The sequence below is a fragment of the Carica papaya genome, chromosome 1, assembly GCF_054855325.1.
Source record: "Carica papaya isolate Zhongbai chromosome 1, ASM5485532v1, whole genome shotgun sequence".
NCBI lineage: Eukaryota > Viridiplantae > Streptophyta > Magnoliopsida > Brassicales > Caricaceae > Carica > Carica papaya.
Window position 1 is genome coordinate 18691865 of NC_142309.1, and position 72089 is coordinate 18763953.

Genomic DNA, 72089 nt, shown 5'->3' on the forward strand with positions numbered 1-72089 from the left:
TACTGTGTTGGAAAAATTAAAAATTTGTTTTACATAAATAAAAAAAGTTCACTTAGAAGAATCCTTGGCCAAATCAATGATACTTTGGAGGCATCATGTTTGAATTGTTGAATGGAACAATGTTAGAACTGAATCCAGCAGGTTTTGTATCAAAAGGAAGACCTGTTCCACAGGAAGAACTTCCCAGAAAAAAGGATGGTTAGGATGATGATGATGAGGATGAGGATGAGGAAAATGAGGATGAGGATGATGATTATTTGGAATATGAATCACAATCTTCTCAGCATGCTTAGCCACATTCTTCTTCAGCTCATCAAGAGAGGCCTTCAATTGTTGAAGTGTGTTAAGCTCATATCTTCCTTGGGAGCCATCCACCAACATTGATTCTCATTTGTCTTTTTCAGATGGTTTAGCTCCTCGCCTCGCTTCTTCTTGATTTCGAGTTGGTTCAGAACCTGTACATGTAGTAGAATTAATATATATTATTTATATTGAAAACGTTTTATTATAAAGGAAAGAAATTAAAATAACCTGAGTGAGCTTCATGTTGAGCTTACGGACGCTAGCGTTCCGATGAGCCTCAATGAGTTTCATGGTTCAAGAAGTAGCTTGTGGTGGATTACCACTAACAAAACGTTCCAACACAGTCTCGACACAAGGATGACTAAAAGAAAAGACCTTTCGACTAGGTGAGAAGACGATAATAGCAATCTCAGCCCCACATAGAGTGCTCAATTCACTTGCCTTCTTGAAAAGTCCAGCTCGACATTTAGAGAAAGTAACTTGGAGATTGCTTTCATTATTCATCTTCACCATCTCAACCTTTTGTCGTCCCTTACTCTTTCTCGCCATAGTTACAAGTCTTGAATATGTGCAGAGAGAAATTAAAAGAGAGATTAATGGAGAGAAATAATTGTATTGAAAGAGGGGGAAATGAGTGATATTTATAGGAGATTTAAATCAAGGTTTTGATTAATAAATTTTAGGTAGACATCCTGTATATATTCCTGTATTAATAACTTACATCTTTAGGGTTGCTTGAGAATCTTCTCTTTATTGAAATATACAATAAGAAAAATCTGGACAATTAAAGTTAAATTTTTGCTGTACTTTTATACAATTTGCAAAATCATCATTGTTTTAACATTTATAGATACATAGCAAGATGGGTATATATGAAAATTGAACCTTCTTGAAAATTTTACATTTTTTATGTTATATATATTTATATATATTCTCGATATTAATTTGGGATTGAGAAGGTAAGAGAGCTACTTTTAATTTTATTTGTTTGTTTCTTGTTACGAGAAACAATGAATCAAATTGCAATGATAAAAATCCTTAGATTATTTATGTTAAAGTAATAAAAAATGTAAAAATGTATAATAGAGTATATTAAAATTTAAAAACTATGATGAATTCTTTAAAAAATTAATTGATCACTAGTACAATGGATAATTTTAATTTATTTATAAGCATTAAGGAAGGATCTAAGTTGCAAATTACAACTATCAATTGGATCACATTTAAAATTAAAAGTTTTAAATAATTAAATTTAATTGTGACAATCGATTAACCTTCATAACAATAAAATTTTAATTCGATTGCATGTGATATTCAATTAAACTTGAAATTCATATAATTCATGTTGAGTACTTTCAAAAGGTGACTTACAATTATTTTATTTGTATAACACTTCAACTTGAGCCTGCTTAAACAAAATCCAATTTCTTTGATCAATTTGATTGATAATTTCTATTTAATACTGTTTGGTCCTAATATAAAATCTTCCTTGTTTACATACTTAACATTTAATGATGATATTATCCCTACTTGGGATATATATTCCCAAATATATAGATATGTTTACATACTTAGATAAGCACTCTCAATAAAATATTTCCCCTGAATATTACCTAATTTCATTATTGATTTATTTTAAGATTAATTACCCACATCAAACTAGTAGCATTTTCTTAGCTGGAGCTTATGCATGTGACCCATATAGGCTTAGTTTTAAATTATTTATAGGACTTCAACCAATATAATTGATATATTATGACTAAACACTTTTCATTCATCATCATGATTTATTTATCGCATCAATAAATTGGATGAACATACATGTCACCAAGAGTGTCATCTAATAAATATATCACAACTCTTACAATGTAGAAAAATTTGATCATGAAATTTAGTAGTTTGTCCATGGATGCATAATTACCATATAGTTAATTCATTTCATTTATTGTATTTCAGATTAACTCAAGATATGACTTATACTAACCATTATTTAACTGAATAGTTGGTATATTTCTTCTTGTACAAGAGATTGTACTTCCTTGTATGTTTTTAATTAAATGTTATTGATATTATTTTAAAATTAATATGTGTATATTAGTTAATTAACCAACATAGGTATTTATTCAAAAATAGACTCATAATTGTCAATGTAAAAACTAACTCGCATAAATGTGACATAATTGAAGGTATTCCCAGAGATGATCATGTTCTTATCGAAGCACGATTATGTGACTTTATATTTTCTTACATTTAGACGTTACTTTTGTCTTGACTTAATGAGTTAAAAATAAATTACTTAAAATATTTTCTCCTATTACAACTCTTAGAATAGCGAATTGATTTCAACTTGAAAATAAAAATAAATGCATAGATAAAAAAATTATGTCATTATTGCACTCTTTGAAAGTACCACAACACTACATTGAAAAGGAACATGACGAAAACCCAAATGCTAAGGCACCAGATATCTAACATAAATAAAATAAAACAAACTGCAAGCATTGTGTTTACAACTCTTTTTAATTTCATCCTTCCGAAACTTAGTCAAGAAATGCACTTAGTAGAATCTTATTTTTCCCTTTCCTTGAATATACATATTGGGATTATCGTTGAACACATTAGGTATCGTGTTTGGGTCGTTTAATACATGAGGCATCATGTTTAATTTGTTCTAAATTATAATCATCTCAGCTTCTTTAGTAACTTTCTTCTTCAATTCCTCAAGAGATGTCTTTAAATGCTCAAGTTGTGAGAAACGCATTTCCAGTTTTGGACCCATCCACCAACACTTACTCTCACATATTTTTTGTATTTCCTTAAGCTCTGCATTGCGATTTTTCTCGATTTCTAGTTGATTCATGACCTATTTTAATATCTTTCAAATAATAAGTACAATTCAGTATAAGTTTTAATCGAACAAAAGGAAGATCAAATAAATATAATAAGTTTTAAAATCTAAATATGGTCTACTCAAACCCGTGTGAGAATCATATTGAGCTCATGTATCCTTGAGTTGCGGTGAACCTCAATGAGTGTCATGGCTCCTGAAGTATCTCGTGGAGGATTACCACAAATGAAATCTTCAATCACTTTTTCAACACAAGGATGACCAAAAGAAAAATCCTTTTTTCTGGGGAAAAAAATAATAATTGCAATGTCGACGCCACAAAGAGTGGACCTTTCACTAGCTTTCTTAAAAAGACCAGCTCTTCGTTTTGAAAAAGTTACTTGGAGGTTGATTTCGTTACTCATCTTTATCATCTCAATCTTTTGATGACCCTTGCTCTTCCTATCCATCTAAAAGTGAAAGAAAAAGACGACGTGAAGAAGAGATAAAAAAGTTGGCTTATAATTTACTAGGAAGTGATAGAAAATGGGTAGTATTTATAAGAGTCATCAGATTGACATTATTATTTTCTACTATGCAACATCAAACATTATTTAAATGTATTTTCTATATAAAATTTTTAATCTTTAATTACTTACTCATTGGGATTCATCAAATTAGAAAATTTCATTTTGTACTATCCAACAAATAACTTTATTTATAAATTTATTAACTTTAATTACTTATTCATTTAGAGTCGATAGATTAGACATTATCATTTTGCACTATCGAATATATAACTTGATTTAGATTAATTTTCTATATAAATTTCTTAGCTTTAATTACTTATTCATTTGGAGCAGATTGCGTATTATCATTTTGCACCATCTAATATATAAACTGATTTATAAATTTTTTAAATTTAATTACTTATTTATTAGGAATTATTAGGCTGTACATTATTATTTTGCACTATTCAATATATAACTTGATTGAGAGAGATTTTCTATATAAATTTTTTAGCTTTAATTACTTCCTCATTTGGAGTTACCAGGTTGGGGATCTTCATTTTTCACCATCAAACATATAATCTGATTTAGACGAATTTTCTATATAAATTTTTTACTTTAGTTACTTACTCATTTAAAGTTATTAGGCTAGACATTATTATTTTGCACTATCTAATATATAACTTGATTTAAATAGATTTTTTGCATAAATTTTTTAGCTTTAATTACTTGCTCATTTGGAGTCACCAGATTGAGCATTATCATTATACACCATCCAACATATAGCTTGAGTTAGGTGGATTTTTTGTATAAAATTTTTAACTTTAATTACGTACTCATTTGGAATCATCAGGCTGTGCATTATCATTTTACACTCTTCAACCTATAGTTTGAGTTAGGCAGATTTTCTATAAAAATTTCTTAGATTTAATTACTTACTTATTTGGTGTTACCAGATTGACTTTATCATTTTGCACTATCCAACATATTGCTTGAGTCAGGTGAATTTTTTTTATAAATTTTTTAATTTTAATTACTTACTCATTTGGAGTCACTAAGTTTGACTTTATCATTTTGCACTATCCAATACATAATTTAATTTAGATGAATTTTCTATACAAATTTATTAGCTTTAATAACTTACTTGTTTGGAATCATCAAGTTGGAAATTATCACTTTTCACTATCCAACACAACTTGATTTAGATGAATTTTTTATATAATTTTTTTTTTGATGACTTACTCGTTCTGAGTCACCAAGTTGGACATTTTTATTTTATATTGTTCAATATATAATTTGATTTAGATGACTTTTCTTTGTAAATATATCGGCTTTAAAGACTTATTTGTTTGGAATGCTTTACAATCACCTCATTGAAATATATAGTAAAAAAATCTTGAAAATTGATATAATATTACCTTTAAGTTATACGAATTTACCATTTCAAAATCATCATTGCTTGTAGAACGAAATGAGATGAATATTCTTAGAAATAGTTATTAGTAGCCACATTTTCTTGCTTATCAAATTTGACAAGATAATGAAAATAGTATCAACATCTATTCACGGATAAATAAAATTTGAATAACACATTCCAATACACAGTATTATATAACTACCAACCTATTTCCTAATATATATATATATATATATATCAAATTTGGGATGATAATGAAAATATTTTTCATGTTTCTCCATACATGAATAATAAGTTAGTCAACAAAAAATTACAAACTTGGTAATAAAATTATAGGGAATATTGCGAAACCACCATGAAGTTTAACATGTTATATATAAAAAGAAATTAAAATTATAAGAAAATCCCAAAGTACTGAATATCATACAATTACCAACCTACTAATTATTTTAATAACCATTTTCCTCTTTTCAACCTTAGCCATAAAAGGTTTTGATGAAGCTTCCATATAAAACTATTCCAATTTGGCTCAATTCTTCACTATGGTGAGTTGTCTTTCATAGTATGTTATCTTTCTTGACGCTTTTGATGATTGACATCCCTTACACAATAACCAAAAATGTATTCAACGTATGAAAGAATAAACTAATTAAAGGAAATACTCGAAATGAAAACTATAAATAGAACTATAAAATCTTTAGACATCTAACTCGTCGTCTTCCTGCGGAACGGGCTCGGGAACCACGTCTTCCTGATCAGAAATAGTTAAGTAAGGAATGAGTTACACTAGCCCAGTAAAGACATCACACTATCTCACTGCCACAGAAGTAAAGGTTGGTAGAAAACAAAAACGACCAATGGAGCATAATTTATAACAAATTTATTTATTAATAATAAAAACCTTTACTGTCCACTTACCTCGGTGAGATTCGTGAAAATAACATATGAAAACAATAACATTATAACCATCATAAAATCATATATACTTTGTAACATAACACATGTTATACTTTTGCACTTCAATAGTCAGACAACAAATTTCCTCTTTTACCAGCCTACTAGTATCCATGGGGATCCATAGGGGGTCCCCACTACTCGTGAACCATTAACATTAATAACCTGATTCCAGGGCCGTCCCCATACCCCGTCCGGTATGGGCGCCAAAATCATGAACTTCAATACCCCGTCCGGTATGAGGGTGAAATGGGCCGTCCCCATACCCCGTCCGATATGGGCGCCAAAACCATAAATCTCAATACCCCGCCCAGTATGAGGGTGAAACGGGCCATCCCCATAACCCGTCCGGTATGGGCGCCAAAACATATAAGGTCTCCATACCCCGTCCGATATGAGAGACCACGTTCCCGGTAGGGTTCCTTACAGACCCGGTCCGTCCACCATCTCCCAGGATATCTAGTTAGGCTGTCCACATTATCCATTTGTCAATTCACATAACCTTTTTTCCATTTTCCTTAGTCTCAATTATCCAGTCAAACATAAACACGTAAACAAGTAATGAACACCAAACAAACAACACAACATCGGGTTCACCATAATTCAAACCATAATAAATGAAATCGGGATTCATGTATACGAAACCATAAAATAACCACATCAAATACCATACTGCATTTAAAATTGTAAAATAGATCAAACAACAACTGACCGACAAATACACCAGATTCGGGCTCCATTAGAAACCTTAAGCAATTATTCACATCCATTAATTTCACGAATACCGTTTTATCATTTATTGAACTTTAATACCGTGATAGGAAATAGGGTGAGAAATTCTTACTTATTTCAGGGTCTGAAATTGGCTCTACACTGCGCCTACGGGCTGTCCCTAGATTCCCTGAATTTTTTTTTCAGGAACTGAAACACGCTTTCGGTACCTGCACGTATCCCCAAAAAACCCAAAATCAGACCCAGGGCCCTTTCGGCCAATATTGAAATTTTGGCACGATGGCTCTGCCGTGCTCTGGTGACGGCACCGTCACCCGCGGAGGCGATCTGCCTCAGGTTGGCCGTTTTCGGCCAGATTCGGCCAAACTTGCATTGGTTCCTATGATAAAACAACCCTAGGGCCCTCGGTGGGCCAAAAAATTACGAAAAACTGAGACTTATCGGCGGCGGAGCTCTCGGGTGCGGCAGCTTCTCCGGCGCGAGTCGTAATTTGATGTTTTGCTCTGGTCAACCTGTAGAGAGATGGACGGTGATCATAGTGGTGTAAAAATTGCATCGAACAGGAACCGAGAAGGGCCTCATCGGAGGCAAAAACTGAGGGAAGCCGCGGAGGCGCTGCTGGACTTCGACGGTGTTTTCCGGCTGATTGGCCGGTGGTTTGGCTCCGATTTGGCCATAGGCAGACTCAACATCGAAAATCGAGCCAAGGGGAGAAAATTTACCTCGTTTAGCGATCAAAAAATTCTCCGGTGCGGCGGCGAGTAGCGTCGGCCGGCTCCTCCGGTGACTGGTTCTTCTTCTCCGGCGAGGGTACTGGAGGCTAGGGTTTGGGGTTAGTGTGGGTGAGGTTATTTATAACCTTCCCCTTTTAATCTCAGCCGTCCATCACGATTTAATATGGGCCGTCCGATCGCGATTAAAATGGGAATATATCTGGGCCGTCTATCGCGATGCGATCTGGGCCGTCTGTGCGTGATTCAATCTGAGCCATCCGCACACGTGAGATCTGGACCGTTCTATCGCGTGCACGCGGATCGCCCACGTGGCTCCGTCCCGCTGGCCCCCGCCTGCGTCAGCTTCCTCGCCACATGGCGTGTTCTTGTTGGCCGGGGCTGCTGACTGGGCTGCTGATGTGGTACAACTTTTTTAAATTACGTTTTGACCCCCAGTTTTCGATTTTCTTTTCAAAAATACCCCCATAATCCAAATTTTAACCCCTTTTTCCTAAAATCAATTTCAATTAAATCCCAAAAATAATTTTACCCTATTTTATTACTATTATTATTTTTATTTCTATTAAATTAAATTAAATTAAAACCTTATAAATTAAATATTAAAATAGAATAAAATTAAACAAAAATTCTAATAAAAATTAAAATATATTAAATAATAAAAATACAATTTTTGGGTGTTACAACTCTCTCCCCCTGAAAGAAATTTGGTCCTCCAAATTTGCCTCTTACTCTTGGTCGAACAAATGGGGATACTGGGCTCTAAAATCTGATTCTAGCTCCCAGGTAGCCTCCTTTGGCAAGTGGTTCTGCCACACTACCTTTACAAATGATATTTTTCGGTTGTGAAGTATTCTGCTCTTTCGGTCCGTGATACCGACTGGAACTTCCTCATAAGATAAGTCCTCTTGGAGTGGAAGCGATTCATGAGCCAAGACATGAGAGGGGTCTGGGTTGTACTTACGTAGCATGGATACGTGGAACACATTGTGGACCTTGGAGAGCTCTGGAGGCAGTGCTAGTCTGTAGGCAGCAGTACCAATCCTGTCTAAGATTTCAAAAGGTCCAATAAATCGGGGGTTCAGTTTTCCCCTCCTGCCGAACCTACTAATTCCCTTGAAAGGATTGACCTTAAGGAACACCTGGTTGCCTTTCTCAAATGCTAGATCTCTCCTCCGGGTGTCCGCATAACTCTTCTGCCTACTCTGAGTCGTCTGAATGTTCTTTCTAATTTTAACTATTTTAGACGTGGTCTCCTCTACCAACTCCGGGCCGAACAATCTTCTATCGCCCACTTCTTCCCAACAAATCGGTGTTCTGCATGGGCGCCCATATAACACCTCATATGGAGCCATGCCGATACTCGCTTGGTAGCTGTTGTTGTATGATTGCGGCAAGCTCCAAGTCATGGGTGGAATAATTCTTCTCATGATTCTTTAACTGTCTGGACCCATATGCTATGACCTTCCCATGCTGCATCAGGACACAACCCAAGCCTAGATAGGAGGCATCACTATAAACTGTATATCCCCCCGATCTACTCGGTAAAGCTAGTACGGGTGCAGTAGTCAGCCGCTTCTTTAATTCTGAAAAACTCCTTTCGCAGTCCTCATTCCACTCAAACTTGGCATTCTTCTTTGTGAGTCGGGTTAGAGGAGCTACTATGATGGAGAATCCTTCAACGAACCTGTGGCAATAACCTGCCATCCCCAGGAAGCTCCGGATTTCCTTAACTGATGTCAACTTCTCCCAGCCAAGTATCACTTCAACCTTTTTGGGATTTACTGATACTCCTTCCTTTGATATGATGTGTCTTAGGAAGGCGGTCTGCTCAAGCCAGAATCCACACTATTCAACTTTGTATATAACTTCTTTTTCTGAGGACCTGCAAAACTTGGGCAAGATGGTGAGCATGTTCTTCTCTGCATTTTTAGTAGACTAAGATGTCATCGATGAGCACGATAACAAATTGATCCAAGAACTCTCTGAAGACCCTGTTCATCAGATCCATAAAGATTGTCAGGGCGTTGGTTAGCCCAAATGGCATGACCAGGAACTCATAGTGTCCGTACCTGGTTCGAAAGGCCGTCTTGGGGATGTCTTCTGTTCTTATCTTCACCTGATTGTAACTTGATTGCAGGTCTATTTTAGAGAAGACCTGTGCACCCTGCAGCTGATTGAAGATGTCATCAATCTTGGGAAGGGGATATTTGTTCTTAATTGTAACCTTGTTCAATCCTCTGTAATCAATACACAGTCTCAATGTTCCATCTCCCTTCTTGGCAAAAATGACTCCGGCACCCCAAGGGGACACACTGTATCAATCTGGGCCATCCGCACGCGTGAGATCTGGGCCATCCGTGCGCGTGAGATTTGGGCCGTTCGCATGCATGAGATCTGGACCGTTCGATCACGTGAGATCTGGCCGTACCTGCACGCGTGAGATCACCCACGTGGCTCCGTCCTGCGTGGCCTCCCGCGTTAGTTTCCTTGCCACGCGGCGTGTTCTGGTTGGCCGGGGCTGCTGACTGGGCTGCCGACGTGGCTGCTGACGTGACACAATTTTTTTAGATTGCGTTTTGACCTCTAGTTTTTGATTTTCTTTTCAAAAACACCCCCATAATCCAAATTTTCACCCCTTTTTCCCAAAATCAATTTCAATTAGATCCCAAAAATAATTTTACCCTATTTTATTACTATTATCATATTTATTTCTATTAAATTAAATTAAAATCTTATAAATTAAATATTAAAATAGAATAAAATTAAAATATATTAAATAATAAAAATACAATTTTTGGGTGTTACATATACATACACACACATATATAAAGAGACGGAACTATCATAAAAATGTACTTTATAGGGAGATTATAGAAGATTAAATATTTTTAAAGATTTGCGGAATTGTACTTAACAATATCGATATTAGGATTGCCATAGCAGAAGGCCCTATTTCCAGGGGAGAAAAAAATAAGGCCAACATCTGGTCTACAAAGAGTGCAAAGTTCACTCGCCTTCTTAAAAAGGCTACTTCGATGTTTTGAGAAGGTAACTTGGAGACTGGCTTCATTCTCCATCTTTTTTTACTTGATCTTTTGACGACCTTTGCTTTTACTTGATGTCCCCTCATCTGCCATTGTTAAAACTGAAAATAACAAAAGATAACCTCGGCAAATTGAGAAGAAGATAATGGAGATTATGATGAGAGGATGTAAGTATACTATTATTGCAATTGACGATTGTAAACTACGCAAGGTATTTATAAGGTTTGGAGGTACCACTTGAGGCTATCCAAGTTGAGTTAGGTGGATTTACTTAACTTTTATGCATTTACGATTCTGGCTACAATCCTTTTTTCATTGAAATATAAGGTAAGGAATATCTTAACATAATCCAAAACTTAAATTTCTGATACTATCAAGAATTCTTTACCTTTATTACTAGTACATAGTTAAACATTCATTTATGAATTTTGATTTGCTTACATCTCAAGGAAAAAACTTATTCTTCGTCCGTCAATGATCATATGAGCGCGGCGATATTGGAATATAAAAATAGAAAGTTTACACAAGCATGTTGAACCTAAATTCCCTTTAATGTATTTTCCTTATACATAGTTCATTTAATTATTTTCTACTAAATAAAAAAATTTGTTCTCATCACGGTCGTCTAGATGATCTTATTCAACTATTAGTATATCATTCATTTAGTATAATGCTAGAGGTAAGTTAAATTTTTTTAATTATTAGTGAATTTTAATATAATTTTATCCAGATAGTTTATATGTTTATATTTTTTTTATGTTCCAGTCTTCTTATCTAGCTTCTATCACTGGATGCATTTTTGAACAAATTATTACTACTTGATTTAAACTGAGGAAGAAATTCATCCTTGGCGCATTAATAATCATGAAAAATACAAAAATGAAAAGTATACGTAAGCGTATAAAATCAAATTCTCTAATATTGACTAAAACAAACTAATGTTCAATAGTTATTCTTTTTCATGCATTTCACTTACTAACAATTCATATAATTGTTTTATGTAAATCAACAAGTTAAGTTTTATCATAGTGAGTAAGGTGATCTTATCCAACAACTAATATGTCGTTCATTTGGTGAAACGCTAGGGGGAAGTTAAAAATGTTTTTACCCTGAATAAATTTGATAGTCTCGTCGATATGATCTATCTATTTGTTTTTTATTTATTTATTTTAGTATTTTTGTTTAATTTTTATTATTAGATGCATTCATAAATAAATTATTGCATCAAGTTTGGTTCAATCTCAAAGAAGAAATTTATTAATGGCATGGAAATGATCATAATAGCCACGATCTTCAAACACAAAATAGAAAGTTTATGAAGATTTATATAACCTAATGCTCTTACATCATGCACAAATTAACTAAAGTGAAATAGTTCAAGAGTTTTTGCCTTCTATGCATTTCCCGTATTAACATATCATTTAGTTGTTCTCAAGTAACTCAGAAGGCTCGATTTTATCATGGTCAGAAAGATGATTTTATCTGATAATGAATATGTCATGCACTGGGTATAACACAAGAGAGAAGTTAAATTCTATCGCTATTATTGAATTTGACATAATCTCATTAATATAAACAACATGTCTATATATTTTTTATATTCCAGCCATCTTGTTCTGTTTTTGTCCTTGAACGCAATATTTTCTTCATACATATCTGTTTGTGTTTCATAAGGCTTCAAAATGTAAACTATCATAATAGTATTGCCATTTTAATGCATCATTCAGCAGCCCCTTCCTATTTCTCTTTCTTTTTTTTTCTTCTATTTAATCTTAAATCTATTAGCATGTTTTTCTTTATCGGCCTCCTTTGTTGCTCTCAAAATTGAAAGCAATTTAGTTTCAGTGTACAAAATTAGTCTGAAAATATCTTAACAGTAAATCTTTTGAAATAAAATTTTAAGACTTAATATCACACTTATATGCATTGAGTAAGCATCTGGTAAAAAATATGTTTTCCTTAGCGAAAAAATTTCATTCTTTGTTACGAGTTTTTTAAAAAATAGTAAGATAAGTATACAAAAATAAGACCCTCGTTAATCAAAATTGAATGGATCACATGAACCGGGAAGCAGAGTCAAATTCTCCCGTATAAATATATGTTTGAAACTCTGGTTTAGAAATATGTTCAGACTTAAAACAGAAGAGATTATTGGTTTTAGATTGAAAGATCTTTTAGCCGCTGTGGATCGACTTCAGATGGTGCTCGGGTGAGAGCACACTGCACGATAGTTGTCTTCGAGAAAGCTATGACATCTCTATGGAACTACCTCCTGCTAACAATATAACCAATCTATCCAATCCATATACAGTGTCCCCTGCATTTCAAAGCATTGCCAGCAAATTTTTTATTCTAAATTCAGTAGCTGTCTTCACATAATAGCTACAATATGATCAACATTTGATACCTACACCGAACTTAGAGCAAAGAAGGATGTCTTCATGTGAAAAATATACAAATTGTAGACATACACGAGTTGTAGATCCAGTGTAAAAATATAGAAAATAGAAATAAGAAAAAAATTAAGAAAGAGAATAATATGCTGAGCAGATTTGTGATTCCAAAATAGCACCAAATTCAATATAGGAGTGTAATCGCCTGATTTGTGATTAAATACGTATATTATACATTTCAATACAACGGCACTTATATCTGTACATGCCTCATCTTTTTAATGAATAATTTATTTTTATTTTCCCTATCATGTCATTCTTACAAATTTTTTGTTAAATAAGAATAAATTAACTATATTATACTTTTAAAGTTGATCTATATATACATCTACTACTTACCTTCTCGACAACCTATATGTTCTATCTTTATTTGGATTCATACAATCATTTAGTATCATACATACGTTTAAATTGTACATAAGAAAATACTGGATTATAATTTTTACGTAATTTAATTCTTGTGCATGCTAATTATTCCATAAATTTACCCGAAGAACAAAAACTCATGCTTGTGTAATCTAATATCTATCTCTAACCTGAAAGCTTTTGATATTGAAAAATTCTAGTATGCTTACCTCAAGCTCTAAACTTTGCTCAACCTCTCGAGGTATGGTGTACAATAAGTATGAGATAATAGGTCACTGTATATATATATACACACACACACATATATATATAATAGAGGCTAAACTCTTGTATATATGTGTTCTATATTTTGTATGGTGAATATAAATGAGTAAATATTTTGATAATAATTGTTTATATATTAAAATAATAGATATTACAATATGTTATATAGGTAGCAGTTGATAGTGTCACAATGCATGACAAAAAAAAACGCGCAGTAGATTGTTTGAGATATATACATATATGTATATATATATAATCAAGTGCAAAGGGTTTTAAGGAAAAAAACTTATATTAAGAACTAGATGCAGTATCATTGAACGATTACAAAATACTTAAACAAATAACATAAAATAAGATGCCTCTTATTTTCTAGAACAAACCCTTACTCGTTAGAAGCTAAAATCCTAAAACCCAACATAATATAAAGACTAATACTGAGGCATTTACTGTGCCGGAAAAATTAAAAATTCATTTTAAATAAATAATAAAAGTTTGCTTAGAAGAATCCTTGGCCAAATCCATGATACTGTGGAGGTATCATGTTCGGATTGTTGAATGGAACAATGCTAGAACTGAATCCAGCAGGCTTTGTCTCAAAAGGAAGACCTGCTCCACCAGAAGAACTTCCCAGAAAAAAAGGATGGTTAGGATGATGATGATGAGGATGAGGATGAGGAAGATGAGGATGAGGATGATGATTATTTTGGGTATGAATCACAATCTTCTCAGCTTGCTTAGCCACATTCTTCTTTAGTTCATCGAGAGAGGCCTTCAGTTGTTGAAGTTGTGTCAAGCTCATATCGTTCTTGCGAGCCATCCACCAACATTGATTCTCATTTGCCTTTTTCATATGGTTAAGCTCCTCGCCTCGCTTCTTTTCGATTTCGAGTTGGTTCAGAACCTGTACATGTAGTAAAATTAATATATATTATTTATACCGAAAACGCTTTATAAGAGAGGAAAGAAATTAAAATAACCTGAGTGAGCTGCATGTTTAGCTCACGGACACTAGTGTTCCGATGAGCCTCAATGAGTTTCATGGTTCCAGAAGCAGCTTGTGGTGGATTACCACTAACAAAACGTTCCAACACAGTCTGGACACAAGGATGGCCAAAAGAGAAGACCTTCTGACCGGGTGAGAAGACGATAATAGCAATCTCAGCCCCACATAGAGTGCTCAATTCACTCGCCTTCTTGAAAAGTCCGTCTCGACGTTTGGAGAAAGTGACTTGGAGATTGCTTTCATTATTCATCTTCACCATCTCAACCTTTTGTCGTCCCTTACTCTTTCTCGCCATGGTCACAAGTATTGAATATGTGCAGAGAGAAATTAATAGAGAGATTAATGGAGAGAAATAATTTGTATTGAAAGAGGGGGAAATGAGTGATATTTATAGGAGATTTGAATCAAGGTTGTGAATTAATAAATTTTAGGTAGACATCCTGTATATATTTTCTTGTTTTAATAATTTACTTGTTTAGGGTTGCTTGAGAATCTCCTCCTTATTGAAATATATGGTAGGAAAAATCTGGACAATTAAAGTTAAATTTTAGCTGTACTTTTATACAATTTGCAAAATCATCATTATTTTAACTTATATAGATACATAGCTAGATGGATATACATGAAAATTGAACCTTCTTGAAAATTTTACATTTTTTATGTTATATATATGTATATATATTCTCGATATTTATTTGGGATAGAGAAGGTAAGAGAGCTACTTTTAATTTTATTTATTTGTCTCTTGTTAGGAGACACAATGAATCAAATTGCAATGATAAAAATCCTTAGATAATTTCTGTTAAAGTAATAAAAAATTTAAAAATGTATTATAAGATATATTAAAATTTAAAAATTATGATTAATTCTTTATAAAATTAATTGATCATAAGTACAATGGATAATTTTAATTTTATTTATAAGCATTAAGGAAGGATCGAAGTTGCAAATTAAACTATAACTATCAATTGGATCACATTTAAAATTCAAAATTTTAAATAATTAAATTTAATTGTAACAGTCGATTAACCTTCATAACAATAAAGTTTTAATTCGATTGGGTGTGATATTTAATTAAACTTAAAATTCATATAATTCATGTTTAGCTCTTTCAAAAGGTGAATTACAATTATTTTACTTGTACAACACTTCAAGTTGAGCCTGCTTAAATAAAATCCAATTTCTTTGATCCATTTGATTGAAAATTTCTATTTAATACTGTTTGGTCCTAATATAAAAACTTCCATGCATTTTTTAGGGAATTTTTATTTAAATTATATCTCATACAATTGAATAAGTTAAATAAACAATTAACATTTAATGAAGATATTATCCATACTTGGGATATATATTCCCAAATATATAGATATATTTCCATACTTAGATAAGTACTCTCGATAAAATATTTCCCGTGAATATTACCTAATTTCATTATTGATTTATTTTAAGATTAATTACTCACATTAAAGTAGTAGAATTTTCTTAGCTACCATTTATGTGTTACAACAATTTTCTTAGCTGGAGCTTGTACATGTGACCCACATAGGCTTAGTATTAAATTATTTATAGGACTTTAACCAATATAATTGATTTATTATGACTAAACACTTTTGACTCATCATCATGATTTATTTATCGCATCAAGTGTCATCTAATAAATGTATCACAACTCTTACAATGTATAAAAATTTGATCATGAAATTCAATAGTTTGTTTGTGGATGCATAATTACCATATAGTTAATTCATTTCATTTATTATATTTTAGATTAATTCAAGATGTGACTTGTACCAACCATTATTTAACTGAATAGTTGGTATATTTCTTCCTATATAAGAGATTGTACTTCCCTGTATGTTTTTAATTAAATGTTATTTATATTGTTTTAAATTTGATGTATATATATATATTAGTTAATTAACCAACACAGGTATTTATTCAAAAATAGAGACTCATAATTGTCAACATAAAAACTTAACTCGCATAAATATGACATAATTGAAGGTTTTCCCAAAGATGATTCATGTTCTTATCGAAGCACGATTATGTGACTTTAATATCTTATTTTTTATATTTAGACACTACCTTTTTCTTGAGTTAATGAGTTAAAAGTAAATTACTTAAAATATTTTCTCCTATTACAACTCTTAGAATAGTTGGTTGATTTCAACTTGAAAATAAAAATAAATGCATAGATAAAAAAATTATGTTATTATTACACTCTTTGAAAGTACCCCAACACTACAATGAAAAGGAACATGATGAAAACCCAAATTCTAAGGCACCAGATATCTAACATAAATAAAATAAAACAAACTGCAAGCATCGTGTTTACAACTCTTTTTAATTTCATCCTTCCAAGACTTAATCAAGAAATGCACTTAGTAGAATCTTTTTTTCCCATTTCCTTGAATATATATTTTGGGATTATCCTTGAACACGTTAGGTATCGCATTTGGGTCGTTCAATACATGAGGCATCATGTTTAATTTGTTCTGAATTATAATCGTCTCAGCTTCTTCAGTAACTTTCTTCTTCAATTCCTTAAGAGATGTCTTTAAATGCTCAAGTTGTGAGAAACTCATTTCCTTTTTCGGACCCATCCACCAACACTTACTCTCACATTTTTTTTTTTGTATTTCCTTAAGCTCCGCATTGCGATTTTTCTCGATTTTCAATTGATTGATAACCTATTTTTATATTTTTCAAATAATAAGTACAAGTCAGTATAAGTTTTAATCCAACAAAAATAAGATCAAATAAGTATATTAAGTTTTAAAATCTAAATATGGTCTACTCAAACCTATGTGAGGATCATATTGAGCTCATGTATCCTTGAGTTGCGGTGAGCCTCAATGAGCGTCATGGCTCCTGAAGTATCTCGTGGAGGATTACTACAAATGAAATATTCAATCACTTTTTCAACACAAGGATGACCAAAAATAAAAAGCCTTCTTACTTGGGGAAAAAACAATCATCGCAATATCAACGTCACAAAGAGTGGACAATTCACTAGCTTTCTTAAAAAGACCAGCTCTTCATTTTGAGAAAGTTACTTGGAGGCTGGTTTCATTACTCATCTTCACCATCTCAATCTTTTGACAACCCTTGCCCTTCCTATCCATTGCTAAAAGTGAAAGAAAAAGACGATGTGAAGAAAAGATAAAAAAGTTGGTTTATAATTTACTAGGAACTGATAGAAAATGTGTAGTGTTTATAAGAGTCGTCGGACTGACATTATTATTTTGCGCTATGCAACATCAAACTTTATTTAAATGGATTTTCTATATAAATTTTTTAATCTTTAATTACTTACTCATTTGGATTCATCAGATTGGGAAATATCATTTTGTACTATCCAACATATAACTTGATTTATAAATTTATTAGCTTTAATTACTTATTCATTTGGAGTCAACAGGTTAGACATTATCATTTTGCACTATCAAATACATAACTCGATTTAGATTAATTTTCTATGTAAATTTTTTAACTTTAATTATTTATTCATTTGGAGCATATTGCATATTATTATTTTGCACCATCCAATATATAAACTGATTTATAAATTTCTTAACTTTAATTACTTATTTATTGGGAATTATCAGGCTGGAGATTATTATTTTGCTCTATTCAATATTTAACTTGATTAAGAGAGATTTTTTATATAAATTTCTTACCTCTAATTACATCCTCATTTAGAGTTACCAGGCTAGGCATTATCATTTTTCACTATCAAACATATAATCTGATTTAGATGAATTTTCTATATAAATTTTTACCTTTAATTACTTACTCATTTGGAGTCATCAGGTTAGACATTATTATTTTGCACTATCTATAACTTGACCTATTTGGGTTTTTTGCATAAATTTATTAGCTTTAATTACTTGCTCATTTGGAGTCACCAGATTGAGCATTATCATTATACATCATCCAGCATATAGCTTGAGTTAGGTGGATTTTCTGTATAAAATTTTTAACTTTAATTACGTACTCATTTGGAATCATCAAGCTGTGCATTATTATTATGCACTATTCAACCTATAGTTTAAGTTAGGTAGATTTTCTATAAAAATTTCGTGAATTTAATTACTTACTCATTTGGTGTTACCAGATTGACTTTATCATTTTGCACTATCCAACATATTGCTTGAGTTAGGTGAATTTTTTATATAAATTTCTTAACTTTAATTACTTACTCATTTGAAGTCACTAAGTTTAATGTTATCATTTTCCACTATCCAATACACAATTTAATTTAGATTAATTCACTATACAAATTTATTGGCTTTAATAACTTGTTTGGAATCATCAAGTTGGACATTATCATTTTTCACTATCCAACACAACTTGATTTAGATGAATTTTCTATATAATTTTTTTTCGGTTTTGATGACTTACTCATTCCGAGTCACCAAGTTGGGCATTATTATTTTATATTATTCAATATATAATTTGATTTAGACGAATTTTCTATGTAAATTTATCGGCTTTAAAAACTTACTTGTTTGGAATGCTTTACAATCACCTCATTGAAATATGTAGTAAAAAAATCTTGAAGATTGATATAATATTTACCTATAAGTTATGCGAATTTACCACTTCCAAATCATCCTTGCTTGTAGAACGAAATGAGATGAATCTTCTTAGAAGTAGTTATTAGCAGCCACATTTTCTTGCTTATCAAATTTGACAAGATAATAAAAATAGTGTCAGCATCTGTGCAAGGATGAATAAAATTTGAATTACACATCCCAATACACAGTATTATATAATTACAAACCTATTTTCTAATATATATATATATATATAAAATTTAGGAAGATAATGAAAATATTTTTCATGTTTCTCCATACATGAATAATAAATTAGTCAACAAAAAATTACAAGCTTGGTAATAAAATTATAGCGAATATTGCAAAACCACCATGAAGTTTAATAAGTTATATATAAAAGAAATTAAAATTTAAAGAAGAAAATCCCAAAGTACAGAATATCATACAATTACCACCCTACAAATTATTTTAAATACCATTTTCATATTTACAACCTTAGATTTAATAGGTTTTGATGAAGCTTCTCTATAGAACTATTCCGATTTGGCTCAATTCTTCAACATGGTGAGTTGTCTTTCATAGTACATTATCTTTCTTGATGCTTTCGATGATTGCTCATCTTCTCTAATCTTCTCTACATTGATTCAAAATGATTTATACTCTATTTGAATCCATAGGGACTTAAAAGTGTTTCCACGAGAGATATTTTAGTTAGAATTTTAGGATTATCTAATTAAATTTTTATGTTTGCTTTTTCATTAATCTTGTAGCGCCCGGACCGAGGAGGGGAAAAAAAAAAAAAAAAAAAAAAAAAAACCACGTCGGCAGCCACGTCAGCAGGCCCGGTCAGCAGTCCTGGCCAACCGGGACCTGCCACGTGGTAAAACCACGTCGTTCCAAAAAGGGCAACGTTGGCGATCCGCGTGGGCGCGATCGGACGGCCCAGATCAAACATGCGATCGGACAGCCCAGATTTAAACGCACGGACGGCCCAGATTTAATCAAAAACGGACGGCCCAGATTAAAACAAAATGGACGGCTGAGATCAAAAGGCAAGGGGTTATAAATAGAACCCCCACACCAGACCACAAACCCTAGCCGCCTACCACTCGCCGGAGAAGACGAACCAGAAGCCGGTCGCCGCCACCCGCCGCCGCATCGGAGGAACTTCCGACCGCCGATCGAGGTAAATTTCATACTCCCGACTCGTTTTTCCACGCTGATTCCTCCTGTGGCCAAATCGGAGCCAAAATCCTGGCCAAACTGCCGGAATGCACGGTCAAAGCCCAGCGGCGCCGCCGCACCCTTCTCGGTATTTGCCTCCGATGAGGCCCTTCCTGGCCTCCGTTTGATGCAATTTTTATATCACCGTGATCACCACTCTTTTCTCTACAGGTTGACCAGAGCCGAATCACCAAAACACGAACCTCGCCGGAGAGCCGCCGCACCCGAGAGCGCCGCCGCACCCGAGAGCGCCGCCGCCGGTAAGCTCCATTTTTCCGTGATTTTTTTGCCCCCCCGAGGGCCCTAGGGTTGTTTTCTCGCAGGGACCGATGCGAGTGTGGCCGAATTCGGCCGAAAACGGCCGAAAACAGCCAACCCGAGGCGAATCGCCGCCGCCAGCGGCGGCGCCGTCGCCGGAACACGGCGGAGCCGCCATGCCGGAGTTGCGATTAGGGCCGAAAGGGGCCCTGGGCCTAATTTGGGATTTTTTTGGAACACGTGCAGGTACCAGTAGTGCGTTTCAGTTCCCCGAGGAAAATTCAGGAAAAATTAGGGACAGCCTGCAAGCTCACTGTGAAGCTGTGTTCGGACCCCGAAACGAGTAAGGACCCCTCACCTTATTTTCTATCACGGTTTTAAAGTTCAATAAATGATAAAACGATATTTCATGAATCAACGAATGTGTGAAATTGCTTAGGGTCGCTAATGGAGCCCGAGTCTAGTGTGTTTGTCGGTTAATTGTTATTTGGCCTGTTTTACAGTTTTAAACGTAGCATGAGGTTCGATGTTTTCATTTTATAGTTTCGTGTGCATATTTTACTATTTTATTGATTATGGATTGAATGACCGGGATATTGATGCTGTATGTTGTCTGTTTGGCATAAATTATCGTTTTGCTTGTTTGTATGTGATTGATAATGCTGACTGAGGGAAAAGGAGAATGAAAGATTATGTAAATAGAAATTGTATAATGTGTTCAGCCTGACTAGATATCTTGGGAGATGGTGGACGGACCGGGTCCGTAGGGAACCCTACCGGGATTGTGGTCTCCCATATCGGACGGGGTATGGAGATCTTATGTGTTTTGGCGCCCATACCGGACGGGGTATGGGGACGGCCCGTTTCACCCTCATACCGGATGGGGTATTGAGGTTTATGGTTTTGGCGCCCATACCGGACGGGGTATGGGGACGGCCCGTTTCACCCTCATACCGGACGGGGTATTGAGGTTTATGGTTTTGGCGCCCATACCGGACAGGGTATGGGGACGGCCTTAGAATCTGATGATGAATGTTAAAGGTTAACGGGTAGCGGGACCTCTATGGACCCCCACGGATACTAGTAGGCTGGTAAATGAGGAAAAGATATGTTGTATAATGATTGAATTACAAAAGACGTGATAAGTGTTATGTTTTACAGTTTATATGATTCCATGATTATGATAATGTTATTGCTTTCGTATATTGTTTTATAAATTCCACCGAGGTAAGTGGATGGTAAAGGTTTTATTATTAATAAAAGGATTTGTCGTAAATCATGCTCCATTGGTCTTTTGTATTTTTCTACCCACCTTTACCTCCGTGACGGTGAGATATCGTGATGTCTTTACTGGGCTAGTGTAGCTCATTCCTTATTTAATCATTTCAGATCAAGAGGACATCGTTCCCGAGCCGGTTCCGCAGGAGGACGACGAAGGGGACGCCTAAGGACTCCATAGTCACATTCATAGTTTTTACTTTCAAGTTTCCCCTTTAGGTAGTTTAATCTTTTATATTTTGTGAGCACGTTTTTGGTTTTCGTGTAAGGGATGTTATTCAAATTTTGACTTCGCTTCCGCATTTGTTATTTATAATATAAATTCAATTACGAATTTTCGGGGCTGCTACAAATCTCGTCATTCTTCCCAATAAATTTGCTACAAAATGGAAGGATTTAGATAGTCATGTTTTTAATCGAATATTCTCAATTGGAATTAATATTTTCTTGAAGAAATCTGTCTTCGAGAGCTTTTTTTTTTTGGAAAAAAACTCAGACCCCAAAGAGATTAGGGGTCCTCCCAATTTCCATCATAAGTAGTAGTTATGCTAATGGAAAAGCACAATATGTTTTATAAAAATTTTGTAAATATAGAACATGGTTGTAATTTTTCAATTAATTTTTTCAATCTGAGATATTATTTTAACAACACTCGATTATTTATAATATATTGAAATATCATATTTTTAATATAAACTATAACACGTTGCATAGTAAATTTATTAAGTACGCATAGATATTTTAATATAACGTGCACTTGAATCCGTATTTGCATAATGCATTTTTAATTTACTATTTATTTTTACTTTCATTGCCATGTCTTTCTTAAATTTTTTTGTTAAATAAGAATAAGTTAATTGTGTTTTACTTTCGAAGTTGATCTATATATATCCACTATATATCTTCTCCACAAGCTATATATTCTATTTTCCATTGGATTATTACAGCCATTACGCACCATACATCTGTTTTAACAGTAGATCGGTAAATAATTAATATTTCATGGATGATTTTTCAAGAACCTGCCACCCCATATGACATCCTGCCACCCCATATGACATCTAATAGAACATATTGGATATGTAAATACAAATTCATTTTGATTCTTGGTATCTATTGTCTCTCTCTCTCTCTCTCTCTCTCTCGCTCTCTCTCTTTTGGGGTGAAATCTAAGCCCTAATATGTATTAAACAGTGCACGTCTATATAAGATTTATAATGCATGTGTAGCATATAGTACTGTAAAATTAGAGTTAAGATGAAAGCAAATAGATCTTTTATTTATAAAATATATCACTTTACATTCCATTGATAATATAACTTAAATATGAAAGTCAAACTGTATGAGCACTCTGTGACCTTACTAATCAAAACACATTCCCACAAACTTCAAATTTAGAAAAACTCCTACCCGTTTCCACCATTATTCTGAGTCATATTATATCCTGTAGCTGGCATCATGTTCACATTGTTAAGACCATTGGTATACATCACGTTTTAATCCTTGATCGCATCTGATCCCCCCACCATCATGTTCTGGTCGTTGTTCATCATCATATGATCGGCTGGAACCATGTTTTGATCATTATTAATCATCAGATTTGCCGCCGGTAGCATCATGTTTGTAGGGTTACTGTTGATAAGCATGACATTAGAGACCATGATTGGATTATTGGGAATCATGGAATTGGACAAGGGAATGTTTGGAATATTGTTGTTGAGCATGTCACGAAGCATCTTCATATAAGCTGCAGGATTAACCATGTTAGGATTAATCATGCTGGGCCTAATCACGTTTGGATTAACCATGTTGGAATTAACCCTATTCATGTTCAGATTAACCATTTTTCTGGGACCAACGATAGCATTTAAGGGGATAGATTCAAATGGAAGTCCAGTCCCATTGGAAGAGCTTCCAAGAAAAAGCTGATCATCAGAATTAGGATTAATATTGTCCTCTTCAGCATCTTTTTCTTTGGCGACTTTTATAACATTCTCGTATAATTCCTCAAGAGCAGCTTGAAATTGCTGAAACTGTGAAAGGTTCATGTCATCTATAGAACCCATCCACCAGGCTTTACTTGCATTCTCCTTCATCACCTTCTTAAGCTCCACACTTCACTTCTTTTTAGCATCCAGTTGGGCATTAAGCTTTAATTATATATAATCATGTCCAAAAAAAATTCAAGAATTAGTTATAAAAATCAAATAGTATAGATATATGAAGACATGGTAGTGATTATACCTTGTTTAGCTGTGAGTTGAGCCCTTGGAGACAAGCATTTCGAGGAGCATCCATCATGCATCTGTTAGCTGAAAGAGGTTGTTCTATTAGGCCACTGAATCGATTGATCAACTTTTCCACAGAACGATTGACAAAAAAAAACACTTTCTTAGCAGGTGAAAAAATAATCACTGCAATTTTAGCGCCACAAAGCGTGCTAATTTCACTCGCCTTCTTGAAAATGCCAGCTCGGCGTTTGGCAAAGGTAACTTGGAGATTCGTCGCCTTCTTGATCTTCACCATCTCAACCATTTGGCGGCCCTTTAACTTCCTAGGAGGCTGCATGGATAAATTTAGCACGAATTAAAAGATTAATTTATGATTTGAATGGTTGAATAAGGATGAAGTAGAATGAAGTATATTTATAGACTACTCAATTTGACAGTTACAATTTTTAAGTATTCCTGCATTTAAATTAACTATGTCTTAATTACATACTCCTTTAGGATTTTGTAATAATGGAGAGAATATAATTTAACTAATTTAGAGTAGTCTAAATAAATGCACTCGAAGTTTTTAGAATCTTTCTTAAATAATCTGACATAGAGCTTCTACGATATTCTTTTTATTTGACTAAAAATAATTGATTGAATTATCTTTTTTTAATGAACATTGACTTAAATGAAATCTCTCGCGTCATTCAAATTTTATTATGTGCTTAGTATATAAATAGCAAAATGCTTATAAATTTTAACATATTATTACACATGTAATTTATTATTCCTAATTGCGATGCGTATACTATATTTTCCTTTCAGATAATAGAATTTAAAAGTATTTCGCCATAGTTAAGAGAATGATCAATCTTTAATTTACTAAGTTTTGTATGTTGAATATTATATACGTAAATAACGTTTTATAATTCTTTTTGAAAAAATAATAGATCCTGACGAGTTAAATAGTTTATAACCTCTTTCACATTATTTATTATTTTGAATATTAAAATTTGAAAATAATATATTTAAGAGAATGATCGATCTTTCAATCTATTGCATTTTGGATAGCTTATAATTCTTTTTTTAAAAATATATACATTATAAATTATATCTATCATATAATTTATTACATTTAACTGTGATGAGAATACTATATTGTCCTTTTGAATATCTACATTGAAACTAATATATATGAGAATGACATATATAATATTTCATAATAAATTATTTACATATTTTCTAATAATAACAAAAGCATTCTCATTTTAACATTCGGATATTGAGACTAAACGTCAATTGAATTATTTTACATTATATCAGTGAATCCAAAATTTTTAATACTATCACAAAATCCAAACTCATATTAAAGATTTTTAAAAACTATAATTTGAATTTGATTTAGAATCATAACTCTTTTCCAATTCAGATATGTGGTATTTGTATAGTAATTTAAATTAAATACAAGTTAAAATTGTACAAACTCTTAAGCATGCTACCAAATTAAATATATACCAACAGATTTATATATTTCTATATAATGGAATAGGGAAGCGAAATGAGTATGCGGAATAATCTTTTACCCTTTTTCTTCAAAGTCACAGATATACACATACATATATTTATATATAATGTAATAATTAACTTTCTAAAAATAATAAATTTATTACGTACTTAAAGAGCTTCAATATTTTCATATGCTCGAGTGTGTTGATACCAAATTCTAAACTCTTTTAAATCTCTCGAGATATAGTTTACAATAAATGCGAGATAAGTGACTACTGTATATACATATATATACATACACATACATACACACACATATATTAAGAGACGGAACTATCATATAAATGTACTTTATAGGGTGATTATAAAAGATTAAATATTTTTAAAGATTTGCGGAATTGTACTTAACAAGAATGTAAAATAAACAACACTCATGAAACACACATATACTTATTAACTCGATCCAAGACTAGCAACGACAACAATTATAAAGAAAAAAAAAACACGCACACACACGCACACACAAAAACACCACCTGAAAGTAAGAAAATACAAAACTCAAGCCAATTGAAATCCCAAATTCCCAAATCATTATTTGAAAGACAAGACAAACAAAAACAAAAGACACGATACTGAAACTCTTCAAACTAGCTCTTGATTCATTTGAAGATAATCAACAAACTTAGTCATTAAATTCCTTGGCCGCTTCCTAGAACATTCCCTGCAAGAGGAGGCGGCATTGTTTTCGGATTATCACCGTTAGCCACCTCATTTGGATTGTCCACAATGAAGTTCTCATCATCCAATGGATCCGCAAACAGCATCTCTAGAGTGAAGCCATCAAATACTGAGTTTAGATTTGAATCATCTGGCACAATACGTATCATATTTAGAGCATCGGATGTTGTGCTAATGGGATCATTTGGTGCATGAGGCATAGTACTCGGATTAAAAAACTCATTAGGCCCGACATTTGGATCATTTGACAGATTAATATCCAATGTTGCAATTTGGTTCCCGAAGGCATTAGACATTATGTCTGGATTATCTCCTGCATTAAGTGCTGCAATTGGATCATCTGACTCAATCATAACTAAATTATTGAAGAGATCCCTAGGCATGGCCATCAAGTCATCAACAGGATCTAACGCCATGCTTGAATCATTCAACGGGTTATCCATCATCATTATGTTGGGATTGCCAGAGTCTAGGTTACAGAAGCTACTCAGGGGAGGAGTTGAATTAGTACTGCTGGGGGCATATTCATGAGTTGGGTTGGGGAGAGTAGTCAAGGTCTTCATTGCTGGATCTGAGTAAAACATCCCGTTATCCCTTGGAGAACCCTCGGCTGAACTCGAGTTACCTTGTTCCTTCTTTAGCTTCTTTGCGAGTTCGGCAACATCATTCCACAAGGCCTTCATACCAACATCCAAAACTTCAAGCTCTTCTAGGTTAAATTTGTCCATTGAACGCGTATACCAAAGCTCTTTCATCAAGCCTTTTCTTCTTTGTTTGAGCTCTTTACCTCGCTTCCTTGCTGCCTCCTCCTTGTCTTGAGCCTGTTATCATATACACATATTCATGTATTTGCAGCATTAGATAAGCAATTAGGCTAAAGATTTGAAAGTCCAACAAAAAATTCAAAATATATCACGTAACGTCATAGATTTAAGTATTAGTGACTCATGATAATTTTTGGATTATCATAAATGGATATTATAAAAAAAAGATAACAAATAAGTTGCTAACATCTCAGTGATCCTACTGATTGTTTGTTGAGTATCATTGTCGTTGTCAGGATCTCGAGTTGGACGAACATCAATACTAAGAAAACGATCAATCACAATATCAATATTAGGATTGCCATAGCAGAAGGCCCTATTTCCAGGGGAGAAAACAATAAGGCCAACATCTGGTCTACAAAGAGTGCAAAGTTCACTCGCCTTCTTAAAAAGGCTACTTCGATGTTTTGAGAAGGTAACTTGGAGACTAGCTTCATTCTCCATCTTTTTTTACTCGATCTTTTGATGACTTTTTCTTTTACTTGATGTCCCCTCATCTGCCATTGCTAAAACTGAAAATAACAAAAGATAACCTCGGCAAATTGAGAAGAAGATAATGGAGATTATGATGAGAGGATGTAAGTATGCTATTATTGCAATTGACGATTGTAAACTACGCAAGGTATTTATAAGGTTTGGAGGTACCACTTGAGGCTATCCAAGTTGAGTTAGGTGGATTTACTTAACTTTTATGCATTTACGTTTCTGGCTACAATCCTTTTTTCATTGAAATATAAGGTAAGGAATATCGTGACATAATCCAAAACTTAAATTTCTGATACTATCAAGAATTCTTTACCTTTATTACTAGTACATAGTTAAACATTCATTTATGAATTTTGATTTGCTTACATCTCAAGGGAAAAACTTATTCTTCGTCCGTCAATGATCATATGAGTGCGGCGATATTGGAATATAAAAATAGAAAGTTTACACAAGCATGTTGAACCTAAATTCCCTTTAATGTATTTTCCTTATTCATAGTTCATTTAATTATTTTCTACTAAATAAAAAAATTTGTTCTTATCACGGTCGTCAAGATGATCTTATTCAACTATTAGGATATCATTCATTTAGTATAATGCTAGAGATAAGTTAAATTTCTTTAATTATTAGTGAATTTTAATATAATTTTGTCCAGATAGTTTATATGTTTATATTTTTTTTATGTTCCAGTCTTCTTATCTAGCTTCTATCACTTGATGCATTTTTGAACAATTTATTACTACTTGATTTAAACTGAGGAAGAAATTCATCCTTGGCGCATTAATGATCATGACAAATACAAAAATGAAAAGTATACGTAAGTGTATAAAATCTAATTCTCTAATATTGACTAAAACAAACTAACGTTCAATAGTTATTCTTTTTCATGCATTTCACTTACTAACAATTCATGTAATTGTTTTATGTAAATCAACAAGTTAAGTTTTATCATGGTGAGTAAGGTGATCTTATCCAACAACTAATATGTCGTTCATTTGGTGAAACGCTAGGGGGAAGTTAAAAATGTTTTTACTCTGAATAAATTTGATAGTCTCGTCGATATGATCTATCTATTTGTTTTTTATTTATTTATTTCAGTATTTTTTTTTTATTTTTATTATTCGATGCATTCATGAATAAATAATTGCATCAAGTTTGGTTCAATCTCAAAGAAGAAATTTATTAATGGCATGGAAATGATCATAATAGCCACGATCTTCGAACACAAAATAGAAAGTTTATGAACATTTATATAACCTAATGCTCTTACATCATGCACAAATTAACTAAAGTGAAATAGTTCAAGAGTTTTTGCCTTCTATGCATTTTCCGTATTAACATATCATTTAGTTGTTCTCAAGTAACTCAGAAGGCTCGATTTTATCATGGTCAGAAAGATGATCTTATCTGATAATGAATATGTCATGCACTGGGTATAACACAAGAGAGAAGTTAAATTCTATCATTATTATTGAATTTGACATAATCTCATTGATATAAACAACGTGTCTATATATTTTTTATATTCCAGCCTTCTTGTTCTGTTTTTGTCCTTGAACGCAATATGTTCTTCATGCATATCTGTTTGTGTTTCATAAGGCTTCAAAATGTAAACTATCATAATAGTATTGCCATGTTAATGCATCATTCAGCAGCCCCTTCCTATTTCTCTTTCTTTTTTTTTCTTCTATTTAATCTTAAATCTATTAGAATGTTTTTCTTTATCAGCCTCCTTTGTTGCTCTCAAAATTGAAAGCAATTTAGTTTCAGTGTACAAAATTAGTCTGAAAATATCTTAACAGTAAATCTTTTGAAATAAAATTTTAAGACTTAATATCACACTTATATGCATTGATTAAGCATCTGGTAAGAAATATGTTTTCCTTAGTGAAAAAATTTCATTTTTTGTTATGAGTTTTTTAAAAAATAGTAAGATAAGTATACAAAAATAAGACCCTCATTAATCAAAATTGAATGGATCACATGAACCGGGAAGCAGAGTCAAATTCTCCCGTATAAATATATGTTTGAAACTCTTGTTTAGATATATGTTCAGACTTAAAACAGAAGAGATTATTGGTTTTAGATTGAAAGATCTTTTAGCTGTTGTGGATCGACTTCAAATGGTGCTCGGGTGAGAGCACACTGCACGATAGTTGTCTTCAAGAAAGCTATGACATCTCTATAGAACTAGCTCCTGCTAACAATATAACCAATCTATCCAATCCATATGCAGTGTCCCCTGCATTTCAAAAGCATTGCCAGCAAATGTTTTATTCTAAATTCAGTAGCTGCCTTCACATAATAGCTACAATATGATCAACATTTGATACCTACACCGAACTTAGAGCAAAGAAGGATGTCTTCATGTGAAAAAGATATAAATTGTAGACATACACGAGTTGTAGATCCAGTGTAAAAATATAGAAAATAGAAATTCAAATGGAATAGAAATAAGAAAAAAATTAAGAAAGAGAATAATATGCTGAGCAGATTTGTGATTCCAACATAGCACCAAATTCAACATAGGAGTGTAATCGCCAGATTTGTGATTAAATACGTATATAGACTTCAATACCACGGCATTTATATCTGTACATGCCTCATCATTTTAATTAATTATTTATCTTTAATTTCCGTATCATGTCGTTCTTACAAATTTTTTGTTAAATAAGAATTAATTAACTATATTATACTTTTAAAGTTGATCTATATATACATCTATTACTTACCTACTCTACAACCTATATGTTCTATTTTTATTTGGATTCATACAGTCATTTAGTATCATACATACGTTTAAATTGTACATAAGAAAATACTGGATTATAACTTTTACGTAATTTAATTCTTCTGCATGCTAATTATTCCATAAATTTACCCGAAGAACAAAAACTCATGCTTGTGTAATCTAATATCTATCTCTAACCTGAAAGCTTTTGATATTGAAAAATTCTAGTATGCTTACCTCAAGCTCTAAACTTTGCTCAACCTCTCGAGGTATGGTGTACAATAAATATGAGATAATAGGTCACTGTATATATATATACACACACACACATATATATATAATAGAGGCTAAACTCTTGTATATATGTGTTCTATATTTTGTATGGTGAATATAAATGAGTAAATATTTTGATAATAATTGTTTATATATTAAAATAATAGATATTACGATATGTTATATAGGTAGCAGTTGATAGTGTCACAATGCATGACAAAAAAAAACGCGCAGTAGATTGTTTGAGATATATACATATATATATATAATCAAGTGCAAAGGGTTTTAAGGAAAAAAACTTATATTAAGAACTAGATGCAGTATCATTGAACGATTACAAAATACTTAAACAAATAACATAAAATAAGATGCCTCTTATTTTCTAGAACAAACCCTTACTCGTTAGAAGCTAAAATCCTAAAACCCAACATAATATAAAGACTAATACTGAGGCATTTACTGTGCCGGAAAAATTAAAAATTCATTTTAAATAAATAATAAAAGTTTGCTTAGAAGAATCCTTGGCCAAATCCATGATACTGTGGAGGCATCATGTTCGGATTGTTGAATGGAACAATGCTAGAACTGAATCCAGCAGGCTTTGTCTCAAAAGGAAGACCTGCTCCACCAGAAGAACTTCCCAGAAAAAAAGGATGGTTAGGATGATGATGATGAGGATGAGGATGAGGAAGATGAGGATGAGGATGATGATTATTTTGGGTATGAATCACAATCTTCTCAGCTTGCTTAGCCACATTCTTCTTTAGTTCATCGAGAGAGGCCTTCAGTTGTTGAAGTTGTGTCAAGCTCATATCGTTCTTGCGAGCCATCCACCAACATTGATTCTCATTTGCCTTTTTCATATGGTTAAGCTCCTCGCCTCGCTTCTTTTCGATTTCGAGTTGGTTCAGAACCTGTACATGTAGTAAAATTAATATATATTATTTATACCGAAAACGCTTTATAAGAGAGGAAAGAAATTAAAATAACCTGAGTGAGCTGCATGTTTAGCTCACGGACACTAGTGTTCCGATGAGCCTCAATGAGTTTCATGGTTCCAGAAGCAGCTTGTGGTGGATTACCACTAACAAAACGTTCCAACACAGTCTGGACAAAAGGATGGCCAAAAGAGAAGACCTTCTGACCGGGTGAGAAGACGATAATAGCAAGCTTAGCCCCACATAGAGTGCTCAATTCACTCGCCTTCTTGAAAAGTCCGGCTCGACGTTTGGAGAAAGTGACTTGGAGATTGCTTTCATTATTCATCTTCGCCATCTCAACCTTTTGTCGTCCCTTACTCTTTCTCGCCATGGTCACAAGTATTGAATATGTGCAGAGAGAAATTAATAGAGAGATTAATGGAGAGAAATAATTTGTATTGAAAGAGGGGGAAATGAGTGATATTTATAGGAGATTTGAATCAAGGTTGTGAATTAATAAATTTTAGGTAGACATCCTGTATATATTTTCTTGTTTTAATAATTTACTTGTTTAGGGTTGCTTGAGAATCTCCTCCTTATTGAAATATATGGTAGGAAAAATCTGGACAATTAAAGTTAAATTTTAGCTGTACTTTTATACAATTTGCAAAATCATCATTATTTTAACTTATATAGATACATAGCTAGATGGATATACATGAAAATTGAACCTTCTTGAAAATTTTACATTTTTTTATGTTATATATATGTAAATATATTCTCGATATTAATTTGGGATAGAGAAGGTAAGAGAGCTACTTTAATTTTATTTATTTGTCTCTTGTTTGGAGACACAATGAATCAAATTGCAATGATAAAAATCCTTAGATAATTTCTGTTAAAGTAATAAAAAATTTAAAAATGTATTATAAGATATATTAAAATTTAAAAATTATGATGAATTCTTTATAAAATTAATTGATCATTAGTACAATGGATAATTTTAATTTTATTTATAAGCACTAAGGAAGGATAGATGTTGCAAATTAAACTAAAACTATCAATTGGATCACATTTAAAATTCAAAATTTTAAATAATTAAATTTAATTGTAACAGTCGATTAACCTTCATAACAATAAAGTTTTAATTCGATTGCGTGTGATATTCAATTAAACTTAAAATTCATATAATTCATGTTTAGCTCTTTCAAAAGGTGACTTACAATTATTTTACTTGTACAACACTTCAACTTGAGCCTGCTTAAACAAAATCCAATTTCTTTGATCCATTTGATTGAAAATTTCTATTTAATACTGTTTGGTCCTAATATAAAAACTTCCATGCATTTTTTAGGGAATTTTTATTTAAATTATATCTCATACAATTGAATAAGTTAAATAAACAATTAACATTTAATGAAGATATTATCCATACTTGGGATATATATTCCCAAATATATAGATATATTTCCATACTTAGATAAGTACTCTCGATAAAATATTTCCCGTGAATATTACCTAATTTCATTATTGATTTATTTTAAGATTAATTACTCACATTAAAGTAGTAGAATTTTCTTAGCTACCATTTATGTGTTACAACAATTTTCTTAGCTGGAGCTTGTACATGTGACCCACATAGGCTTAGTATTAAATTATTTATAGGACTTTAACCAATATAATTGATTTATTATGACTAAACACTTTTGACTCATCATCATGATTTATTTATCGCATCAAGTGTCATCTAATAAATGTATCACAACTCTTACAATGTATAAAAATTTGATCATGAAATTCAATAGTTTGTTTGTGGATGCATAATTACCATATAGTTAATTCATTTCATTTATTATATTTTAGATTAATTCAAGATGTGACTTGTACCAACCATTATTTAACTGAATAGTTGGTATATTTCTTCCTATATAAGAGATTGTACTTCCCTGTATGTTTTTAATTAAATATTATTTATATTGTTTTAAATTTGATGTATATATATATTAGTTAATTAACCAACACAGGTATTTATTCAAAAATAGAGACTCATAATTGTCAACGTAAAAACTTAACTCGCATAAATATGACATAATTGAAGGTTTTCCCAAAGATGATTCATGTTCTTATCGAAGCACGATTATGTGACTTTAATATCTTTTTTTTTATATTTAGACGTTACCTTTGTCTTGAGTTAATGAATTAAAAGTAAATTACTTAAAATATTTTCTCCTATTACAACTCTTAGAATAGTTGGTTGATTTCAACTTGAAAATAAAAATAAATGCATAGATAAAAAAATTATGTTATTATTACACTCTTTGAAAGTACCACAACACTACAATGAAAAGGAACATGATGAAAACCCAAATGCTAAGGCACCAGATATCTAACATAAATAAAATAAAACAAACTGCAAGCATCGTGTTTATAACTCTTTTTAATTTCATCCTTCCAAGACTTAATCAAGAAATGCACTTAGTAGAATCTTTTTTTCCCATTTCCTTGAATATATATATTGGGATTATCCTTGAACACGTTAGGTATCGCGTTTGGGTCGTTCAATACATGAGGCATCATGTTTAATTTGTTCTGAATTATAATCGTCTCAGCTTCTTTAGTAAATTTCTTCTTCAATTCCTTACGCGATGTCTTTAAATGCTCAAGTTGTGAGAAACTCATTTCCTTTTTCGGACCCATCCACCAACACTTACTCTCACATTTTTTTTTTGTATTTCCTTAAGCTCCGCATTGCGATTTTTCTCGATTTCCATTTGATTGATAACCTATTTTTATATATTTCAAATAATAAGTACAAGTCAGTATAGGTTTTAATCCAACAAAAATAAGATCAAATAAGTATATTAAGTTTTAAAATCTAAATATGGTCTACTCAAACCTGTGTGAGGATCATATTGAGCTCATGTATCCTTAAGTTGCGGTGAGCCTCAATGAGCGTCATGGCTCCTGAAGTATCTCGTGGAGGATTACCATAAATGAAATATTCAATCACTTTTTCAACACAAGGATGACCAAAAGAAAAAGCCTTCTTACCTGGGGAAAAAACAATCATCGCAATATCAACGTCACAAAGAGTGGACAATTCACTAACTTTCTTAAAAAGACCAGCTCTTCGTTTTGAGAAAGTTACTTGGAGGTTGGTTTCGTTACTCATCTTCACCATCTCAATCTTTTGACGGCCCTTGCCCTTCCTATCCATTGCTAAAAGTGAAAGAAAAAGACGATGTGAAGAAAAGATAAAAAAGTTGGTTTATAATTTACTAGGAACTGATAGAAAATGTGTAGTGTTTATAAGAGTCGTCGGACTGACATTATTATTTTGCGCTATGCAACATCAAACTTTATTTAAATGGATTTTCTATATAAATTTTTTAATCTTTAATTACTTACTCATTTGGATTCATCAGATTGGGAAATATCATTTTGTACTATCCAACATATAACTTGATTTATAAATTTATTAGCTTTAATTACTTATTCATTTGGAGTCAACAGGTTAGACATTATCATTTTGCACTATCAAATACATAACTCGATTTAGATTAATTTTCTATGTAAATTTTTTAACTTTAATTATTTATTCATTTGGAGCATATTGCATATTATTATTTTGCACCATCCAATATATAAACTGATTTATAAATTTCTTAACTTTAATTACTTATTTATTGGGAATTATCAGGCTGGAGATTATTATTTTGCTCTATTCAATATTTAACTTGATTAAGAGAGATTTTTTATATAAATTTCTTACCTCTAATTACATCCTCATTTAGAGTTACCAGGCTAGGCATTATCATTTTTCACTATCAAACATATAATCTGATTTAGATGAATTTTCTATATAAATTTTTACCTTTAATTACTTACTCATTTAGAGTCATCAGGTTAGACATTATTATTTTGCACTATCTATAACTTGACCTATTTGGGTTTTTTGCATAAATTTATTAGCTTTAATTACTTGCTCATTTGGAGTCACCAGATTGAGCATTATCATTATACATCATCCAGCATATAGCTTGAGTTAGGTGGATTTTCTGTATAAAATTTTTAACTTTAATTACTTACTCATTTGGAATCATCAAGCTGTGCATTATCATTTTGCACTATTCAACCTATAGTTTAAGTTAGGTAGATTTTCTATAAAAATTTCGTGGATTTAATTACTTACTCATTTGGTGTTACCAGATTGACTTTATCATTTTGCACTATCCAACATATTGCTTGAGTTAGGTGAATTTTTTATATAAATTTCTTAACTTTAATTACTTACTCATTTGGAGTCACTAAGTTTAACGTTATCATTTTCCACTATCCAATACACAATTTAATTTAGATTAATTCACTATACAAATTTATTGGCTTTAATAACTTACTTGTTTGGAATCATCAAGTTGGACATTATCATTTTTCATTATCCAACACAACTTGATTTAGATGAATTTTCTATATAATTTTTTTTCGGTTTTGATGACTTACTCGTTCCGAGTCACCAAGTTGGGCATTATTATTTTATATTGTTCAATATATAATTTGATTTAGACGAATTTTCTATGTAAATTTATCGGCTTTAAAAACTTACTTGTTTGGAATGCTTTACAATCACCTCATTGAAATATGTAGTAAAAAAATCTTGAAGATTGATATAATATTTACCTATAAGTTATGCGAATTTACCACTTCCAAATCATCCTTGCTTGTAGAACGAAATGAGATGAATCTTCTTAGAAATAGTTATTAGCAGCCACATTTTCTTGCTTATCAAATTTGACAAGATAATAAAAATAGTGTCAGCATCTGTGCAAGGATGAATAAAATTTGAATTACACATCCCAATACACAGTATTATATAATTACAAACCTATTTTCTAATATATATATATATATATATAATTTAGGAAGATAATGAAAATATTTTTCATGTTTCTCCATACATGAATAATAAATTAGTCAACAAAAAATTACAAGCTTGGTATTAAAATTATAGCGAATATTGCAAAACGACCATGAAGTTTAATAAGTTATATATAAAAGAAATTAAAATTTAAAGAAGAAAATCCCAAAGTACAGAATATCATACAATTACCACCCTACTAATTATTTTAAATACCATTTTCATATTTACAACCTTAGATTTAATAGGTTTTGATGAAGCTTCTCTATAGAACTATTCCGATTTGGCTCAATTCTTCAACATGGTGAGTTGTCTTTCATAGTACATTATCTTTCTTGACGCTTTCGATGATTGCTCATCTTCTCTAATCTTCTCTACATTGATTCAAAATTATTTATACTCTATTTGAATCCATAGGGACTTAAATGTGTTTCCATGAGAGATATTTTAGTCAAAATTTTAGGATTATCTAACTAAATTTTTATATTTGCTTTTTCATTAATCTCGTCATTCTTCCCAATAAATTTACAACAAAATGAAAAGATTTAGGTACTCATGTTTTTAATCGAATATTCTCAATTGGAATTCATATTTTTTTGAAGGAATCTGTCTTCGAGGGTAGTTTTTTTTTTGGAAAAAACTCAAACCCGAAAGAGATTGGGGTTCCTCACCAGTGTCTGTCATAAGTAGCAGTTATGCTGATGAAAAAGCACAATATATTTTATAAAAATTTTGTAAATATAGAACATTGTTGTAATGTTTTCAATTAATTTTTTTAATATGAGATATTATATTCACAACACTCGATTATTTATAATATACTGAAATATCATATTTTTGATATAAAATATAACACGTTGCATAGTAAATTTATTAAGTACGCATATATATTTTAAGATAACGAGCACTTGTATTTGTATTTGCATAATGCATTATATAGGTAGCAGTTAACAGTGTCACAACGGAAGATAAAAAGAAATAGTGTAGTAGAATCTTTGAGAGAGAGAGATATATATATATATATATAATCAAGCACAAAGGGATTGAAGGAAGAAAATTTATATTAAGAACTAGATGCAATATCATTAAACGATTACAAAATACTTGAACAAATAATATAAAATAAGATGCCTCTTATTTTCTATAACAAACCCTTACTCATACTAGAAGCTAAAATCCTAAAACCAAATATAATCTAAAGACTAATCCTGAGGCATTTACTGTGTTGAAAAAATTAAAAATTTGTTTTACATAAATAAAAAAAGTTCACTTAGAAGAATCCTTGGCCAAATCAATGATACTTTGGAGGCACCACGTTTGGATTGTTTAATGGAACGATGTTAGAACTGAATCCAGCAGGCTTTGTATCAAAAGGAAAACCTGTTCCACAGGAAGAACTTCCCAGAAAAAAGGATTGTTAGGATGATGATGATGAGGATGAGGATGAGGAAGATGAGGATGAGGATGATGATTATTTGGGGTACGAATCATAATCTTCTCAGCATGCTTAGCCAAATTCTTCTTCATCTCATCGAGAGAGACCTTTAATTGTTGAAGTGTGTTAAGCTCATATCTTCCTTGGGAGCCATCCACCAACATTGATTCTCATTTGTCTTTTTCATATGGTTAAGCTCCTCGCCTCGCTTCTTCTCGATTTCGAGTTGGTTCAAAAACTGTACATGTAGTAGAATTAATATATATTATTTATATTGAAAACATTTTATTAGAAAAGAAAGAAATTAAAATAACCTGAGTGAGCTGCATGTTGAGCTTACGGACGCTAGCGTTCCGATGAGCCTCAATGAGTTTCATGGTTCCAGAAGTAGCTTGTGGTGGACTACCACTAACAAAACGTTCCAACACAGTCTCGACACAAGGATGACCAAAAGAAAAGACCTTTTGACCTAGTGAGAAGACGATAATAGCAATCTCAGCCCCACATAGAGTGCTCAATTCACTTGCCTTCTTGAAAAGTCCGGCTCGGCGTTTGGAGAAAGTGACTTGGAGATTGCTTTCATTATTCATCTTCACCATCTCAACCTTTTTTCGTCCCTTACTCTTTCTCGCCATACTTACAAGTATTGAAAATATGCAGAGAGAAATTAAAAGAGAGATTAATGGAGAGAAATAATTGTATTGAAAGAGGGGGAAATGAGTGATATTTATAGGAGATTTAAATCAAGGTTGTGATTAATAAATTTTAGGTAGACATCCTGTACATATTTTTCTGTATTAATAACTTACATCTTTAGGGTTGCTTGAGAATCTTCTCTTTATTGAAATATACGGTAGGAAAAATCTAGACAATTAAAGTTAAATTTTAGCTGTACTTTTATACAATTTGCAAAATCATCAGTGTTTTAACATTTATAGATACATAGCTAGATGGATATATATGAAAATTGAACCTTCTTGAAAATTTTACATTTTTTATGTTATATATATGTATCTATATTCTCGATATTAATTTGGGATTGAGAAGTTAAGAGACCTACTTTTAATTTTATTTATTTGTTTCTTGTTACGAGACACAATGAATCAAATTGCAATGATAAAAATCCTTAGAATATTTATGTTAAAGTAATAAAAAATATAAAAATGTATTATATGATATATTAAAATTTAAAAACTATGATGAATTCTTTATAAAATTAATTGATCATTAGTACAATGGATAATTTTAATTTATTTATAAGCATTAAGGAAGGATCTAAGTTGCAAATTATAACTATCAATTGGATCACATTTAAAATTCAAAGTTTTAAATAATTAAATTTAATTATGACAATCGATTAACCTTCATAACAATAAAGTTTTAATTCGATTGCATGTGATATTCAATTAAACTTGAAATTCATATAATTCATGTTGAGTACTTTCAAAAGGTGACTTACAATTATTTTATTTGTATAACACTTCAACTTGAGCCTGCTTAAACAAAATCCAATTTCTTTGATCCATTTGATTGAAAATTTCTATTTAATATTGTTTGGTCCTAATATAAAATCTTCCTTGTTTGCATACTCAACATTTAATGAAGATATTATCCCTACTTGGGATATATTCCCAAATATATAGATATGTTTACATACTTAGATAAGCACTCTCAATAGAATATTTCCCCTGAATATTACCTAATTTCATTATTGATTTATTTTAAGATTAATTACCCACATCAAACTAGTAGAATTTTCATAGCTAGCATTTATGTGTTAATAGAATTTTCTTAGCTGGAGCTTATGCATGTGGCCCATATAGGCTTAGTATTAAATTATTTATAGGACTTTAACCAATATAATTGATTTATTATGACTAAACACTTTTCATTCATCGTCATGATTTATTTATCGCATCAATAAATTGGATGAACATACATGTCACCAAGAGTGTCATCTAATAAATATATCACAACTCTTACAATGTATAAAAATTTGATCATGAAATTTAGTAATTTGTCCATGGATGCATAATTACCATATAATTAATTCATTTCATTTATTGTATTTCAGATTAACTCAAGATATGACTTATACCAACCATTATTTAACTAAAGAGTTGGTATATTTCTTCTTGTACAAGAGATTGTACTTCCTTGTATGTTTTTAATTAAATGTTATTTATATTATTTTAAAATTAATGTGTGTATATTAGTTAATTAACCAACACAGGTATTTATTCAAAAATAGACTCATAATTGTCAATGTAAAAACTAACTCGCATAAATGTGACATAATTGAAGGTATTCCCAGAGATGATCATGTTCTTATCGAAGCACGATTATGTGACTTTATATTTTCTTATATTTAGACATTACCTTTGTCTTGACTTAATGAGTTAAAAATAAATTACTTAAAATATTTTCTCCTATTACAACTCTTAGAATAGCGGATTGATTTCAACTTGAAAATAAAAATAAATGCATAGATAAAAAAATTATGTTATTATTGCACTCTTTGAAAGTACCACAACACTACAATGAAAAGGAACATGACGAAAACCCAAATGCTAAGGCACCAGATATCTAACATAAATAAAATAAAACAAACTGCAAGCATTGTGTTTACAACTCTTTTTAATTTCATCCTTCCGAGACTTTGTCAAGAAATGCACTTAGTAGAATCTTATTTTTCCCTTTCCTTGAATATACATATTGGGATTATCGTTGAACACATTAGGCATCGTGTTTGGGTCGTTTAATACATGAGGCATCATGTTTAATTTGTTCTGAATTATAATCATCTCAGCTTCTTTAGTAACTTTCTTCTTCAATTCCTCAAAAATGTCTTTAAATGCTCAAGTTATGAGAAATGCATTTCCTATTTTTGACCATCCACCAACACTTACTCTCACATATTTTTTGTATTTCCTTAAGCTCTGCATTGCGATTTTTCTCGATTTCCAGTTGATTCATGACCTATTTTCATATGTTTTAAATAATAAGTACAATTCAGTATAAGTTTTAATCGAACAAACGGAAGATCAAATAAGTATAATAAGTTTTAAAATCTAAATATGGTCTACTCAAACCTGTGTGAGGATCATATTGAGCTCATGTATCCTTGAGTTGCAGTGAACCTCAATGAGTGTCATGGCTCCTGAAGTATCTCGTGGAGGATTACCACAAATGAAATCTTCAATCACTTTTTCAACACAAGGATGAGCAAAAGAAAAAGCCTTTTTACTGGGGGAAAAAATAATAATTGCAATGTCGACGCCACAAAGAGTGGACCATTCACTAGCTTTCTTAGAAAGACCAGCTCTTCGTTTTGAGAAAATTACTTGGAGGTTGATTTCGTTACTCATCTTTATCATCTCAATCTTTTGACGACCCTTGCTCTTCCTATCCATCTAAAAGTGAAAGAAAAAGACGACGTGAAGAAGAGATAAAAAAGTTGGCTTATAATTTACTAGGAAGTGATAGAAAATGGGTAGTATTTATAAGAGTCATCAGATTGACATTATTATTTTCCACTATGCAACATCAAACATTATTTAAATGGATTTTCTATATAAAAATTTTAATCTTTAATTACTTACTCATTGGGATTCATCAAATTGGAAAATTTCATTTTGCACTATCCAACAAATAACTTCATTTATAAATTTATTAGCTTTAATTACTTATTCATTTAGAGTCAACAGATTAGACATTATCATTTTGCACTATCGAATATATAACTTGATTTAGATTAATTTTCTATATAAATTTCTTAGCTTTAATTACTTACTCATTTGGAGCAGATTGCGTATTATCATTTTGCACCGTCTAATATATAAACTGATTTATAAAATTTAATTACTTATTTATTGGGAATTATTAGGCTGTACATTATTATTTTGCACTATTCTATATATAACTTGATTGAGAGAGATTTTCTATATAAATTTTTTAGCTTTAATTACTTCCTCATTGGGAGTTACCAGGTTGAGGATCTTCATTTTTCACCATCAAACATATAATCTGATTTAGATGGATTTTCTATATAAATTTTTTACTTTAATTACTTACTCATTTAGAGTCATTAGGTTAGACATTATTATTTTGCACTATCTAATATATAACTTGATTTAAATGGATTTTTTGCATAAATTTCTTAGCTTTAATTACTTGCTCATTTGGAGTCACAAGATTGAGCATTATCATTATACACCATCCAACATATAGCTTGAGTTAGGTGGATTTTTTGTATAAAATTTTTAACTTTAATTACGTACTCATTTAGAATCATCAGGCTGTGCATTATAATTTTACACTATTCAACCAATAGTTTGAGTTAGGCAGATTTTCTATAAAAATTTCTTAGATTAATTACTTACTTATTTGGTGTTACCAGATTGACTTTATCATTTTGCACTATCCAACATATTGCTTGAGTCAGGTGAATTTTTTTTATAAATTTTTTAACTTTAATTACTTACTCATTTGGAGTCACTAAGTTTGACATTATCATTTTGCACTATCAAATACATAATTTAATTTAGATGAATTTTCTATACAAATTTATTAGCTTTAATAACTTACTTTTTTGGAATCATCAAGTTGGAAATTATCACTTTTCACTATCCAACACAACTTGATTTAGATGAATTTTTTATATAATTTTTTTTTGTTTTGATGACTTACTCGTTCTTAGTCACCAAGTTGGGCATTTTTATTTTATATTGTTCAATATATAATTTGATTTAGACGAATTTTCTTTGTAAATATATCGGCTTTAAAGACTTATTTGTTTGGAATGCTTTACAATCAACTCATTGAAATATATAGTAAAAAAATCTTAAAAATTGATATAATATTACCTTTAAGTTATACGAATTTACCATTTTCAAATCATCATTGCTTGTAGAACGAAATGAGATGAATCTTCTTAGAAGTAGTTATTAGCAGCCACATTTTCTTGCTTATCAAATTTGACAAGATAATAAAAATAGTGTCAACATCTGTGCAAGGATGAATAAAATTTGAATTACACATCCCAATACACAGTATTATATAATTACTAACCTATTTCCTAATATATATATATATATCAAATTTGGGAAGATAATGAAAATATTTTTCATGTTTCTCCATACATGAATAATAAGTTAGTCAACAAAAAATTACAAACTTGGTAATAAAATTATAGCGAATGTTGCGAAACCACCATGAAGTTTAACATGATATATATAAAAAAAAATTAAAATTATAAGAAAATCCCAAAGGACTGAATATCATACAATTACCAACCTACTAATTATTTTAATAACCATTTTCCTCTTTTCAACCTTAGCCATAAAAGGTTTTGATGAAGCTTCCATATAAAACTATTCCAATTTGGCTCAATTCTTCACTATGGTGAGTTGTCTTTCATAGTATGTTATCTTTCTTGACGCTTTTGATGATTGCTCATCTTCTCTATTAATCTTCTCTACGTTGATTCAAAATGATTTATACTCTATTTGAATCCATAGGGACTTAAAAGTGTTTCCACGAGAGATATTTTAGTCAGAATTTTAGGATTATCTAACTAAATTTTTATGTTTGCTTTTTCATTAATCTCGTCATTCTTCCCAATAAATTTGCTACAAAATGGAAGGATTTAGATAGTCATGTTTTTAATCGAATATTCTCAATTGGAATTAATATTTTCTTGAAGAAATCTGTCTTCGAGAGCTTTTTTTTTTTGGAAAAAAACTCAGACCCCAAAGAGATTAGGGTTCCTCCCAATTTCCATCATAAGTAGTAGTTATGCTAATGGAAAAGCACAATATGTTTTATAAAAATTTTGTAAATATAGAACATGGTTGTAATTTTTCAATTAATTTTTTCAATCTGAGATATTATTTTAACAACACTCGATTATTTATAATATATTGAAATATCATATTTTTAATATAAACTATAACACGTTGCATAGTAAATTTATTAAGTACTCATAGATATTTTATATAACGTGCACTTGAATCCGTATTTGCATAATGCATTTTTAATTTACTATTTATTTTTACTTTCATTGCCATGTCTTTCTTAAAATTTTTTGTTAAATAAGAATAAGTTAATTGTGTTTTACTTTCGAAGTTGATCTATATATATCCACTATATATCTTCTCCACAAGCTATATATTCTATTTTCCATTGGATTATTACAGCCATTACGCACCATACATCTGTTTTAACAGTAGATCGGTAAATAATTAATATTTCATGGATGATTTTTCAAGAACCTGCAACCCCATATGACATCCTGCCACCCCATATGACATCTAATAGAACATATTGGATATGTAAATACAAATTCATTTTGATTCTTGGTATCTATTGTCTCTCTCTCTCTCTCTCTCTCTCTCTCTCTCGCTCTCTCTCTTTTGGGGTGAAATCTAAGCCCTAATATGTATTAAACAGTGCACGTCTATATAAGATTTATAATGCATGCGTAGCATATAGTACTGTAAAATTAGAGTTAAGATGAAAGCAAATAGATCTTCTATTTATAAAATATATCACTTTACATTCCATTGATAATATAACTTAAATATGAAAGTCAAACTATATGAGCACTCTGTGACCTTACTAATCAAAACACATTCCCACAAACTTCAAATTTAGAAAAACTCCTATCCGTTTCCACCATTATTCTGAGTCATATTATATCCTGTAGCTGGCATCATGTTCACATTGTTAAGACCATTGGTAAACATCACGTTTTAATCGTTGATCGCATCCGATCCCCCCACCATCATGTTCTGATCATTGTTCATCATCATATGATCGGCTGGAACCATGTTTTGATCATTGTTGATCATCAGATTTGCCGCCGCTAGCATCATGTTTGTAGGGTTACTGTTGATAAGCATGACATTAGAGACCATGATTGGATTATTGGGAATCATGGAATTGGACAAGGGAATGTTTGGATTATTGTTGTTGAGCATGTCACGAAGCATCTTCATATAAGCTGCAGGATTAACCATGTTAGGATTAATCATGCTGGGCCTAATCACGTTTGGATTAACCATGTTGGAATTAACCCTATTCATGTTCGGATTAACCATTTTTCTGGGACCAACGATAGCATTTAAGGGGATAGATTCAAATGGAAGTCCAGTCCCATTGGAAGAGCTTCCAAGAAAAAGCTGATCATCAAAATTAGGATTAATATTGTCCTCTTCAGCATCTTTTTCTTTGGCGACTTTTATAAAATTCTCGTATAATTCCTCAAGAGCAGCTTGAAATTGCTGAAACTGTGAAAGGTTCATGTCATCTATGGAACCCATCCACCAGGCTTTACTTGCATTCTCCTTCATCACCTTCTTAAGCTCCACACTTCACTTCTTTTTAGCATCCAGTTAGGCATTAAGCTTTAATTATATATAATCATGTCCAAAAAAAATTCAAGAATTAGTTATAAAAATCAAATAGTATAGATATATGAAGACATGGTAGTGATTATACCTTGGAGACAAGCATTTCGATGAGCATCCATCATGCACCTGTTAGCTGAAAGAGGTAGTTCTATTAGGCCACTGAATCGATTGATCAACTTTTCCACAGAAGGATTGACAAAAAAAAAAACACTTTCTTAGCAGGTGAAAAAATAATCACTGCAATTTTAGCGCCACAAAGCGTGCTAATTTCACTCGCCTTCTTGAAAATGCCAGCCCGGCGTTTGGCAAAGGTAACTTGGAGATTCATCGCCTTCTTGATCTTCACCATCTCAACCATTTGGCGGCCCTTTAACTTCCTAGGAGGCTGCATGGATAAATTTAGCACGAATTAAAAGATTAATTTATGATTTGAATGGTTGAATAAGGATGAAGTAGAATGAAGTATATTTATAGACTACTCAATTTGACAGTTACAATTTTTAAGTATTCCTGCATTTAAATTAACTATGTCTTAATTACTTACTCCTTTAGGATTTTGTAATAATGGAGAGAATATAATTTAACTAATTTAGAGTAGTCTAAATAAATGCACTCGAAGTTTTTAGAATCTTTCTTAAATAATCTGACATAGAGCTTCTACGATATTCTTTTTATTTGACTAAAAATAATTGATTGAATTATCTTTTTTTAATGAACATTGACTTAAATGAAATCTCTCGCGTCATTCAAATTTTATTATGTGCTTAGTATATAAATAGCAAAATGCTTATAAATTTTAACATATTATTACACATGTAATTTATTATTCCTAATTGCGATGAGTATACTATATTTTCCTTTCAGATAATAGAATTTAAAAGTATTTCGCCATAGTTAAGAGAATGATCAATCTTTAATTTACTAAGTTTTGTATGTTGAATATTATATACGTAAATAACCTATTATAATTCTTTTTGAAAATATAATAGATCGTGACGAGTTAAATAGTTTATAACTTCTTTCACATTATTTATTATTTTGAATATTAAAATTTGAAAATAATATATTTAAGAGAATGATCGATCTTTCAATCTATTGCATTTTGGATAGCTTATAATTCTTTTTTTAAAAATATATACATTATAAATTATATCTATCATATAATTTATTACATTTAACTGTGATGAGAATACTATATTATCCTTTTGAATATCTACATTGAAACTAATATATATGAGAATGACAGATATAATATTTCATAATAAATTATTTACATATTTTTTAATAATAACAAAAGCATTCTCATTTTAACATTCGGATATTGAGACTAAACGTCAATTGAATTATTTTACATTATATCAGTGAATCCAAAATTTTTAATACTATCACAAAATCCAAACTTATATTAAAGATTTTTAAAAACTATAATTTGAATTTGATTTAGAATCATAACTCTTTTCCAATTCAGATATGTGGTATTTGTATAGTAATTTAAATTAAATACAAGTTAAAATTGTACAAACTCTTAAGCATGCTACCAAATTAAATATATACCAACAGATTTATATATTTCTATATAATGGAATAGGGAAGCGAAATGAGTATGCGGAATAATCTTTTACCTTTTTTCTTCAAAGTCACAGATATACACATACATATATTTATATATAATGTAATAATTAACTTTCTAAAAATAATAAATTTATTACGTACTTAAAGAGCTTCAATACTTTCATATGCTCGAGTGTGTTGATACCAAATTCTAAACTCTTTTAAATCTCTCGAGATATAGTTTACAATAAATGCGAGATAAGTGACTACTGTATATACATATATATACATACACATACATACACACACATATATTAAGAGACGGAACTATCATATAAATGTACTTTATAGGGTGATTATAAAAGATTAAATATTTTTAAAGATTTGCGGAATTGTACTTAACAAGAATGTAAAATAAACAACACTCATGAAACACACATATACTTATTAACTCGATCCAAGACTAGCAACGACAACAATTATAAAGAAAAAAAAACACGCACACACAAAAACACCACCTGAAAGTAAGAAAATACAAAACTCAAGCCAATTGAAATCCCAAATTCCCAAATCATTATTTGAAAGACAAGACAAACAAAAACAAAAGGCACGATACTGAAACTCTTCAAACTAGCCCTTGATTCATTTCAAGATAATCAACAAACTTAGTCATTAAATTCCTTGGCCGCTTCCTAGAACATTCCCTGCAAGAGGAGGCGGCATTGTTTTCGGATTATCACCGTTAGCCACCTCATTTGGATTGTCCACAATGAAGTTCTCATCATCCAATGGATCCGCAAACAGCATCTCTAGAGTGAAGCCATCAAATACTGAGTTTAGATTTGAATCATCTGGCACAATACGTATCATATTTAGAGGATTGGATGTTGTGCTAATGGGATCATTTGGTGCATGAGGCATAGTACTCGGATTAAAAAACTCATTAGGCCCGATATTTGGATCATTTGACATATTAATATCCATTGTTGCAATTTGGTTCTCGAAGGCATCAGACATTATGTCTGGATTATCTCCTGCATTAAGTGCTGCAATTGGATCATCTGACTCAATCATAACTAAATTATTGAAGAGATCCCTAGGCATGGCCATCAAGTCATCAACAGGATCTAACGCCATGCTTGAATCATTCAACGAGTTATCCATCATCATTATGTTGGGATTGCCAGAGTCTAGGTTACAGAAGCTACTCAGGGGAGGAGTTGAATTAGTACTGCTGGGGGCATATTCATGAGTTGGGTTGCTGGGCATACTAGGCATGGGGAGAGTAGTCAAGGTCTTCATTGCTGGATCTGAGTAAAACATCCCGTCATCCCTTAGAGAACCCTCGGCTGAACTCGAGTTACCTTGTTCCTTCTTTAGCTTCTTTGCGAGTTCGGCAACATCATTCCACAAGGCCTTCATACCAACATCCAAAACTTCAAGCTCTTCTAGGTTAAATTTGTCCATTGAATGCGTATACCAAAGCTCTTTCATCAAGCCTTTTCTTCTTTGTTTGAGCTCTTTACCTCGCTTCCCTGCTGCCTCCTCCTTGTCTTGAGCCTGTTATCATATACAAATATTCATGTATTTGCAGCATTAGATAAGCAATTAGGCTAAAGATTTGAAAGTCCAACAAAAAATTCAAAATATATCACGTAACGTCATAGATTTAAGTATTAGTGACTCATGATAATTTTTGGATTATCATAAATGGATATTATAAAAAAAGATAATAAATAAGTTGCTAACACCTCAATGATCCTACTGATTGTTTGTTGAGTATCATTGTCGTTGTCAGGATCTCGAGTTGGACGAACATCAATACTAAGAAAACGATCAATCACAATATCGATATTAGGATTGCCATAGCAGAAGGCCCTATTTCCAGGGGAGAAAACAATAAGGCCAACATCTGGTCTACAAAGAGTGCAAAGTTCACACGCCTTCTTAAAAAGGCTACTTCGATGTTTTGAGATGGTAACTTGGAGACTGGCTTCATTCTCCATCTTTTTTTACTCGATCTTTTGATGACTTTTGCTTTTACTTGATGTCCCCTCATCTACCATTGCTAAAACTGAAAATAACAAAAGATAACCTCGGCAAATTGAGAAGAAGATAATGGAGATTATGATGAGAGGATGTAAGTATGCTATTATTGCAATTGACGATTGTAAACTACGCAAGGTATTTATAAGGTTTGGAGGTACCACTTAAGGCTATCCAAGTTGAGTTAGGTGGATTTACTTAACTTTTATGCATTTACGTTTCTGGCTACAATCCTTTTTTCATTGAAATATAAGGTAAGGAATATCTTGACATAATCCAAAACTTAAATTTCTGATACTATCAAGAATTCTTTACCTTTATTACTAGTACATAGTTAAACATTCATTTATGAATTTTGATTTGCTTACATCTCAAGGAAAAAACTTATTCTTCGTCCGTCAATGATCATTTAGTATAATGCTAGAGATAAGTTAAATTTCTTTAATTATTAGTGAATTTTAATATAATTTTATCCAGATAGTTTATATGTTTATATTTTTTTTATGTTCCAGTCTTCTTACCTAGCTTCTATCACTGGATGCATTTTTGAACAAATTATTACTACTTGATTTAAACTGAGGAAGAAATTCATACTTGGCGCATTAATGATCATGACAAATACAAAAATGAAAAGTATACGTAAGCGTATAAAATCTAATTCTCTAATATTGACTAAAACAAACTAATGTTCAATAGTTATTCTTTTTCATGCATTTCACTTACTAACAATTCTTATAATTGTTTTATGTAAATCAACAAGTTAAGTTTTATCATGGTCAGTAAGGTGATCTTATCCAACAACTACTCACATTAAAGTAGTAGAATTTTCTTAGCTGGAGCTTGTGCATGTGACCCATATAGGTTTAGTATTAAATTATTTATAGGACTTTAACCAATATAATTGATTTATTATGACTAAACACTTTTGACTCATCATCATTGTAACGGCCCCAAAAATTCAAAAGAAAATACATATAATAATCTGAGTGCGGAAGCGAAATAAAAGATTAAGGTTAACATCCCTTACACAATAACTTAAAAGTCCTAAACAATATCACAGAATAAGTTCTCTAAAAGAAATACGAAAAATGAGAAAAATAAAGGAAACTATGAAGCATCTAGCATCTACTCGCCGTCCTCTTGTGGATTGGGCTCGGGAACCAGGTCCTCTTGATTTGAAATGGTTAAATAAGGAATAAGCTACACTAACCCAGTAAGGACATCACACTATATCACCGTCACATAAGCAAAGGTTGGTAGAAAACCAAAAACAGCCAATGGAGCACAAATTTTAAACCAATACATTTATTTAAAATAAAACCTCTTACCATTTTTCTTACCCTTGGAGAACCTGTGAAAACAACCTACAAAGATAATAACATCATACATATCACAATTTCATGCATAATCAGTAACATAAAACATATCATGAATCTGTATTCATTAACAATAGTTGATTATCACTTTTTCTCGTTTTCACCAGCCTACTAATATCCATGGGAATCCATAGGGGTTTCCCCGCTACACATGAGCCATTCTTCTTAATAGTCTTAATTCCAGGGCCATCCTCATACCCTGTCTGATATGAGCGCTAAGACATTAAACCTCAATACCCCGTCTGGTATGAGGGTGAACGGGCCGTCCCCATATCTCCTCCGGTATGAGTGCCAAATGACCAAGTTTTCATACCCCGTCTGGTATGAGACGACATTCACGGTAGGGTTCCCTATGAACCTGGTCCGTCCACCATCTACCAGGATATCTAGTGAGGCTGTCACCTTATCTGTTTTCTCTTAGTCTCTATTACCAAGTTGAACATAATCACATAAACAATAAACATGCACCCGGTAATACAATCATATCTTAAATTCCAAAATCAAACAGTGGTCAAGTAAGATAGTAACACATGCATTTAAAACTATAAAATAGATAGACCATATACCATAATGCATTTAAACTGTAAAATAAATCAAGCAGGAATCAACAGAGAATAATGTTCGATTTCGGGCTCCATTAGCAACCTTAATTAATTATGCATATCTATTAATTTACACAAAATACAGTACTATCATTTATTCAAACTTTAATTCCATGATAGGAAATAGGGTGAGGGGTCCTTACTTGATTCGACGTCAAAAACTAGATTGTCACTGCGCCTATGGGTGGTCCCTAGGTTCCCTGAATTTTTTCTCAGAAACTGAAACTCGCTTACGGTACCTACACATGTCCCAAATAACCCAAAAAATTAGATCCAGGGCCTAATCGACCAATTTTGGAATTCCAGCACGGCAGCTCTGCCGTGCTCCAGCGACGGCGGACGACGACGATCCGCCTCGGGTTGGCTGTTTTTGGCCATTTTTGACAGAATTCAACCAAACTTGCATCGGTTCCTATGAGAAAACACACTTAGGGCCCTCGGTGGGCCGAAAAAACGTAGAAAACTGAAACTCACTAGCGGTGGGGCTCTCCGGTGCAGTGGCTCCTCCGGCTCACGTTGCGGTTGGGTGTTTTGCTCCGGTCAACCTGTAGAGGAGGAAAGGGTGAGCACAACAGTTGAAAAATCACATCGAACGGGAATCGGGAAGGGCCTCATTGGAGGCAAAAATCGAAACACCCCGCGGCGGTGTCATTGAGCTTCGGCGGCATTTTTCGGCCAATTGGCCGGTGCTTTCGCTCCGATTTTGCCATGGGTGGGTATGGAATCAAATTCTCAGCAAAGGATAGAAGTTTTACCTCGTTTGGCAGCCAAAAATTACTCCGGTGCGGCAGTGAGTGGCGGCGGTCGGCTCCCCAGCGGCTAGGCTGTCTTCTCCGGCGAGGGGCTCTGGCAGCTAGGGTTAGGGTTTGGGTGCAGATGGAGTTATTTATGCCCATCCGCTTTTGATCTAGGCCGTCCATCGCTTTTAATCTGGACCATCCGATCGCGATTAAATAAGGAGTGAATATGGGTGGTTCATCGCGATTCAATCTGGGTCGTCCGTGCGCAATTCAATCTGGGCCGTTTATGCGCGATGCAATCTGGGTCGCCCGTGCGCATTTTTGATTTGGGCTGTCCGTGTGCGCGGGAACGGATTTCAGCAGTTCGATCGCGCGCACGCGGATCGCCCATGTGGCTCCCTCCCGCGTCAGCGTCTCTGCCGCTTGGCGCGTCCTAGTTGGTCGGGGCTGCTAACCGGGCAGCTAACATGGTGTAACTTTTTTAAATTGCATTTTAACACTTAGTTTCTGATTTTTCTTTCAAAAATACCCCTAAAACCCAAATTTCACTCCTTTTCTCCAAAATTATTTTCAATTAAATCCCTAACCAATTTTTTTATCCCTTTTTATTATTATTATTATTATTTTCATTAAATTAAATTAATACATATTTATATTTATGTAGAATTAAATAAAAAATAAAACAAAATAACAATAATAAAAATAGTTGGGTGTTACAACTCTCCCCCCTTAAAAGAAATTTGGTCTCTCAAATTTATTTCTTACTCTCGATTGAACAATTGGGGGTACTAGACTCTAAAGTCTGATTCTAGCTCTCATGTAGCCTCCCTTGGTGTGTGGTTCTGCCATACGAACTTTACAAAAGATATTTCTCGATTGCAAAGTAATCTATTCTTTCGATCCGTAATGTCGACTGGTACTTCCTCGTAGAATAAGTCCTCCTGGAGTGGGAGAGGTTCGTGGGCCAAGACATGAGAGAGGTCTGGGTTGTACTTGCGTAGCATGGACACATGAAATACATTGTGGACCTTGGAAAGCTCTGGAGGTAGTGCTAGTCTGTAGGCGGCGGTACCAATCCTGTCTAAGACTTCAAATGGTCCAATAAATCGGGGGTTCAGTTTTTCTCTCCTGCCGAACCTACTAATTTTCTTGAAATGAGTGACCTTAAAGAACACCCGGTCGCCTTTCTGAAACACTAAATCTCTCCTCTGGGTGTCCGTATAACTCTTCTGCCTGCTCTGAGTCATCTGAATGTTCTTCCTTATCTTAACTATCTTGGATGTAGTCTCCTCTACCAGCTCTGGGCCGAACAATTTTCTATCGCCCACTTCTTCCCAACAAATCGGTGATCTGCATTGGCGCCCATATAACGCCTCATACGGAGCCATGCCAATGGTCACTTAGTAGCTGTTGTTGTAGGCAAACTCTATCAGGGGTAGATGGTCATTCCAATGGCCCCCAAAGTCAAGGACACAAGCTCAGAGCATATTCTTAAGTGTACGGATTGTCCTTTCTGACTGTCTATCAGTCTGAGGGTGGAAGGCAGTACTGAGGGACAGCTTCGTTCTCATGGCTTGCTGAAAGCTACTCCAAAATCGAGAAGTGAACCTGGGGTCCCTGTCGGACACCACTGTCACTAGAACTCCATGCAATCTGACTATTTCTCTGATATACATTCTTGCTAACTTGTCTAGGGGATCGGTCATCCTGATGGTTAAGAAGTGGGAAGACTTGGTAAGCCAGTCAACAACTACCCAAATGGCATCATGTCCTGAGCATGCCTTAGGTTACCCTGTCATGAAGTCCATGGTGATATGTTCCCACTTCCACTATGGGATCGGTAAAGGCTGAAATAACATGCCTGGGCTCTGATGCTCTGCCTTGACCTGCTGACATACCAAACATTTAAACACAAAGTCAGCTATGTCTCTTTTCATCCCATTCCACCAAAACTGGGGTCGCATGCTTTGGTACATTTTAGTACTTCCGGGATGCATGAAAAACTTTGAGCTATGGACCTCTGTCATGATATCTCTCTTTAACTCAAAGTCACCTGGAACACACACCCTGTCCTGGAATCGGAGTAACCCATCGGCAGAGACTCAAAATTCTGAGCTAACTCCCTGTTCTGCATCGTTCTTGAGGGCTACTAGGGCAGGATCAGTTGACTGAGTTTCCCTTATTCTCTAGATTAACTTAAGCTGGACTGTCAGATGGCCCAAACAAGTGATTCTCCTCAAGTCCTGAAGTCGAACCTGTTGTGTGGCCCCAATTTGCATGCATTCTGAGACATCAAATGGGCTAAGATACCTGCATTTTTTTCTACTGAGTGCATTGGCTACCATATTGCCCTTACTCGAATGGTACAAGATGTTACAATCATAGTTCTTAAGAAGTTCTATCAACCTTCTCTGACTTGGCATTCTTCTTTGTGAGTCGGGTTAGGGGAGCAACTAGACTAGAAAATCCTTCAGTGAACCGGTAGTAATAGTTCGCCATTCCCAGAAAGCTACGGATTTCTTTAACTGATGTCAATTTCTCCCAGCCGAGCACCGCTTCAACCTTTTCAGGATTCACCGATACTCCATCCTTTGATATAATGTATCCCAGAAAGGTGGTCTACTCAAGCCAGAATCCACACTTACTCAACTTTGCATACAACTTCTTTTTTATGAGAACCTGCAAAACCTGAGCTAAATGGTGAACATGTTCTCCATGGGGTGCACCAGTCCTATTTGTGAATAAAAATGATGAGACTGAACGATTGTGTATTGACAACATGACTCTCAACCAAGTCACAGTCAAGAACAGATATCCTGTACAAAGGATGGTAATCAGTCTTGCTACCATGCCAATAATGCATGTTATGGTTGTAAAAGCACTCATCACAAGATCCGTGATTGTCCAAACCACTATAGGCAACCTGTACATGCCACCCAGGGCAGGGCATATGCTCTTACAGTGCTAGATGTTGAGGCTAATCTAGAGGTTATCCAAGGTACATATCTCATCTCTAAAACTCTTCCGCATGTTTTAATTGATCCAGGATCCACACACTTATTCATATCATTTATTTTTGCACCACGTTTGAGTGGTACACCTGTTTAATTGGATAAGACTTTAATGGTTTCTACTGCTAAAAATAATATTTTATTTTCCCATTTTATGTATAAATCTTATATAATTGAAATAGCCGAAAAGAAATTAGCAGTAGACTTAATACTTCTAAAGACGGTCTTTGATATAATTTTAGAAATGAATTGACTAGCAGCCTACCATACAACTTTAGATTGTTACAACAAAAAGGTTGTCTTCCATTTTCTTAATCAAAAGTCATGTATGTCCTAAATTTATCTTTCATAAATAAAATGTAATTAGTTTCTAAAAATTAAATTACAAATTTAATTATTCTCAACTAATTGTTGGAACTGATTGATAGACAAAAAGCAAAAAGAAATTCCACTACAAGAAATACTAGTGGTATAAGAATTTCTTAATATATTTCCTAAAGAGTTAACATGACTACCACCAGATTGAGAGATAGAGTTCTTTATTAAATTTTTTCTTGGCACTCAACCTATTTCTATTACTCCTTACAGAATGGGAAGAGTAGAATTAGCAAAGTTATAGAAATAACTTGAGGAACTCTTCAAAAAAGATTTTATCTGCCCTGGCATTTCTCCATGGGATGCAACAGTCCTATTTGTGAAGAAGAATGATGGGACTGAACGATTGTGTATTGACTACAAGACTCTCAACTAAGTCACAATTAAGAACATATATCTTATACAAAGGATTAAAGACCTCTTTGATCAATTGCAAGGTGTAAAAGTATTTTCAAAGATTGATTTGAGGTCTAGATATCATTAGATAAAGATCAAGGTAGAAGAATTCCCAAGACTGCTTTCAAAACCAAGTATGGTCACTATGAATTTCGGGTCTTATCCTTTGGCTTAACAAATGCTCCTGCAGTATTTATGAATCTGATGAATCGGGTATTTCGATCTTATTTGGACAAATTTATCATTATATTCATAAATGATATCATGATCTACTCCAAGACTATTGATGAACATGTTGAACATCTAAGGTGTATTTTGGGAACTCTCAGAAGAGAAAATTTATATGCTAAACTGAGCAAATGTGAATTTTGCCTCAATAAAATCTTCTTCCTTGGTCATAAGGTTTCTAAGATGGTATATTAGTGAACTAAAAGCATCTTACTATTGTTATAGAAATCTGAAACTTCCTAGGATTGGCAGGTTATTACCGCAGATTTATTGAGAGATTTTTCAAGATTGTAGGTCCCCTTACTTTACTAGAAAATATGTAAAATTTGAATGGATAGATGATTGTGAAAATAGTTTTCAAGAAATTAAGAATTGGTTTGTTACTACTCCAGTGCTAGCTCTTCCTAGTAGTTCTGGAGGTTATCTAATGTATACAGATGCTTCATATTTGGACTTAGTTGTATTTTAATCCAGTATGGTAAGGTCATTGCTTATAGGTCATGAAAATTGAAGAACTATGAGCAAAGTTATCTAACTCATGATATAAAATTGGCTGCTATTGTATTTGCTCTCAAGATGTGGCATCAGTACTTATATGGAAAGACATTTGAGATCTTTATTGACCACAAGAGTCTTAAGTATCTCTTTAAACAGAAAGAATTAGACATGTGTCAACGTCGATGGATGGATATTTTGAAGGATTTTGATAGTAACATCTCTTACCATCCAAGTAAGGATAGTGGCTGATGCATTACGTCGAAAAAGTATTTGTATGATGGCCAATGTTACATTTTTTTATTGGAAGGATCTAGAGACAGTTTATGAACTTCAATGGAAAGATTACCATTCAGGTTATTATATGGCCAATTTAAGAATACAACTGGTACTAATTCAGAAAATCAAGAATGGACAGATGACCGACACTACCATTCAAGCCTTGAAAAAGAAAGCAAAATAGAATTTGAAGGCTGACTTCAGGGTTCATGATGATGAACTCCTTATATTCAAGAATAGATGATGGAATCCTTATATTCAAGAATAGATGATGTGTTCCTAATGATCAAAATCTGAAGAAACAAATCTTAGAGGAAGCTGATTATTCTAAAATGTTAGTCCACCCTGGTAGCATAAAGATGTATAAGAACTTGAGATTACTGGATAGGTGTGAAAAGGACGTCAAAACTTCATTAGTAAATGTCTCACATGTCAAAGAGTTAAGACTAAGCACTAAAAACCTGGTGCTCTAACTTATCCTAATTCCAGAATAAAAATAGGAACACATCACTATAAACTTTATTACAGGGCTACCTAGAACCAGATCAATTCATGATGCAGTTGTGAACAGATTGATTAAGTCGGCTCATTTTCTGCCTAAGAAGACCACAGATTCTCTCAAAAAGCTTGTCGGGTTGTACATTAAAGAGGTAATCACACTCTATGGGATTCTTGTTTCAATAATTTCTAATAGAGATACTCAGTTTACTTTTAAATTTTGCACAAGTTTTTGGCACTACACTATCCTTCAGTATAGCCTTTCACCCTTAGATGGATGGACAATTAGAAAAAATCATCTAGACTTTGGAGGATATACTTCAAGCTTATGTTCTTAATTTATGAGGGAATTGGGATGATCACATTCCACTAATCGAGTTTTATCAGTCCAATATTAGTATGGCTCTATATGAAGCTTTTTATGGCAAACCTTACAGATCTCCAGTGTTTTGAGAAGGGGTAGGAGATTGAAAATTTTATAGACTAGAAATAGAGTAATAACCAAATTCCAAAGTTGCCCTAATTAAAAAGAAAAATTCAAACTGCTTAGAATCGACAAAAGAGCTATGCAGATAACTGCAGGAAAGATCTAGAATTTCAAGTTGGTGATCATATATTCCTAATGATATCACCACTGAAATGCATCATGAGATTTCAAATGAAAGGAAAATTGAGTCCCTACTTTATTGGACTTTTTGAGATATTAGCCAATATAGGTACTTTTGTATATTAGATAGCACTTCCATTAGAGCTAGTCAAGGTTTATGATGTATTTAACGTATTTATGCTATGCAGACATCATCCAAACCCATCTCATATACTACACTATGAAACACTTTCAATTGAAGAGAACCTAACTTTTGAAGAGGTACCAGTGGCCATTCTTGAATAGTAAGACTAGGTATTCAAGAACAAGACCATTCTCATGGTGAAAGTTCTTTGGCCATACCATTCCTAGAATAAAGCTATTTAAGAACATGAAGATTCTATGTGGGAAATGTACCATCACTTATTTTGAACTATGTGATTGGGGAGACCAAATTCATTTAAGGGGGGAGAATTTATAACACCACGTGGATAAATTAAGTAATTATAAATGGAAATTTTGTGTTAAATATAGTTATGCATAAATTAAAACCCAATAAAAATTGTAAAAAATTAAAATTTACCCCTAAATATGCAAAAAAAAAATTAGAGACTAAATTGAATAAAATTAAATTTATTTGGGTTCCTTTATAAATTTATAAATTGATTTAGGCGCTAAAATCTAAAGAAAACTCGAAATCGGGTCATTCCATAATTTTTAAAAAATAGGCCACCTGGGCTGGTGATGTGGCAGCCACCAATCAAAGAAAGTCGTGTGGCATTTGACTTGCATGTGTGGTTAGCCATGTTGGCACCCATGGTAAGCAGATTGGACGATCCTGAGTGTTATAAGATAATCAAACTGTGAAAACTGCAGTGATCAAATCCAACAGTGTGGAAATATGCTGAGAAAATGATTGTGATCCAACAATCCACATACAAGATGCCAATCGAATGGCATGCATGTGTTCTAAGGCGATCTAATGGTCCTACGCACAAATGGTTCAGATCTAAAAGAGAATCGCTATTTAGTGATTGAGGGAACAAGATGGCAAAATTACAATTTTGCCAAGGCCTATCCAATGGACTGTACGCGACCACACGTGCGATGTTTGTGCAGTCTAGATCTATTTAGTGTTGGATTTAAAAACTCATCCAAACCACTCAACCCAGCCCAATTTGGAAAGAAAGAAAAAAACAAAAAGAATAAGAAAAGAAGAAGAAGAGAATGGGAGGTCGAAGTCTGCTATTCCCAGCAAAAAAAAGATGAAATGAGGGAAAAAGAGAGGCAAAGATCTCTCACGAAGGCCCTACCACCGAGAGAAGGTGATTTGCGACTGATTGGTGCCGAAAATCGTGAAAATCTGTTGAGTTTTCTGGTGACCTGTGAGCACAACACGTGATCAAACTGGCACTTTTGTTTGTAGCAGCCCCGGAAATTCATAATGGAATTTATATTATAAATATCAAATGCGGAAGCGAAGTCAAAATTTGAATAACATCCCTTACACTGAAACCGAAACGTGCTCGCAAAATATAAAAGATTAAACTACCTAAAGGGGAAACTTGAAAGTAAAAACTACGAATGTGACTATGGAGTCCTTAGGCGTCCCCTTCGTCGTCCTCCTGCGGAACCGCCTCGGGAACGATGTCCTCTTGATCTGAAATGATTAAATAAGGAATGAGCTACACTAGCCCAGTAAAGACATCACGATATCTCACCGTCACGGAGGTAAAGGTGGGTAGAAAACACAAAAGACCAATGGAGCATGATTTACGACAAATCCTTTTATTAATAATAAAACCTTTACCATCCACTTACCTCGGTGGAATTTATAAAACAATATACGAAAGCAATAACATTATCATAATCATGGAATCATATAAACTGAAAAACATAACACTTATCACGCCTTTTGTAATTCAATCATTATACAACATATCTTTTCCTTATTTACCAGCCTATTAGTATCCGTGGGGGTCCATAGGGGTCCCGCTACCCGTTAATCCTTAACACTTGAAATCAAATTTCAGGGCCGTCCCCATACCCCGTCCGGTATGGGCGCCAAACCATAGACCTCATTACCCCGTCCGGTATGAGGGTGAAACGGGCCGTCCCCATACCCCGTCCGGTATGGGCGCCAAAACATAGACCTCATTACCCCGTCCGGTATGAGGGTGAAACGGGCCGTCCCCATACCCCGTCCGGTATGGGCGCCAAAACACATAAGATCTCCATACCCCGTCTGGTATGGGAGACCACAATCCCGATAGGGTTCCCTACGGACCCGGTCCGTCCACCATCTCCCAGGATATCTAGTCAGGCTTACCACATTATACCATTATCCATTTACATAATTTTTCATTCTCTTTTTCCTCAGTCAGCATCATTAATCCACATACAAGCAAGCAAACAGTAATTTATGCTAAACAGACAACATACAGCATCAATATCCCGGTCATTTAATCCATAATCAATAAAACAGTACAACATGCACACGAAACTATAAAATGAAAACATCGAACCTCATGCTACATTTAAAACTGTAAAACAGGCCAAATAACAGTTAACCGACAAATACACTAGACTTGGGCTCCATTAGCGACCTTAAGCAATTTCACACATTCGTTGATTCATGAAATACCGTTTTATCATTTATTGAACTTTAAAACCGTGATAGGAAATAAGGTGAGGGGTCCTTACTCGTTTCGGGGTCCGAACACGGCTTCACAGTGCGCTTGCAGGCTGTCCCTAATTTTCCCTGAATTTTCCTCGGGGAACTGAAATGCACTACTGGTACCTGCACGTGTTCCAAAAAAATCCCAAATTAGGCCCAGGGCCCCTTTCGACCCAAATCGTAACTCCGGCACGGCGGCTCCGCCGTGCTCCGGCGACAGCGGCGGCGATTCGCCTCGGGTTGACTGTTTTCGGCCGTTTCTGGCCAAATTCGGCCACACTCGCATCGGTCCCTGCGAGAAAACAACCCTAGGGCCCTCGGGGGGCCAAAAAATCATGGAAAAACGGAGCTTACCGGCGGCGGCGCTCTCGGGTGCGGCGGCTCTCCGGTGAGGTTCGTGTTTTGGTGATTCGGCTCTGGTCAACCTGTAGAGAAAAGAATGGTGATCACGGTGATATAAAAATTGCATCAAACAGAGGCCGGGAAGGGCCTCATCGGAGGTAAAAACCGAGAAGGGCGCGGCGGCGCCGCTGGGCTTCGGCCGTGTATTCTGGCCGTTTGGCCGGGATTTTGGCTCCGATTTGGCCACAGGAGGAATCAGCGTGGAAAAACGAGTCGGGGGTACGAAATTTACCGCGATCGGCGATTGGAAGTTCCTCCGGTGCGGCGGCGGGTGGCGGCGGCCGGCTTCTGGTTCGTCTTCTCCGGCGAGCGGCAGGCGGCTAAGGTTTGTGGTCTGGTGTGGGGGTTCTATTTATAACCCCTTGCCTTTTGATCTCAGTCGTCCATTTTGTTTTAATCTGGGCCGTCCGATCGCGCCCACGCGGATCGCCAACGTGGCCCTTTTTGGAACGACGTGGTTTTGCCACGTGGCAGGTCTCGGTTGGCCAGGACTGCTGACCGGGCCTGCTGACGTGGCTGCCAACGTGGCTTTTTTTTTTTTTTTTTTTTTTTTTTCCTTTCTTCCCGGTCCGGGCGCTACAACTCTCCCCCCCATAAAGAAATTTGGTCCTTAAATTTGCCTCATTACTCTTGATCAAACAGATGGGGATATTGGGCCCTAAATTCTGATTCCAGTTCCCAAGTCGCCTCCCTGGGCGTGTGGTTCTGCCACATGACTTTTACAAATGATATTTCCCGGTTGCGGAGTATTCTGCTTTCTCGGTCCGTGATACTGACCTGTACTTCTTCATAAGACAAGTCCTCTCGGAGTGGAAGTGGTTCGTGAGCCAAGACATGAGAAGGGTTCGGATTGTACTTACGTAGCATAGATACATGAAACACATTATGAACCCGGGAGAGCTCAGGAGGCAGTGCAAGTCTGTAGGCAGTGGTACCAATCTTGTCTAAGATTTCAAAGGGTCCAATATATCTGGGGTTTAATTTTCCCCTCCTGCAGAGCCTACTAATTCCCTTGAAGGGGGTGACTTTAAGAAACACCCGGTCGCCTTTCTCAAAGGCCAGGTCTCTTCTCCGGGTATCGGCATAACTCTTCTGCCTACTCTGAGCTGTCTGGATGTTCTTCTTGATCTTAACTATCTTGGACGTGGTTTCTTCTACCAAATCCGGGCCAAACAATCTTCTATCGCCCACTTCCTCCCAACAGATCGGCGACCTGCACGGACGCCCGTATAGCGCCTCGTATGGGGCCATGCCGATGCTTGCTTGGTAACTGTTGTTGTAAGCAAACTCTATCAGGGGTAGGTGGTCGTCCCAATGGCCCCCGGAGTCAAGGACACAAGCTCAGAGCATATCCTCCAGCGTACGAATTGTCCTCTCTGATTGTCCATCGGTTTGGGGGTGGAAAGCAGTACTAAGAGACAGCTTTGTTCCCATAGCTTGCTGGAAACTATTCCAAAACCGAGAAGTGAATCTGGGATCCCTGTCGGATACCACTGTTACTGGAACTCCATGCAGTCTGACTACCTCCCGGATATACATTCTTGCCAACTTGTCCAAGGGATCAGTCATTCTGATGGCCAGGAAGTGGGAAGACTTAGTGAGTCGGTCAACAATTACCCATATAGCATCATGTCCCGATCGTGCCTTGGGTAGTCCCGATACGAAGTCCATGGTGATATGTTCCCACTTCCACTCTGGAATCGGTAAAGGCTGAAGTAACCCACCCGGGCGTTGATGTTCTGCTTTGACCTGCTGACATACCAAGCACTTAGATACAAAGTCGGCTATATCTCTCTTCATCCCATTCCACCATAACCGAGGTCGCATAGTTTGGTACATTTTCATACTTCCTGGATGCATGGCGAACCTTGAACTATGGGACTCTGTCATGATGTCTCTTCTTAACTCACTATCGTCTGGGACACACACTCTGTCCCTGAAACGAATTAATCCGTCAGCGGAGATCTGAAATTCTGAGCTCACTCCCTATTCTGCACTCTTCTTGCGGGTTACTAGGGCGGGGTCGACTGACTGGGCTTCCTTTATTCTTTGGATTAACTCAGGTTGGACTGCTAGGTGGCCCAAACATGTGACTCTCTTCAGGTCTCGCAGGCGAACCTGCTGTGTAGCCACAATGGACCTACATTCTGAAACCATCAGATGGGCTAGGGTGCCTGCACTTTTCCTGCTGAGGGCATCGGCCACCACGTTGCCCTTACCTGGATGGTATAGGATGTCACAATCATAGTCCTTGAGGAGCTCCATCCACCTTCTCTGATGCATGTTGAGATCCTTCTGGGTGAAGATATGCTTCAAACTCTTATGATCGGTGTAGATCTGAAAGGTCTCTCCATACAAATAATGGCGCCTGGTTTTCAAGGCGTGTATGATGGCGGCAAGCTCCAAGTCATGGGTAGGATAGTTCTTCTCATGATTCTTTAGCTGTCTAGATCCATATGCTATAACCTTTCAATGCTGCATTAGGACACAACCCAGGCCCAGATAGGAGGCATCACTATAAACTATGTACCCTCCTGATCCACTCGGTAGAGCCAGCACTGGTGCAGTAGTCAGTCGCTTCTTCAACTCTGAAAAACTCCTCTCACAGTTCTCATTCCCTTCAAACCTTGTATTCTTCTTTGTGAGTCGGGTTAGAGGAGCTGCTAGACTAGAGAACCCTTCGACAAACCGGCGGTAATAACCTGCCATCCCTAGGAAACTGCGAATTTCCTTAACTGTTGTCAGCCTTTCCCAACCAAGTACCGCTTCAACCTTTTCGGGGTTCACCGACACCCCTTCCTTCGATATAACATGTCCTAGGAAGGCGGTTTGTTCGAGCCAAAACCCACACTTGCTCAACTTCGCATACAACTTCTTTTCCCTAAGTACCTGTAGGACTTGGGCAAGATGACGAGCATGTTCTTCCCTACTTTTTGAGTAGACTAAGATATCATCGATGAACACGATGACAAATTGGTCCAAGAATTCTCTGAAGATTCTGTTCATTAGATCCATAAAGATGGCCAGGGCGTTGGTTAACCCAAACGGCATAACCAGGAACTCATAGTGTCCGTACCTGGTTCGGAATGCCGTCTTGGGGATGTCTTCTGCCCTCACTTTTACCTGATGGTAACCTGATCGTAGATCTATTTTAGAAAAGACCTGTGCACCCTGCAACTGATCGAAAAGGTCATCAATCTGGGGAAGAGGGTACTTGTTCTTAATTGTTACCTTGTTTATCCTTCTATAATCAATACACAGTCTCAACATTCCATCCCCTTTCTTTGCAAAAGTAACCCCGGCACCCCATGGGGAAATGCTGTGTCTAATGAAGCCACTGTTTTGTAGCTCAGTGATTTGTTTCCTTAGCTCTTCCATCTCGATGCGGCTCATTCGGTAAGGAGCTACCGAGATGGGCTGGGTTCCTGGCTGTAAGTCTATGGTGAACTCGACCTCTCTGTCCCCTGGTAGACCGGGCAGTTCATCCGAAAATACGTCTGGAAAGTCTCGGACTACTGGAATCTCTTGGATACAAACTTCTTTCTTGGGTTTACCTAGTTAGGGAAAATACAATATCAAGGCACTGGGCATTAAGAAGAAAAGAATTTGTCATTAGGGAAAAATCAGTACCGAATAATTTTATTAACTTGTAAATGGCTCCTCGTTGGGAGGATTAAATACAATCTTTTTATTAAAGCAGTCTATGGTGGCGTGATACGCCGCTAGCCAATCCATTCCTAGGATTACATTAAAATCCCCTGTGTCTAGCCCTATCAGGTCTACCCTCAATTCCCTATCTGCTATCTCCACGGCACATGCCCTGTAGACAACCTCTCCTAGCAATGTCTCCCCCCCAACGGTAGATACAAGCACTAATGAATCAAGTCTATCAGGTGATACACAAATTTTGGAAGCAAGAACATGTGAAATAAAAGAATGTGATGCACCAGTATCAAACAAAATATGAGCAATGTGGCCAGAGATAGTATACATACCATGTACCACGTCCGGGTCTGCGTCGGCATCCTTCTGGGTAAGGTTGTAAAATCTGCCCTGGATTGGAAGCCTCCCTTGATTCTGGTTCCTAGGGCACTCCCTCGCATAGTGCTGGGCACTGCCACATATGCGACAGATGTTGTTGAGGCGGTAGCAGGGTCGGTCCCCATGATCCCTGCCGCAGTACTGGCAGATCTTCCCACGTGCTGCCCCCATAGCCTGAGGAGGGGCCTGAACGGCAGGTCTGGGCCTCTTACTGGGTTGGACAGGCATGGTAGGCGCTGGCCTGCGGAGCGGGGCTGAGGGTCGGGAACTTCCCGCTAGCTGAGGGCGGGTGTCGAAGCTCCTTTCTATGATCTACGCCTTTGCCAGGACTGTCGAATATGTCTCGAGCTCCATCACCAATAAGTGCTGTCTGATCGCCGGGCGGAGGCCCCACTGGAATTTCCTGGCCTTTCGGCCCTCATCCAACAATGTCTCCGGGGCATGTCGGCCCAGCTTCAGGAACTTGCGGGCATACTCCGACACTGTCATATTACCCTGGACCAATTGAGCAAATTCCATTTCCTTTAAATGTTGGATGTGTTTAGGGAGATACTCCGCATGGAAGGCCGCTAGGAACTGCTCCCAAGTAACTGGTACAGGCAGGGTGGCCCGCTTGAGCTCCCACCAGCGTACTGCTTCCCCTACCAGCATGTAGGAGGCAATGGCAGCCCTCTGCTCAGGAACTACTCCCAAGGTCTCAAAAGCTCTCTCAGTCTCTGCCAGCCAGTATTGGGCCTCTTCGAACGAGGATCCCCCTGAAAAAGTAGAAGGGTTCAGTCTCCTGTACCTCTCTATGAAGCCGGGGTCGATCAAGGAGGGAGCGGGGTCCCGAGGTAGAGAGACTGGGGCCGGCTGAGGGTGAACTGGGGAACCCTGTGGTGGCGCCTGCTGATGTGGTGGGGGCACTGAAATGTGCTGTGGCAGCACCTGTTGGTACTGTGGCTGTGGTACCGGATCGTATCACGGCTGTGGTGCCGGGTGGTATCGTGGGGGAACAGGCTCCTGCCGGGGTGGCTCGGGATCAGCCTGCTGTGGCGGGGGCTCAACCTGCGCTAGCGGAGGAGGTCCCGGTAACTCCCTTCTCTCCTCTTGCCTTCGCTGGGCAGCTGCGAGAGCCTCCACCATCTCAAACAGTCTATCTAAATCCTCCCGAATTGAATTATCTGGGGCCGCTCGGTTTAGTGGGGGCCTTCCTCTCCTCATTTCTGTGTTCCTGCATTCACAAGGAATGATTGAGTAACAATATATCGGTGAGTATTTCTCTAAGGCACATTAGTGTAAGGGATGGGTCCGAGGAAATGCGGCTCTAATACCAACTGTAGCAGCCCCGAAAATTCATAATGGAATTTATATTATAAATATCAAATGCGGAAGCGAAGTCAAAATTTGAATAACATCCCTTACACTGAAACCGAAACGTGCTCGCAAAATATAAAAGATTAAACTACCTAAAGGGGAAACTTGAAAGTAAAAACTACGAATGTGACTATGGAGTCCTTAGGCGTCCCCTTCGTCGTCCTCCTGCAGAACCGCCTTGGGAACGATGTCATCTTGATCTGAAATGATTAAATAAGGAATGAGCTACACTAGCCCAGTAAAGACATCACGATATCTCACCGTCACAGAGGTAAAGGTGGGTAGAAAACACAAAAGACCAATGGAGCATGATTTACGACAAATCCTTTTATTAATAATAAAACCTTTATCATCCACTTACCTCGGTGGAATTTATAAAACAATATACGAAAGCAATAACATTATCATAATCATGGAATCATATAAACTGTAAAACATAACACTTATCACGCCTTTTGTAATTCAATCATTATACAACATATCTTTTCCTCATTTACCAGCCTACTAGTATCCGTGGGGGTCCATAGGGGTCCCGCTACCCGTTAACCTTTAACATTCGTCATCAGATTCCAGGGCCGTCCCCATACCCCGTTCTGTATGGGCGCCAAAACCATAAACCTCAATACCCCGTCCGGTATGAGGGTGAAACGGGCCGTCCCCATACCCCGTCTGGTATGGGCGCTAAAACCATAAACCTCAATACCCCGTCCGGTATGAGGGTGAAACGGGCCATCCCCATACCCCGTCCGGTATGGGCGCCAAAACACATAAGATCTCCATACCCCGTCCGGTATGGGAGACCACAATCCCGGTAGGGTTCCCTACGGACCCGGTCCGTCCACCATCTCCCAGGATATCTAGTCAGGCTGACCACATTATACTATTATCCATTTACATAATTTTTCATTCTCTTTTTCCTCAGTCAGCATCATTAATCCACATACAAGCAAGCAAACAGTAATTTATGCTAAACAGACAACATACAGCATCAATATCCCGGTCATTTAATCCATAATCAATAAAACAGTACAACATGCACACGAAACTATAAAATGAAAATATCGAACCTCATGCTACATTTAAAACTGTAAAACAGGCCAAATAACAGTTAACCGACAAATACACTAGACTTGGGCTCCATTAGCGACCTTAAGCAATTTCACACATTCGTTGATTCATGAAATACCGTTTTATCATTTATTGAACTTTAAAACCGTGATAGGAAATAAGGTGAGGGGTCCTTACTCGTTTCGGGGTCCGAACACGGCTTCACAGTGCGCTTGCAGGCTGTTCCTAATTTTTCCTGAATTTTCCTCAGGGAACTGAAACGCACTACTGGTACCTGCACGTGTTCCAAAAAAATCCCAAATTAGGCCTAGGGCCCCTTTCGGCCCAAATCGTAACTCCGGCATGGCGGCTCCGCCGTGCTCCGGCGACGGCAGCGGCGGCGATTCGCCTCGGGTTGGCTGTTTTCGGCCGTTTCCGGCCGAATTCGGCCACACTCGCATCGGTCCCTGCGAGAAAACAACCCTAGGGCCCTCGGGGGGCCAAAAAATCATGGAAAAACGGAGCTTACCGGCGGCGGCGCTCTCGGGTGCGGCGGCTCTCCGGCGAGGTTCGTGTTTTGGTGATTCGGCTCCAGTCAACCTGTAGAGAAAAGAATGGTGATCACGGTGATATAAAAATTGCATCAAACGGAGGCCGGGAAGGGCCTCATCGGAGGCAAAAACCGAGAAGGGCGCGGCGGCGTCGCTGGGCTTCGGCCGTGTATTCCGGCCGTTTGGCCGAGATTTTGGCCACAGGAGGAATCAGCGTGGAAAAACGAGTCGGGGGTACGAAATTTACCGCGATCGGCGGTCGGAAGTTCCTCTGGTGCGGCGGCGGGTGGTGGCGGCCGGCTTCTGGTTCGTCTTCTCCGGCGAGCGGCAGGCGGCTAGGGTTTGTGGTCTGGTGTGGGGGTTCTATTTATAACCCCTTGCCTTTTGATCTCAGCCGTCCATTTTGTTTTAATCTGGGCCGTCCGTTTTTGATTAAATCTGGGCCGTCCGTGCATTTAAATCTGGGCCGTCTGATCGCGCCCACGCGGATCGCCAACGTGGCCCTTTTTGGAACGACGTAGTTTTGCCATGTGGCAGGTCTCGGTTGGCCGGGACTGCTGACCGGGCCTGCTGACGTGGCTGCCGACGTGGCTTTTTTTTTTTTTTTTTTCCTTCCCGGTCTGGGCGCTACATTGTTAGTAATTTTCTAGAGCTTTATTTATCAGTTTAATTAAACAAAATGCTCTAGAGATAGCTTACATGTAATAAAACATGTTTGAAGTTCAAATTAAATCAAAATAAAGCCATGCATGCATGAAAAACTGCATGCAAATTGCAGGTTTATTACTGGCCCGAAAAAGAATTTTTCCCTACAGATTTTTTCTCAAATGATATTTTTGGAGCTTAAATCATTTCATAATGACTTCCAAATTATAAGTATAATTAATAGGTAACCCAAAGCCTACATAATATAAATATTTATTAAATTTCGTTAACCGGATAAGAAGTTATAAGTTTGCAAAGAGGGATTACTGTGTTGGGTTTAAAATTCATCTAAGAACCTATCAAGGCAGTTCAAACCGCTAGAAAAGGTCTTTAAATCATCTGTTTAGATATTCTGATATTTTTTATCATGTTTTTAAACTCTCATTTGTTTTATTGAATTAATTGAATGCATGTATGATACTTATATAATGTATATATGTATAAATTGTCTTAAAATAAAAAAAATTTAAAAAAAATATGAAAAATAGGTTGTTAAAATTAAGAAATTAAGTAGATGAAGAAAAAGAGAAGAAAATAAATTAGAAGTAAAAGAAAATTAGATTCAAGTTACTAAATGGGAAAATAAGTAATTAGATTAGAAATAAATTAGAGTAAGGATAGGATTTTAAAAAAATACTAATTACACATAATAAGAATTAAAAAATAAAAATATCTAAAATAAAAAATAAAAAATGAATAGAACAAATTAAATAATAATAATAATAATGTAAGTAATATTAATAAAATAAAATAACAATAATAATAATAATAATAAATACTAGCAAATATATATAATATTAACAAATAATAAAAAATTACATAAAGTAAACGAATATTAACAAAAAAAAATAAACTCAAATAATTAAATAAAATTTTAAAGTAAATTAAGAGGGAATTAGTTAGAAAATGGAAGGGAAGAGTGATAAGTGAAACTTTAATTGTGAAATAAAATAAAATAAAATATTATTTTAACTTGAATAGAAAGAAAATAAAATAATACGAAGATTGAAAGAAGTAAAAATTTAGAGATAACCTGTTTAAAATTGGTATGGCTGAAATTTAGTAGTGTGGTGAACCCTATCCTTGAGTGAATAGAAACTCTTCGAGAGGTGGTTGGGATCTGTATTCTGTTTTGGGTCACCTGGCATTGGACTACTATGAACAATGTGAATGTCTAATTTGTGTGTGCATCCCCTTGTGATAGTGAAAATTCTGATATCGTAATGTTACCAATTGGATAACGGATACATCCGTTCAATATAAAAAAAAATTAAAACTTTAATAACTTCAATATGGTTATTGTGATGGGACAAATTGAGAATAGAGAATACCCACTGAGGGGTTACGAATGTCTTGAGTTGACCGAAAACTTGCAGAACATTTTAGGTGGTGATTCTGAAGGATAAAAGATGGCTTAAGAAAAACTATGGGATAAAATGGATCTAGAGGGATTTTGAGGAAAAATGAGTCTAAGAGAATTTTGATGGATAATACCTAAGTTTAGCGGAAGTTTAAGAGATGAGATAGGAAATTGATTACATTTGCATTTCATAGTTTTCAAATAAAAAGATTAAAAAAAAAATTTTACATCTTTACTTGATTGTTTGATTGTATGTTGCATGCATATCATGTAACTTGTTTCTTATACTTACTGAGCGCGTTGAAATTGTTTATCTCATTAAATTATCATCTTTTCATATCAAAAGGATCTGATTGTGGATTAGGAGAATCTCACCCCTGAACTGGATCAAGAAGAAACTGTTTGAGCACCCGTGATGGAAATAATATTTTGTAACCAGACGGATATCTATTTTGTCTTGACTCTGTTACACGAATCTCGTGTATTGTAAATAATATTGCAATGTGGTCAAAAGATAAATTATGAATATTTTGAATCTATAAATATTTTGTTAAGTATATTTTCATTGTATATCTAGTGTTTGACGACTATAATCATTTTAAAGGAGAGCAGAGACATCACAATCAGTCACCACTAATTCATAATATAGTTATAAAGCGGCATTTTATTACATTTTTAATGATATTCAAACTCGTAATTTTTAAATATAATACGAATATTTTAATTATTGTAAGATTTTTTTGTTTTGAATGATGCTAAATAAAACTATAAAATAAAAGTTGCACTAAATGTATACAAATATTCACAACAATAATTTGTGTGTATCCTATTTGTTATAGGATAATTTTCATAGTTACTATAATAAATTAAATGCAATTATAAACAAATGTCTTTTGTTTTATTTTATTAAAGAACGAATTTTTATTAGTAATTTATCAACCAATTGTTTTAAACAAAAATTGATAACCTAATAATCATATCAAAGGATTATTAAGTGATCATCCAATTATTGTACACTATCAAAATTTATTATAACGGCCCAGAACTTGAAAGGAAATAAATTATAAATTTGAATGCGAAAGTGAAATAATAGCGTTAGGGTTTACACTTCTTACACAATAATTCTGAATACGCAATAGGATTACGGGAATTACCCTTCTAAAAGAACAATGAAAAATCAAAGAAATAAATTAAAAAGTAAACAATTGAACATCCTATTCGCAACCCTCTTGTAGATCGGGATCTAGATCTTGGTTCTCTTGATATGAAATTATTAATGAAAGAGTGAGCTACACTAACCCAGTAAGAATATCACGCCACTCACTCGATACAAAAAATGAAGGTTGGTAAAAATCATGAAAATCACTAATGAAGCTCTTAATTTAAGTAAATTCATTTATCATAAATAAATTATTTATTATACACCTACCGTAGTGAAATTTCTAAAAACTGACCTATAGAGGCATTGGCACAAACAATCTCATAATCTCACGTACAATTAAGTAAAAATAACAACTTTCGACTTTTATCTGCCTACTGGTATCCATGGGGATTCATAGGGATGTCCCCACTATGCGTGAACCCTTATTCAATATTTTCAATTAACCGGCCATCCCCATACACCGTCCGATATGAGCACCAAAAATATCATCCCTCAATATTTCGTCCAGTATGATGATGAAACGGGTTATCCCCATATCTCGTCCGGTATGAGCGTCAAAGTACCAATCCTCCATACCTCGTCCGATATGAAGCAACGTTTACGGTAGGATTCCCTATGTACCCGATCTGTCCACCATCTCCCAAGATATCCAGTAAGATTACCATTCATTCAATCACTTAATCAAACAATTTCTCGTTTACATTTAATTTTTAATTTCACAATTTAACTATAAATCACGCAGAACAAGCAATACATGCATCAAGGAAATACAACAAATCATCATACCAACTTCAGTGTATTATTATGCATTTGACACTGTAAAATCAATCAAACAGGATAAACAGTGAATAATAATCCGGTTCCAGCTCCATTAGTGACACGTGATTAATTATCGATATTTTTTAAATTGCATAAAATACCACATTATTTATAATTAAATTTCAATTTCATAACCAGGAATAGGGTGAGGGATTCTTACTCGAATTGGTGTCCGAACGCTGAACTTTTACATACGCCTATTGGCAGTCCCTGGGTTCCCTGAATTTTTTTTAAAAAATTAAAATACGTTCCAAGTACCTAAAAATACCCCAAAAATTCAAAATCGGTGTTAGAAACCCTTTTCGGCCAATTTCGAGATTCTAGCACGGCAACACTGCCATGCTCTGGTGACGGCACTTTGGCTCAGGTTGGCCATTTTCGGCCAGTTTTGGCCGATTTTGGCAA

At 34.6% G+C, this 72089-nt stretch overlaps 6 pseudogenes; all 6 read right to left on the reverse strand.

Moving 5' to 3' along the window:
* Nucleotides 1-2974: 2974 nt before the first annotated feature.
* LOC110825821 (agamous-like MADS-box protein AGL62 pseudogene) lies at nucleotides 2975-3600 on the reverse strand (annotated as a pseudogene).
* Nucleotides 3601-14099: 10499 nt separating this feature from the next.
* On the reverse strand, nucleotides 14100-14901 carry LOC148270406 (agamous-like MADS-box protein AGL62 pseudogene; annotated as a pseudogene).
* Nucleotides 14902-31208: 16307 nt separating this feature from the next.
* LOC148270407 (agamous-like MADS-box protein AGL62 pseudogene) lies at nucleotides 31209-32016 on the reverse strand (annotated as a pseudogene).
* A 2493-nt stretch (nucleotides 32017-34509) lies between these two features.
* LOC148270408 (agamous-like MADS-box protein AGL62 pseudogene) lies at nucleotides 34510-34836 on the reverse strand (annotated as a pseudogene).
* A 3024-nt stretch (nucleotides 34837-37860) lies between these two features.
* Nucleotides 37861-38604, reverse strand: LOC110818128 (agamous-like MADS-box protein AGL62 pseudogene; annotated as a pseudogene).
* A 2451-nt stretch (nucleotides 38605-41055) lies between these two features.
* Nucleotides 41056-41382, reverse strand: LOC148270409 (agamous-like MADS-box protein AGL62 pseudogene; annotated as a pseudogene).
* Nucleotides 41383-72089: the final 30707 nt, after the last annotated feature.